Here is a 72,089-nt window from a genome sequence, read left to right on the forward strand (position 1 = left end):
AGGAGGTTACTTTTACCAACCAGAGAGGAGTCAGATAAAGTCCCTAAGCTCTTGGTGAAGGAAATAATCAAGTAGGCTAATTGCCTGCAATTTTCCCTCATACCTTGGGGAGGAGCCTGGACAGGGACTGGAGGGTCTGGGCTCCTAGAGTCACCTGAGAGGGTCCTGGAAATTGGGGACACTCTGGGCTGCTCTCAGCCTGCTCAGAGTTCCACCTGGAAAGCAAGACTGGTCAGTTGTCCTCCTGCCCTGATGTAGTCAGTGAACAGGTCAGAGAATACTGGAATTGAATGTGGATACTGCCGGTCATTATTTGATAACTTTGAACAATTAAAGCAAATTCCTCAACCTTGATTCCTTAGCTGAAAAGTACAGATAATAATAGTATTGTCATTATGATGTGATCATTAAAATGAAGTGAAAATAGGGCGCATGGAGAGTTCAATGTCAGAATGCTTGCCCGCCATCCAGGAGACTCAGGTTTGATTCCTGGCCCATGCATACCTCCTCCCGCCCCTCGAAATTAAATTAAATGGAAAGAAACACTATATGCTAAAACACATAATAACCGCACAATAAACATTAATTCTGATTAGCATTATCTTTGATCTTCTGAAAAATTAATTGTATGCATATACATCTAAAGATATATAATTAATAACACTGAATGAATGACAAAATTAATTGATTATTAAAATCTTCAGAATTCAGTAATAATCTATGCCATCTATAAAAGAGGTATAAGCTGTCCATAAAGAGCAGCACTTTATGTGATTCAGATTTCAGCAGATTCACCAACCCTATTTTACACCACTTTTGTTGTCCCTCTTGGGATTCCATAAAAAATGGACATTTTTACAGGATTCTTCTCAAGATTCTTTCTTCTCCACTTGACACAATCCTCAGCACTCAATCATACATACAATCTACCCTTCTATTTGGAGCATATTTCTTCTCAAGGAGTTATAATCACCACCAGGACAGAGGTTGTATACTTTACTCCTCCCCTCTCCACTCATACCCAGAGAATAGCACCATCTGGACACATAATAGGGACTCGTCAAGTGTCAGATTGTGAAATTGGCCTGTTACATCCCAACAGAGAGACCACTAGAGTCACCCTAAGTGCAAACCCAAGTCCACATATCACTTTTTTCCTCCAATTATGACCTCCTATGCAAGGGAAAGAGCAAACTAATAGGGATTAAGAATGCCATTTTAGTGTGACCTCTATACAACTTTGCATAAAATTAGACAATTCATTGAAGGTTAATTAGTAAATTAAGCAGTTCTACAAATGATCACTCTTAAAATGCTAAAAGGTAAGTTAAGTAAGAAATCAACTAGGCAGTGATAATCATGTAATAAATATACTACTAGTTCCTAAATGTAACAAACCAAGTGAATGTGTTACTTTAAAAGTTGGCAAAATATCAACATATTGTACATAGAAAAAATATTTGAAAAATTAAATAAAATTCAATATAATTGATTAAAAAAAGTAATTTTCATAAATTAAATTCATTTTTAAGAAGTATTAAGTAATATGTAACTTGTAAGTATAAAAAATCTAAACACTCCTAAAGTGCTGACATGAAGATCCAATGGACTGTTTTTTAAAATGCCTTTTAAAATACAAAAGCTTACTAAATCCAGAATGTCCATGTTTTTCCCTTTCTATATACTGTATTCAATTCAGTAAAATTGTGTAGGAATTTTCGTATTCTATATTTTGTATTTGAGAGAGTCTGATGGAGAGTATCCTTTTCTTGTGTATATCTGGTGTTTGCATCAAGATAATATCAGCTTAGTAGAATGAGTAGTGTAGGATCTGAGTTTCCCAGCTGCTAAAACAATTACCATACCATTGTGGGATGAAACAACTGGAATTTATTGACTCATGGTTTTGAGGCTAAAAGTAAAAAATAGAGACATCATAAAGGCAATGCTTTCCCCCTGAGAAGTGTGGTGTACTGGGCTGGCTGCCAGAGATTCTTGAGGTTCCCTGGCTTTTCTGGCACATGGCAACGTTCTCTCCTTTGTCTTCAGGTGCCATTCTTGCTCTCTGCTACTGAATTTCTTCTGCTCATATAGGACTCCACAAGTCCAGTTTAAGACCTAACCTCTTTCAGTTGGCCACATCTTAACTAAAATAACATCTTCTAAAGGTCCTTTTCATAATGGAATCACACCACTGCCAATTAAGATTAGATATGTTATTTTTTGGAGAACATAATTCAACCTACCACAGGAAGCATTCACTCTTGATCTTCAATGTTTTGGAGAAGTTTGTGTAGAACTCATATTATTTCTTCATTAAATGATTAATAACATTTACCAGTAAGCCATTTTTTGCCAAGAGGTTTTTTTTTTTGGCAAGAATTTTTAATGAAAAATTAAATTTCTTTAATTGATACACTACTAATAAAGTTATGCATTATCTTGTTTCTTTTTAAGTTGTTTTAGCCTTATTAATATATAACTGACATAAAATTAATTTAAGGTATTTAAAATGTACAGTTTGATAAGTTTTGAAAAATGTATATACTCAGAAAACCAACACAACAGCCAAGCCAGCAAAAATATCTAACACCCTAAAATATTTCTTCATTCCACTTAGTATTCCATTCCTCCGTCAATTCTCTTCTTCACTCCATCTTCTCTATACTCAGGTAGGCGCTGATCTGCTCTCTAGCAATAGGGAATACTTTGACTTTTTAGAATTTTATATGAATGGAATCATACAGTATTGACCATTTTTGTCTGATTTCTTTCACTCAGGCTAAATATTTTGGTAATTGAGACTATGTAATACTGGTAAGGACTAGACAAGAAGATTAATGTCACAGGATAGAGAGCCAAGCAATATATCCATGCATTAGTATATACTTGATTTATGAAATTAGGCACTGTAGAGCAGTCCTTTCATAAATGAATACAAGATTATTAAGAATCCACCTGGAAAAATAAAATTGGAACCCTACCTCACATCATATACAAAAATTAACTCCAGAAAAATTACAAACTTACATATGAAAAAGAAAATAAAAAATACTTTAGAAAATAGAAGGATAACAATCTGTGTCTCTTCAAGATAGGAAAATAGTTCTTAAATAAGACAAAGAAAGTTCTAACCATAAAAGAAAAGCATAGGAAAGTACACTGGGTTTAATCCTTCTGTTCTGTTCATGAAAAGACATAATACAGTAAAAAGATAAATGCCAGATTTGTAAGAAATATTGAAAATTCATAAAACCCACACTCATATTAAGAATTTATAAGGATCCCTCGAAACCAAATAGGGAAAGACAGGAAAAAAGTATGCCCACACCCATATGAAAAGATGTTGAATTTTATTACTAATCAGAGACATTCAAATGAAATCAAAATGAAAATTCACTACACTACACATGCATTGAATAGAAAAAAGTTAGAAGTCAGAGAATAGATACAAAGGTTTGGAAAGAATGTGGAACAATCAAAGCTATATGCTACTGGGAGCATAAATTGGCACAATCAGTTTGGAAAACAATCTGTTATATTATAGGTAAGATACACATACTGTATAAATTCCACTCCTAGATGTATATTCCAGAAAAACACATATACATGTGCAAGAAGAGATCTGTATAAAAATGTTTAATGAAGGAATTAAAGTTTTGCAGCCTAAAACTGGAAATAACTTAAATGTGCATCTATGGTAGAATGGATAGATTAATTGTATAAAGTGTGCTATATTCATATATTGGGACAATTAACAGTAAAAGTGAACAAAATAAAGACTTCTACATAACAAAATAGAGGAATCTCACAAACATGTATGCAAAATTATCCCATTTACAATATCATCAAAAATTTAAAATAGTAGAGTATAAACCTATAAGAAATTGGTAGAACTTATATCAAAGAACCTAAAAGAAGGCCTAAATTTTAAAAAGAAGCATACCATGTTGCTAGTTGAAGACATAATTTTATAAAGACATTAATTTTCCTCAAATCAATATAAATTCAATCCTGTACCAGTTAATTGCTTTGGAACTCTCAGTTCCACCTTCTCCCTTCCCCAGCTCTGATTCACATTACAGGGAACCCTGACTCACTTGCCAACTGACTTCTGGGAAGGTTGGACCAATGGGAGATGGGAGCAGCAGAGCGCAGAAGTCAATGCGTTTTGAATGTATCTCCTCCCCATGTAAAACATCCCCACTGTGTACTTTGCTCTTTCTGAAAGCCCTGGTTTCTAGACTCTGCTAACACCTCTTTGACCATTGTCCTTCCACACCTATAGAGTGGTGGTGGCTTCTGGTTGTTCCTAAAATATGGGTTGGCCCACCAGTCCCGTTTTAGCACCTCAACTCTTTTATCGTCTGTGTACCCAGCATACTATATCAAATTCCCTCTGTTTAAAAGACCTCAAGTGTCTCCCTTTTTCAAGCTGGACCCTGACTGATACATTAATTCTTTGTCACTTATATGTGGCTTGAATATTTTCTTAAGTCTTGTGCGTCTTGCTTTCAATTGTCTTTTGATGAAAAGAAGTGTTTCATTTAAATGAGTTCAGAGCACTAAGAAATATTGCCGCGAGGACGTGAAAATATTCCTCCTTATTTTTATCTAAAAATGTGTAGTTTTGTTTCTCACATATAAGCCTTAATAACAACAACAACAATACAACAGCTAGCATATATGACATTTACTATGCGCCGGACACTGTTCTTCGTATATATTTGAGCAGTGCTTCTCACAAAAGGCATGCGGTTTTTTCTTTTTTGACAGATAAGGAGACTGAACCACAATTTTTAAAAGTTGCATTTGATATGCAGCAAAGAGTCAATTACATTATTTTTCAGATGGATATTCAGTTGTCTTTGCGCCACTTGTTGAACCATTTATAATTTCCCTATTGATTTGATGACACCTTCATCATACAGCAAGTTTCCATCCCTCAGTGGGTATGTTTCAAAGATATCTCCTGTATTTTTTGACGTTCTACTTTATCTGAGCAACAGTATTATACTCTGTTAATTGTTAAAGATTTATAATAAATACTGATGTCTAATAAGGCAAGTGCCGCCTTCTTCTAGAGTGTCTTGGATATTCATGGTCCTCTGTTAATCTACATAAATTATGGAATTAGCTTGTCAAGTTCCATAAAATCTTCCTTCAGATTTAATTGGAATTGTGATAAATTTACAGATTAACTGGAGGAGAATTGAAAGCTGCAAGACATTGAGTATTCCTTTTCACGAACATGAATTTATTTGTATTTCAATAAAAAGTTTAATGATTTCATTCCTAAGGGTCATGCATTTTTGCTAGGTTTATTCTCAGGTACCTTATAATTTTTATTGCTATTGTAAATTATATATATTTTAAAAACATACATTTTCTACCTGTTTTCTGCTTGTGTATCTTTTTTTCCTTCATTTTATTGCACCAACTATGACCTGCACTATGATGGTGACTAGAGGCAGTGAAATTGAGCATCCTTGTCTTGTTCCTGATCTTAAAGGGAAAGCTTTTGACATTTTACTATTAACTATCAAACTTGTTGGTAAGTTTTTGGTAGATACCTTTGTAGATTAAGGAAGTTTGTCTTCATTCCCAGTTTGCTAAGAACATTTATCAGGAATAGGTGCATTGTCCCAAATGCTATTTGTGCCATTCTGAGGCTGTTATGTACCCCAGAAAAGCTATGTTGTAATCCTGATCCTATCTTGTGGGGCCATACCTACTGTTTAGGGTGCGGTCCTTTGCCTGGATTGTTTCCATGAAGATTGACCCACTCAGTTGTGGGTGTCACCTTTTGATTGGGTCATTTCAATGGAGATGTGACACACCCAATTGTAGGTGTGTCCTCTTGATTAGATGTAGATGTGACTCTGCTCATTCAGGGTTGGTCTTGCTTAGTTTACTGGATTCCTTTAAAAGGGGGAATGTTTTTGAGAAACTTCAAATGCAGATGCTTGGACAGAGTTGCTACAGAGCTGGCAGAGATGCAGACCTTTGGAGATGCTTGGAACGCCAACAGAGAGAGTAGAAACATAGACTTGGAAGTTTGAAGAAGCAGAGTCCAGCAAAATTCACCATGTGCCTTCCCATGAGATGCTAAGCAAGCCAGAATCCTGGACGAGCTAAGTGAGGGCCCACGGATGCTTAGAGAGGAAACCACTGACATCAGAAGCTGTACACAATGGAACTGGGAACAAGGACCAGCAGATAACACCCATGTGCCTTCCTAAGCAGCAGATATCAACTTTCCTCTGGAGTCAGGGTATTTTTCTCTGAATGCCTTGGTTTGGACATTTTTATGGCCTTAGAACTGTAAACTTGAAACTTAATAAATTCCCTTTTTAAAAGTCATTCCATTTCTTATATATTGCATTCTAGCAGCATTCGCAAACTAAAGCAATTTTATTCTATCACTTGAGATGACCATATATATGATTTTTCTTTTATTAATTAATATGATGAATTACATTAATATATTTTTCTAATATTAAATTATCTTTGTATTCCTGTAGTAAACTAAAATGTGATCATGATGTATGAGTAACATATATAAACTATATAATATATATATATGTACACACATATATATTCCTGTATTTGTTTTGCTGATATTTTTGCATAGGGTTTTTGCATTTTTTATCATACAGAAGATTAGGCTCTAATTTTCAAATTTCATCTGTTCTTTTGAATGTTGAAATCACTTGATAAATTTTGAAGGGAAGATGTAGTTAAAGATTCCATTTCTTTATTGGAATAAGGAAATATTTGTTTTATTTTGATGCTCTATTTTGATTTTCTGTTTATTCTTGAAAATTTTTGAATATATTGGTTTTAAAAAATACATAGATTTAATTTGTTTTCTTTTAAATAATTGCTATATATGCAGTATTTTCTCTCTTTTATGATAATATTGTTTATGGATGCCATCTCCATCTTTTTCCTGGGAAGTTTGCAAGTGTCTTGCTTATTTTCTTAACATTTTTAAAGAAATAATTCTCTGCCTTGTTTGTCACTTATATCTTTGTTTTGTACTTCATTAGTTTCTACTCATGCTTTCATTATCTCCTCATTTCAACTCTTTTTGGGTTTATTTTTTCTTTCTTTCCCTAACTTATGAAGTTGGACATGGACACTTATTTGTGAGCCTTTCTTGATTCTTCCACTGAGATATTTCACTTCTTTAATTGCCATAGAGTAGTCCAAATAGAGTAGCTAAGGGAAGATGGGATTGACTGAAACAACAAAATCTAGAAGGATTGGCAGCGCATAAACCCAGGAACTTGTGAAATAATCATCTTTTTTGGAAAATGAATAGAATCCCCACAACCACATAAACACAAAAGCCACAACTACCATCAACAGTACAGCATATTACATCACCTCTCCCTTCTCCAAGAACCACAGGGAAGGAAAAGAAAAACTTTCAAAAGAGTGATGAAAGTAATCACTTCACATACAAAAAAGCAACAGAACTCGGCATCACAATGATACAAATAAGAAGTAGCTTTTACAGAGCAAGGAAAATATCAGAAAAGCCTCGACCTTTGCCAGTATTGTCGTAAGTGCTTTATGTGCATTGTTTATTTAAACTGAAGCACTAGAAGGTGAAGTATCTCTCCAGCACAGACCTCTCCCCTGAACACTGGACTAATCAGTCTGAAAATCTTGTTGTTTCTACCTTCACAAAATGGCCACCTTCACCACCATCATCTTTAACCAAACCACCAAGGTCATCCACCTGGATTACTGCCTCCTGACAATTTCCCTACTTTTACCCTCACCCTCCTACACGTAAGTCCCATCATGGTACCCATAGGGAGTCTTTTAATGCATACATCATATCATGTCATTTTCTGTAAAGCTTTTGCATTTCTCCCCATTTTCCAGAGAGCAAGAACCAAAATCTTCACAGTGACCTACAAGGCCTTAACTTAAACAATATGGTTGCTTCTCAGACATCATATCCTCTACTTACCTGCTCCGGCCAGATGGCCTCCTACCTCTTCCAGAAAGATACCAGCTGTGCTCCTCACCGCCTTTGAATCTCTGCTTAAGTGTCACCTTGTGAAGCCAGCCTGCCCACAACATTCAAATTTAAGCACTCCCATCATGCATGTCCTCAATCTCTCTCAGCTTCTACAATTTAAATTGTCCATCTCCTAGTCTATGTTTTCTTTCCTATAATCACCATCTAATATATCATGCAGTATACTTATCATGTTATCTGCTTCTGCCCCCATTAGAGGTATAAAATTCGAAAAGAGATTTTTTTTTTAAAATCTTTTGTTCACAAATGCCTAGAAAAGTGCCTAGTACATGGTAGCTACTCAACAAATATTTTTTGCACAAACAAATTTAAAGGAAGAAAGTCAAATAAATAATAAGCGTAGGAATGAGGACTCAAACACAGAGATTTTGTGTCTGTAGCACAACTTTAATAGTTTAAAAGTGAGCTCAAGAGTAAGGAAAAAAGTCACAGATGTATTGTGTGAGACAGCGTTTTATATTGAGGACAACAGCTGAAAGTATTTGTATTTTCTATGAGACATTGTGGATGTTGTTCACCGTAATCTCCTCTAGATAAAAACCCAAATGAAAGTTTTCTCTCTGGTCTCAGTACCAGGCATATAGTTGTTATTCTCAGTTTTCAGATGAAGAAATTAAAGCTTATGGAGGTTAATTAATGTGTTAAAACCAACTAGAGAGGATTGTGGGAAGATAGTGGAGGAGGAAGCTCCAGGAAACAGTCCAGCCATCAAAACAACAATTGAACTGTCAGGAACTACTTGAACCCCTATTTTGGAATTCTGGAGTCTAGTGAAAACCTGCAGCTCCCAGAGAAGAGCAGGATGAAGAAGCTGCTAAATTTTGGTAAATACTGTTGATTTCACCTTCCCTGTAGTAGCTACAAATCCCAACCCACATCCATGTGGCAGACACCTTGGGATTAGTCCACATTCCTGGTGCAACTTGTTGGTGCCAAGGGGAACAAAAAGGACCTTGTCCTCCAAAAACTAGGGAGGTGTTCAGATTGCTGATCAATACTTTTGATCACTGAAGGACCCGCAGGGAGGATGACCATCATTTCAAGCCCCAAAGGCTAAAGCAACTGAGGGGTCTTAAAGAGACAGTACCCAATTTTTTCCTTTCCTTATTTGTGAGCTAAAACAGTTTGAAAATATCACAAATCATTGGTGCCAGTATTTAACAGTAATCCCACAGGGAGAGTTAGATTTCCAGATTGAAACAACAAAGTACTCAGAATGTCCAATTATCAACAAAAAAAATTGTAAAGCAGACAAAGAAAGGGAATACATGTCCTATTTAGAGGAAAAGAAAAAGAATCTGACAGGAACAATCACTGGGAAAACTCATGCATTAAAACTATAACCAAAGATATTAAATCAACATTCTTAAATATGTTCAATGAGCTAAAGAAAATGGACCCCCCCCAAAAAAATGAAAGGAAATTAGGAATACATTGTCTGAACAAAATAAAGAGAAGGAAATTATAAACAGGAACCAAACAGGAATTCTGGAGGTACAAAGTAAAATAATTAATCTTGCTGCTGGAGGTTTTATGAAGAAAAGGACATGGAAAGGAGAGAAAAGCTGGAACTGAATGGAACCTGGAGGAAAAAGGAAAGGATCTTACCATGTGACAGGAAAACCAAGGAACTCCAGAGAACCCAGCCCTCTACAATGCAATCAATCCCAGGAAGAATCAAGTCTTCTATCTTCTGAAATTTTGTGCCAATAAACTCTTGCTGTTAAGCCAACACATTTTATGGTATATGTGATTGCAACTGAGACACTAAGGCAACTGAGACACTAAGACAGCGTAAATGTTTGCCCTGTGGAAATTACCAATTCTGCAAAGCAAGTCCTCCCTCCCACCCTTTGGAGGGCCAATTGGTATTTATTTAACAGCACACTGCTGCCTTTATCATTGGGTGATATTTCTCTCAATCTTTAGCAATGCCTACTACTTTAAAAATCTACTTCTTCTGATATTAGCTTTCTTTTGGTTAGTGTTTATATTCTATTTTCCCATCTTTTTACTGAAGCCTTTCTGTGTCCTTCCATCTGGATATGTCCATAGTAAACACTGTACGGTTAGGTTTTGTTCTTTTTATGTAGATTGACAATCTTCTTGTTTTTCTGAAATATTTAGTTTATATATATATTTAATGTAATCATGATCTATTTGATTTATATTTTCCATATTACTATATGTTTTCCATTGGACACATCTTTTAAATATTTTTCTCTCATTTATTTCCCTTTTTTGATTAGTTATATACTTATTTATTTTGTCCATTTCTTAACTTGGTAATCAAACACTATTTTACTATTCTTTTTGTGCTTATACTAGAGATTATATCTTTTATTCTTTTTGTATGCTGTATGGCGGGGTCACATTTCATTATTTTTGCATGTGCGAATCCCATTGTTGCACACCATTTGTTGAATCTTAGTTGGTTTGATTTGCTCGTTTGTTTGTTTTTTTTTCTGGAGGGGCATGGATAGAGATTATGTCTTGCATTCTTGACTTGCATACTGTCTATTCCAACTTATTATCTCTACTTCTGTTTAATAATGCTTGAACTCCAGAACACTCTGTCTCTAATAAATATTCTCCTGTAATTTTAATTTGAAAGTTAATTTTCATTTTTTGTTTGACATTCCGTAATACATAGATAAAACATTTTTGTAGTCAGTATTTTTATCTTATTCCTATTTTCTCCTTCTGATTCTTGCTATTCTTTTGGATCTCTGTTTGTGTTGGATAGTTTTCATTTTTTCTGAAGAAATTCTTAATATTTATTTTATGCTAGGTCTATTGATGATAAATTCTTTTGTATAAATTATTTTAAATAACTTTAAATGAATGTGCTTCTTTCTTTTCATTTCAAGAGTATTTTCAGTGGTTATAATGCCCACATTTTACAGGTATTTTTTTTTAGGCTTTTAAGTATATTATTCCATTATCTTTGAATTCCATTCTTTATGTTAAGATGTTAGATATCAGAAATATTGTTGCTTGTTTGAAGGATATTTGTATAATTTTCTAGCTATTATAAAGATTTTTCTTTGTCTTTCATTTTCAGTGGTTTCACTGTGTGTTCAAGTATAGTTTTCTGTATATTTATCCTGATATTTTCACGTAGTTTCTTGTTTATTTGGGTTGTTTTTCATCAGGTTTTGCAAAATTCTCATCCATCATCTCATAAAATACTGCTTCAAATTTAGTTTCTCTCTTCTCTCTTTCTGGGCTAAAATTTCACATATATTTTATATTTTGAGTATGTACCACAATTGTATTTTGTTCATCTGAATTTTTCATTCTTCTTTCTTACCATGAATCTATTTCTCTGTCCTCTAAAACCTGTCTTCCAGTTCAATAATTCTCTCCATATTGTATCAGTCAGGATCCCATGAGGAGAGAGAAACCACACAGGAATTTGAGTAGGAAAATAAAGGTTTTAAATGGGGAGATTTTTTTCAAGTCACTAATTATGCCAGTGTCAAGGAGCAAGAAAATGCAGGTTACTTTGTGGATATGTTTTTAAGCATTTGCTGATAAAATGAGAAAATAGCTAGATCTGGGAACACAGGATCATCTTTTTTTTTTTTTTTTCAGAGAAAGGGACTTCAGTGTTTAGAAAGGAAATTAGGAATATTTGGTTTTGCTTGACTTGGTTTTGGTTTCTGATTGATTTACAAACTGAGTGTTTGCTTATAATCACCTTAATATCATTATAAGACCCTCACGTACTTTGAGGGATAACTCTCAGGATTAATCGAGAATTTTTAAAAATGTCTCTCTTCTAACTATTCAGGAGCAAATATTCCTTGAGCACATTGCCCAACTATCTTTTTATTTGAAAATGGAACAAAAGTAAAAAACCCTTGCAATAATATATTTGAAAATCAGCTTAAAAAGAGAAACACAAAAGATTATGATACAATATAAAAGTGCAATTACCCTTCAAAGCTTAAATGAAGTACTGCAAAATATGGTTCAAAGTGAACACAATCTAAGGTGATGACTGAAGGCTAACTCATTATCCATTCAAAAAGTAATATTAAATAATTATCAATTGAGTGAAAATTTCTAATACATTAACAAAAATGGAATGAGAGGAGTTATGAGATAGAGAGGGATAGGTTTTTGGTTTGCTGTTTTATTCACTGTTTGTGCAGTTTGTATATCTGACTTGCTGCATAGCAAATTGCCACATATTTTAGTGGCTTAAAACAGTAATCATTTCTTATCCTTTCACCATTAGGTTTCAAATGGTATTTTTGAATGATTTTTTTTTAAGTATTTGCTATGAGTGCATTCCACTTTCAGATACTAGATTCTGTATTAGTTATCTATCGTTGCATAAGGTATTAGATCAACAGGAAACCTTTATTAACTAAATTTAGTCATTTAGTAAACTAGGTAGAGATTAGTTGCATGCTTCTCCCTCAGAGTCTCTCACATGGATGAAATCAAGGGGTTGGTCAGGGCTACAAGGTTCAACTTGGAGGAAGGTCTGGTTGCAAGTTCATTCAATGGCTCTTATTAAGTCTCCAGTTCTTCCTGGCTGTTGGTACAGACATTATTTCCTTGCCTTGTAGGCTTCTCCATAGGACAACTCACAACACGACAGCTGGCTTCCTTCTGAGTGAGCAAATTAGAGATAGTGCAAGAGATAGCCAAGAGGGAAACTTCTGCAACCTAACACAACCTAACCTTGGAATTAAGAGGCCATCATCTCTGTCATATTGCATTGCCTAGAGATGAGCCACTAAATCTACAAAAATTTCAAGGAGAGAGGATTCCACAAAGCAAAGAATATCAGGTTAGGCTCATTGGAAGGCATCTTAGGACTTCCCACAGTACTCAAATATATATTAATTTCCCAGTGCCTCCATTTCTTCCTCTGTAACAGGTAATAAACAATATCTACTTTGAAAGATTGTGAATATTAAATTTGATTGTAACTGTGAAATTATATTTGTGTTCCACAATCTACAAGTACAAGGAATGTCACATCACTTAATTTTGCAAAAAGTACTCAAAGTGTTGAGACGATATACAACATATGTGATTACTCATGGCCCTTTTCCTCATTTAATATAGTAAACCCTGTCCAAAAACACCATAGGAAAAAACAAGAGTTTTGGTTCTCAGTCCTTCATGGATGCTCATTGTCAAAGCACAAATAGTTACCTCAAAGCATATGTCTCCACAGTATCTGTGCCGGGGCTGGGCACTGGCACCTTTTGATGTAGTGCTAAGACTATGGTATTAGATGTTGAAATCTCTAGCCTCCAAATTAATTCACTCTATTCAAAATACCCAAACTTCTACACTACGCTGGTACCTGCTACTTATGAAACTCATCACCAAATGCCTTTTGTCAAGTCCCTGAAGCCATTGATCCCAGGCTCCCCAACTGCAGTAATTACATGGGAGGAGTGAGAAGGCAGCAGCCTTGATTCCCTGAAGTTCTACTTTACCTCACTGTGAAACCCATATTTGCCTTTGTAACCTTCGGATAATTTAAACTCACGTTCACAATGGAGTTTATGGATAAAATCTTCAAAGACAAAATAAAACTTGACTGTGGCTTCTTCCTTAATCTGCAGATTCTAGTTTAGTTTTGTTAAATCTCATTTTAGGGTGTTTCCAGGAATATTAGCATCTTAGAAAGATCCGAGCCTCCAGAGAGAAATCTACTGCCTCCACAGGTATGCTGTAGGGTCCCTGTGTCCACTACACTCCAAGCTGCTAGGCAATTCATGCATTCAGTTGTTCTGGTATTAGGTGCGTGCTATAGGAGTTGATGCTCTAAAAATGCAGAAAGACTCTTGTTTTATTGTACATTTGTGGCATTATTGGAACACAACTTTGTACACAGTGAGTAATGCACCTTTAAGTTGTCTAACACTGTGAGTTCGGGGTAGGGGCACAATGCATTGTGAAATAGCATGTTATTCCATTAAGGAAGGAATTTTCCTTCCTTTGGTGCTATCAGACTTGCCTATATGGGCAGCAGTTGGGAAAGGGAAACATTTTTGAAAGGTCACTCATTAGTCACCTCTCTATTCATATCCTGTCTGATTGCTTATCTCAGAACTCTGGGGATAAGCAAGTATGTGACTACAGGTATGACTTGTTATGTGACCCTACCACGGATATTTAACCTTTTGTCAGAAAGAAACAGAGCCACTCTAGCCCTAGTAACCACTACTCTATTTTCTGTTTCTATAGTTTTGTCTTATCCTGGACATTTAATATAAATTGAATCATATAATACATTACTTTTTTTTACTGACTTCTTTCATTAGGCATAATGCTTTCAAGGTTCATTTATATTATGGCATGTATCAGTATTTCATACTTTTTGTGGCCCCAAGGTATATCATTGTATGGATACACCACATTTTGTTGACTCATTCAAAGTCTGATGGACATGTGACTTGATTCCACCTTTTGGTTATGAAAAATGTTGCTGTAAATCTTAATGTATAACTATTTGCATGGATCTATGTTTTTGTTTTTCTTGGGTCAAACTAGGAGTGGAATTACAAGGTCTTATGGGAATTCTATTTTAATCATTTGCAGAACTGCTCAGTTGTTTTTCCATTGTGGCTGAACTATCTTACATTCCTACTGCCAGAATAAGAGGGGTCCAATTTCTCCACATTGTCATCAACATTGGTTATTGTCTGACTTTTTGATATGCTAAGAGAAGATAGAAAAAAGAATTGTAAAAAGTGTTCAATTAAAGCTAGAGAAGAGAAAAGGGGGGAAGATAAAAAAAACTAACAAAGAGCAAGGGCAATGAGTAGAAAAGAGTTACAAAAACGGTAGATATTACCCAGATAAATAAATAATCACTTTAAATGTGAATCACCTAAATACATCAATTAGAGGATAGAGATAATCAGAGTGACTAAAAAACCCCACAACTCACATATAAGCTGTCAAAAGAAACTCACTTTAAAGATAAACCCACAAATAAGTTAACAGTAAAAGGGTGGAGAAAAATATACCTTGCTAACAGTAATAAAAAATCTGCAGCAACTATATTCATTTCTGAAAAAGCAGATTTCAGAGCAAGGAAAACTATCAGAGATAAAGAAAGACATTATAAAAATAAAAGAAAGACATTATATAATGAAGAAAAGCTCAATTCTCCCAGAAGACATAATCCTGAATGTTTGACTCTAATAAAAGGGTGTCAAAACATATGAAGCAAACACTGATCAAACTGCAAGGAAAAATTGATGAGTCTGCCATTAAAGTTGGAGATTTCAAAATCCCTCTGTCAGTGGTTGACAGATCCTGTAGGCAGAAGGTCAGAAAGTTTGCTAAAACTGAGCAGCATTATAAACTAACTTGATCTAATTGAAATTTATAGAATACTTCAGCAGACTATACATACTTCTCAAAGTTCATACAGAACATTAACCAATAGGCACAATACTAAGCCATAAAACACATTTTAATAAATTTAAGAGAATATAAATCGTGCAAAGTATGCACTCACTTCTGAAACAGAAAGCACCAGACCCAGATTGTTTCACTAATTAAACATTTCAAGAAGAAATGATACTAATTCTCTACTACCTCTTTCGTGAAAACAGAAACAAAGAGAACACTTTCTAACTTATTTATGAGGTCCACTGTGCTCTAATATTAATACCAGACAATGATATTATTAGCAAGCAAAATTACAGACCAATATCTCTCATGAACATGGATACAAAAATCCTCAACAAAATGCTAGCAAACCAACACAATATATATCAAAAGAATTATATACCACCACTGGGTGGCATTTATTCCAGGTATTCAAAACTTATTTAACATTTGAAAATCAGTTAACATAATTCATCATACCAACAAGCTAAAAAAGAAAAGTTATCTGGTCATATCTGTAGGTACAGCAAAAGCATATGACAAAAATCCAACATCCATTCATAATAAAAACTCTCAGCAAAATAGAAATAGAGGGGGCTTCCTCAACTTGATAGAGAACATCTATGAAAAAAACCCACTACAGTTAACATCATATTTAATGATAAGAAACTAGATATTTCCTAGTAAGATTGGGAACAAGACAAAGATGTCCCCCCTCACCATGCCCATTCAACATCATACTGGAAGCCCTAGCTAATCCAATTAGAGAAGAAAAGGAAATGATTTATATACAGATTGGTAAGAAACTAAGTAAAAAAAATATGATTTTTATGTGGAAAATCCAAAAAAATAGATAACAACAAAACCAGCTCCTGGAACTGATAAGCAATTATTGCAAAGTTGCAGGATACAAAGTTAATAATATACCATGAACAGATTTAGATTTTGTCAAATGTTTTTTAAGCATTGATTGAGACGATCATAAGGCTTTTGTCCTTTCTGATATTGATATGGTGATTTCTTTAATTGATTTTCAGATGATATGGTTGAATTTCTGCCTTCCATTTTTGTATGCCTCATGTCATGTCTGTTCATCTGATTCTCCCTTACAGCTTTCCTTTGTGTTAAATAGATAACTTCAGATATAATATTTTAATTCCTTTTGGGTTTTTAAAAGTTAGTTTTTGTGTTATTTTCTCAGTGGTTGCTCTGGGAATTATATATTCACTTTTGTAGGAGCCAAGTGTTAAAACAAGATCTGCAGAATTTGTTGGAAACAGCTGGCCTCAGAATGGTGGCAGTAAACTGTGTAGATTGTTATGTAGAGCAGTCTGGGAGGAAGAGAATGTTTACCCCAAATGGTTATTTTAAGTATGAAGGAAGAGAGCACTGAAAAATAAGCTCTCTGTTCTTTCAAGAAATGCATGCATGCCTTTTGTCACCCTGCAGTATTTAAGTAGGATCTGGATAAAAATAAAGTTGTCTGAAGTCTGATGTCTGATGTAAAGTTAAGCTTCAGACCCCTGAGCCCGTCTGTGTCTTTCTTTCTTTCGTTCTTCCTTTCTTTTTTTCTCATCATTCCTTAATATCCTTCGAGCTCCATTTCAATAGGAAGCAACACGCTTTATCTTAACCCTATCTACTTCTGATTAGTACTAACTAAATCCTAGTAAAATATAAAAATTTTGTTCCAAATAGCTTCTTTTCTTCCATTCTCCTTTGTGTAATTTTGTCACATATTAATATTTATATGTTTAAATATTTGCATTGTGATGGAGCTGAGTGCAGGCAAATCAGAACAAGTTATAGTCAGGTCTTGCCCTTCCCAGGTCATTCTGAGGTCTGCACAGTGGCTGACTTACTTGGGTACTTCTGACACCAACAGTGACTACAAACCCTTCATCCCACCATGGTCATTTCCAGGTAGACATTGTAACGGAGAGGAGAGCATAGGGCAGGATAGACATCAGGGATACTTTCACCTGTGAGTCTCATGTTTCTATGCCTTCCGCTCCTGTATGTGTCCGTGCACACACCACTCTCCTTGGATCATAGGAAATTCAGCAGTGAGTCCATGTTGGCTTTTCTCTAACGATGTTGTTTTTTCCTAACCATGTTGGTTTCTTGTCTTGTTATGGGATTTTTTAATTGAATTCCTTTTCCAGGCATTTAGGGAGAGAAAATAAGTTAGCTTCATGACTCTACCTTGAAATGCATGTAACTCTTGTGGTATAGGAAACAAGCTCCAATATATTGCACACAGAGTGGTGTGCAATGCAGTATGATAGAATCACCCAAGATTCATCCTTTGGTGGGGTTAGCAAAGCTCTAGGTGGAGAGGGAGATGGTCCTCTCAGAAACTAAAAAGCAATTCAACTATCAGCTACATGAGACCTTTCCTAACCAACCATTTAAAACTTAACGCTTCTCTACTCTCTCTATATTTTCCCTGTTTTATTTCACTGTGTTACACTTATTACCATTTTACATACTCTTCAAAACTTATTTTTTATTGTATATCTTAAAAGAGAATGTATTGTATTATTTATAGAACCCAACACAATATCTCACATATTGGATAAACATATATATATTTTTGTACAAGAAGAATTAAGGAAAAAGGGATGGTGTGAATGAACTTAGTATTTTGTTACCAAGTAGTATGAGCACCTGATAAATATGTGCATGATCTTTAGGGATAAAAATATTAATCAACACTTACTGGGCATTGATAATGTTCTAAAGATCTATGCTCAGGACTTAAAAATGAACTATTTCATTGAACAACCTTATAAACTAGGTGAAGTTGCTGTCAACACTTTACAGTTATGGGAATTGAGCACCCACTAACACCTTGCTTAGGGACAGTGATGAGTAAATGGCAGAGATGGTACTGTTCTCTGATCAGTCTTCATTCAATGCCCTTGGGGTCAAATGCTGTATTTTACCATCTCCTAAACAAGTCTCAGCCCCTGCCCTGCAGGGCATTACAAGGGAGTACAGAGACCTGCAAACTCTCAAGTGGCAGTGGAATTTGTGCTCTAGTGGACGTTGGAGTCTGTGGTGTGGGAGTCTGCAAGGACCAGGCCTTACTCTGTTGGGGCCATTCTGTGCTGTACGGAGAGGCTGATTCCAATGCTGTGGGTTCTTCATGAGCCAGGGACATTCGTCATCATTCCTCCTTCTCACTGACATCACGGATCCCTTCACCTGTGTGTCCTATGGCTCAGCTCCTTTGGCTTCTGCACAGAATCCATCTCAAGAGGAAAGCAGGAAATTGGGCAATTAGCTCTCTTAGCTCCTTCTCTAACCAGAAGCTTGGAGTTGTTTCCCCTAAGACTTAGTCCTTCTGGTAAATGGGGATCTTCCCGCCCATTACTCTGGTGCTCATAAATAGCAGATGAGATGCTAGAGATCCTTAAGCCAAGGATGATCTTAAGAACAAAAGGTGGGGATGGGTGGCACTTTGACCACCAAAGATTGACACATATCATGGCAAGGTAGGGCCTAGATATGTGTGTTTATGTGAGAATGAGAAGGATGTGTGTACTCGTGTGCATGTGTGCTTGTGTTGCCTTTTATCCATGTGTTTTCAGTGTGCAACTGACTCACGAGCTGTTTTCTCCATGGAAAGATTTAGCTCTGCACTGTCGAATGTGATGGCCACCAGCAATGTGTGGCCATATAATTTAAAATTAAAATTAAATGAATTTTAAAAATTGGTTCCTCAGGCACACTAACCACATTTCAAGTGCTCAATAGTCACATGAGGCTGGTGGCTGCTGAATTGGGCAGTGCAGATGTAGAACGAGTCCATCATGCAGAAAGTCCTGTTGGACAGCGCTCACACAGACCATGGACTACGGAGTCATTTATCAATGCGTGTGCATGTTCTGGTGTATGCTTCTGTTGGTGTGTGTGCATGTGTGTGTGTGCACTGCTTCTTTTTATGTTTTCTGTGTGTTGTGTTCTATTGTATGCAATCCTTGGTTATTTAGTGTGGTTTGTGTGTGTGTTCATATGGTTTATGAATTGGCTGAGTGACCAGTGTGCTGTTTTTGAAGTGTATGTGGCAGTGTTTCATTTAACAGTTACATGTAAACTGACTTGAAATCTGTGCAAATAACTATAGTTTTCAACTAGGATGAGTATAGATAACAAAGAACTAGAAAACAGCACTTTGAGTTTGTTTGTTCCTGTGACCCTGTGTATAAAACACTCATATTCAGACTCTCTTCACCTTGAAAGCATGTAGAAGAGAGGGGGATAAATGTGTAATGCAGCGGTATTTGTGTGCACTTGATCTGGTGAAAGAGACTCATAGTCTGAACTTTCTTTATTCTCTAGTCATAAACAGGCAGCTCTAACCAGAGTGCTCTTGCTATGCTGGCAGCAATTTATCCGTGTGGTTTGAAGGCTACAGGACCCACAACAAATTCCTCATTGACCTTTCTTGGGAAAATGGTATAGTTAATTTTATAACCTGGCCCTGTAATCAGATGGCTATGAATTCTGCTGTAACTTCTTAGCCCTACAGCATCTGGTAGATCTTGGTTCTCTGGGCAGGTCACTGGGCAAATCGTTAGCTCACCCAGTGTATATGTGTGCTCAGGAATCAGTCTTTGTGAAGCAGTGGAGATGGATGGGGAGAAAGAGGCAATGGCAGATATGATGAAAGTTATTCATTGGCAAATTTATTAAAAATTCAATAATTTAAAGGCCATGGGTGTATTAATTCTCAGGGGCCATGGTCTGAACTTGAGTTTCCCCGAAGGTGGGAGAGAGCACAGAGAGATACATTGATTTTTAGTAAGCTGTTTGATCTTGCTTAATGGACCCTCATATTTTTATCATCTTTAATTCTGAAGTGTGATCTTGGTCACTCACCTGCCAATTAATGAGAGCTAATGTTTTCAGCACGTCTTTGTTTAAGGCATATTCTAAGTATTACTACATGTATTAGTTCATTTACTCCTTCCAATAATGCTATAAGTAGGTCGTTTGTGTATGTGCACACATGAAAAGGGAGAGATGGAGGTGTATAGAGAATGATTAAGGAATTAGTATAATTTTACATCAATTTGTGAAAGCGAGAATCAGACACCAGCACAGGCAGTCTGGCTGAAAAGCCATGGTCTTAATCAGTGCTTTATGAGGCTACTCAGTAGATTTGAGCTCCTCAAAGGAAGGGACTTTGTCTTATCTACTACTCTTTCCTTAGAGCTTATCATAGTGTCCCTCACAGGTTTGAGAAAAAAAAGGAATTATCCCTGGTTTTCATTGGAGAACCTGATGTCTTTCTATGACTAGTCTGGATGAGGCAGGAATATGGGAGTGAAATGCAATAAGGATTGTGTGTGTACTGACACAGACACCTGGAGAAAGTATGTGACTGTACAAAAAGCCAAATTCAGCATTTCTAAGTTCCTGACATTTCCCATTTCATTTCATCTCCGGTGGAGAGAAGAGCAGCATGCAGATGGAGAACCAGAGTGTTGTGTCTGAATTCCTCCTCCTGGGGCTCCCCATCCGGCCAGAGCAGCAGGGAGGGTTCTTCTGCCTCTTCCTGGGCATGTACCTGACCACGGTGCTGGGGAACCTGCTCATCGTCCTGCTCATCAGGCTGGACTCTCGCCTCTACACCCCCATGTACTTCTTCCTCAGCCACTTGGCCTTCACTGATGTTTCCTTTTCATCTGTCACAATCCCAAAGATGCTGATGAACATGCAGACTCATAACCTATCCATACCCTATCAAGGGTGCATTTCACAGATGTATTTTTATTTATTTTTTGGTTGTGTTGACAACCTCCTTCTTGTAGTGATGGCATATGACAGGTATGTGGCCATTTGTCACCCTCTAAACTACACCATCATCATGAGAGAGGAGCTGTGTGTCCTGCTGGTGGCTGGATCCTGGGCTCTCTCCTGTGGCAGTGCCCTTTTACACACACTCCTTCTGGCCCGGCTGTCCTTCTGTGCTGACAACACCATCCCTCATTTTTTCTGTAGTCTCCCCATCTTACTCAAATTGTCCTGCTCAAACACCTCTCTCAATGAGCTGGTCGTATTCACTGCAGGGGCTGTGCTTATGGTCTTTGCATTGAGTGGCATCCTTGTCTCTTACGGCTGTATTGGGGCCTCAATCCTTAGGGTCCCCTCTACGAAGGGGATCTGCAAAGCCTTGTCCACCTGTGGCTCCCACCTTTCCGTGGTGTCTTTATTCTATGGAACAATTATGGCTCTGTACTTTTTCCCCTCATTGAACAACTCCAATGACAAAGAGATGATTGCATCGCTGATGTATGCAGTGGTGACTCCCATGTTGAACCCCTTCATATACAGCCTAAGAAACAAAGATATGAAATTGGCTTTGGGGATACTTTTGAGAAGCTTGAAAAATTGTGTGTTGGCCAGACTTGTTTCTAGCACCACCCAAACTCTCCTTTAAAATGGGCAGTTATGCTCTGGGACCTGAGCCTTTTCACTGTTTATTTATCTTTCCATTTACTCTTCCATAACCCTAAATATGGCATTGCATGAAGCACATTCATCTTCGTGGGTTTCAAAGTACAAAATTTTTTATTAGTCAGGTGTGGGGTGGATCATTCTGAATAGGTTACATTTTTATCTCACCTTCTTGAAGAGCTGTGAGAGGTTTGCTAGGATTGCAATATACACAGGAAAATATGACAACAGCATTTTATGCTTCCTCTTTATAAAGGGAAAACCAGTTTCTCTATGTGGAAGCTTTAGGGTAATCTTAGCCTACATGTGATCATATTTTAGACTATGCTGTATCTTCTCACTCCTTGAGTTTCTATCCTCATGTGTCAGGTGGTAAGAATTCTCATATGTGATATGGCACTTCTCTTTATCTATAGTGAAATGAACAATTGGACCCTTATGTGGAGTCAGTTTAAGTCTTGTGGAACACTATTTTGTTAGTTTGAAAACAATGAACAAAAGTTACTATGGTTTTTAATAACTGGGAGATTTATATCTGTTGAAGTAAGTAAAACAACAGTGAGGTCTTTGATTTCTCTTTCTTTTCTATTGTTTTCTAGAGCTACAAATATTTAATAAAGTTTAATTTTAGTAAAGCTCAAGAGTGCTCATTTTCTTGATGGCTTAGCTAGTAATAAAGTGCATTTGATGATTTTCTAAAACCTACATAAACTTTAATTTGATTGTGTCTGTGATGAGAACTTAATGGGGGTGGGGGACACAGAGCAGCCAATCCCATGACCAAATTTCCCCATCCTAAGAAGACTAATTTCTTCAAGTTGGAATTTTTGCGATAAGAGCAGCCTATCCATGCCTGATTAATATAGATTTGGGAAAATAGTGTTTTCTTTTAAACCTCAAACAGATATCCATGTCTATTGGAAAAAGCTAAACCAGTTGTTCATAATTCATACATGCGGAGATAGTTATTGCATGGCTATGCAGCAGGCAATTTTTTAGGTTCTGGGCATACAAGTTAAACAGAAAGTCACAAACATCAATCCTCATGTACACTTTACCTTCCAGCGGTCCTGATCCCCTCCTCATGCTCCTTTCCTCCATAGCAGTTTTTAACCTTTTAATACACCCTATGCTTTCCTTATTTATTTAATTTATTGTCATTGTTCTCTGTACTGAAATGTAAGCTCTGGAAGGAAATGGCATCTTTGTGGACATTCTAAGTTTAGGTAAAGACTGCTATGAAGAAAGGGAACGTAAAAAGAGGGAGCTAGAGTGCTAGCTGTGGAATCTCAGATTGTGTGGTTGGTTAGTGCTTCCTGAATAGGTTACATCGGAGCAAAGGCTTGAGTGAGGACAGGGAATATGTGGGAGAAAAGCATTCCAACTAGGAGGAACGGCAAATGCTCTCAAGTGAGACAGTGCCTGATCTGTTCCAGAGACAAAAAGGGGAACCCATTGCTGGATGGGGCTGAGTGACTGTGTGATAATAGAAGATAATTTTAGAGATATAGGGAGACCAATCTGTAGGACACTTACGGCTGGGGTAATTTTTTATTTTTCACTCCGAGTCATTTAGGGAGCCATCTGAAAGTGTTCAGTCGAGGCATAACATGATCTTGCCTTTATTTCTTTTCTTGTAATTACTTAAAAACAGGCTTATTGAGGTATAGTGGAATACAAAAAAACTGCACATATTTTAAGTATATAATTTGATTTGTTTTGGCATAAGTATACACTCATGAAACTACCACCACAAATAATCAAGAGGATGATGTGTCCTCATGCGTACTCCCCTACCTTTTCTCCCTTCCCCTACCCAACCCCAGGGAACCAATGATATGCTTTCTGTCTCATAGATTAGTTTTCATGCTCTAAAGTTTTATTTAGACATAAACACACAGTATGTACTTTTTTGTTTCTGCCTTGTTTCACTCAGCATAAGTATTATGAGATTGACCCACATTGCAGTGTGTATCAATAGTTCATTCGTTTTACTGCTGACTAATATTCTATTATGTGAATTTACCATAGCTTTTCTATCCATTTACCTATTGATGAACATTTTATTTGTTTCCTGTTTTAGCCTATTAACAATGTTACTATGAACATTCTTGTATAAGTCTTTGTTTAGACACATGTTTTCTGTTTCCTTGGGCAAACACTTAGGAGTGGATCATATTCTAGGCATATGTTAAATATTTAAAGAAACCGCCAAATAGTTTTTCAGAGTGGTTGTACCATTTTACATTTCCATTAGCAGTGTACAAAAGTTCCTGTTCGTTCACTGGAACACTCGATATGATCTGTCTTTTAAATTTTAGCCATTCTGATAGGTGTATAGTTATAATTCACTGCAGTTTTAATTTGCATTTTTCTAATGTATAATGATATTGAGCATCTTTTCATATGCTTATTTTCCATGCATGTATCTTCTTTGGTGATGTGTATATTAAAATCTTTTTCTCCTTTTAAAAATCGGTTTATTTATTTACATACTGAAACAAATTATATATTCTGGATTCATGTTCTTTATCTGGTACATGATTTGAAAATATTTTCTTCCAGCCTGTAGCTTATGTTTTCATTTTCTTAATCTTATCTTTCAAAGAGTAGACACTTTTAATTTTCATGAAGTTTATTTTTTCAACTTACTTCTTTATGGATTTTAATTTTGGTATAGCTGAAAAAATCTTTACCTAACCGAAGTCCACAATGATTTTTTTCCAACATTTCCCCTTAAGTATTATTTTGGTGCATTCAACAATCTTTTTGTTCATTTGTTTGTTTTTTGCATGGGCAGGCTCTTGGACTCGAACCCAGGTTTCCAGCATGACAGGAAAGAATTCTTCCACTGAGCCACCATTGCACTGCCCTCAACAAATCCTAATGTGTTGTGTTTTCATTTTCATTCATTTAAAAATGCTTTCTAATTTCCTTTTTATTTTTTCTTTGACCCCCAAATTATCTAGAAATATGCTATTTAGTTGCCAAACATTCTGGAATTTTTCTAGATAACTTTTGTTATTGGTTTCTGATTTGCTTCAACCATGCTTAGAGAGCATTTATTGTATGATTTAAATTTGTTTAAATTTACTGAAACTTGTTTTATGGCCCCCAAACATGGTTTATCCATGTGCTTTCCAAAAGAATGTATATTCTATTTTTGTTGGGGAAAGTGTTCTATAAATGTTAACTAGGTCAATTTGGTTGACAGTATTGCTTATTGATGTTATGACTATTTATTGTATCAATTATTGAGAGGAATGTATTGAAATCTCCAATCATGATTGTGAATTTGTCTATTTCTCCTTTGAATCATCAGGTTTTTGCTCCACATATTTTGTTGTCCTATTACTAATTGCATAAACATTTAGAATTATTTTTTATATATTGATGAGTTGACTCTTTAGTCAGTTTGAAATGACCTTCTTTATTCCTGGTAATAGTCTTTACTTCCAACTCTTTTGATGTTAATAAGCTCAGTTTGTTTTCTTTTGATTAGGGTTAGCATGGTTTATCTTTTTTTAAACATTTAATCGCATTCTTTACTTTTATCTATTTGTGCCTATTTTAAGTGTGTCTTATAGGAAGTGTATAATTGTCACTTGTTTTATTATTCATTATGACAATCTCTGCCTTTCATTTAGTTTATTTATACCATTTACATTTAATATGATTAGTTATAGAGTTAGGCTTATGTCTCTCATATTGCTATTTGTTCTCTTTGTCCCATCCCTTCTTTGTTTCCATTTTCCTCTTTCTCTTCCCTGTGTTTCATGTCATATTAGCCTGTAAGGTTTTTTTTTCCATTTTCTTTTAGTCTGTTTTCACTAAATAATGTTTCTTGTAATTATTGTAATTTTAATTAAATTTGCAGCCAGCTGTCCTTTGACCACTAAATACCTCCTTGTTAGAAAAGTAGGCAAGTCCTGAGAACAAATAAATAATTTATGCGGGTTTCTTTTCCAATTATCCATAAAATAGCCACTAACATGCTTGATGTTCCAGCAAAGTAAAATATTTTACAATGGTAAATTATGCACAATTTCTTTCCATTCCAGTCCATGCTCTTTACCAATTTTAGGTCTTGGAGTTCTTAGATATTAAAGTGTCTGTAATAACTTTATATTAAGAAGTTGCCTTGCAAATGGATGCCTAATTTCCTGAAGACCCATCATCCCCATAATAAGAGCTAGATTTCAGAGTAGCCAAGGAGGAGAATTGCAAAGTCTAATCCAGGAATAGCTAGCATATTGACCAAAGTAAGTGTAAGACCTTGTTAATTTGTGTCAACAAGATGGTACATATGGGAGTTTATTGCCAGTACATGTATTTAAAAGGTATTAGACAAAAGGGGATAAAATAAAAGATTACATTGGGCAAAAATTATTGGTATGAATGGGCTTACCTGAAATGCTAGATTTTAGTTGGTATTAAAGTACCTAAAATTGACTCTTTAAGTTTTGTCAATTGACTGGAACTTAGATTTCCAATGATTTACTCTTTTTTTAATATTTCTATTGAGAAATCTTCACACACATATAGTCCATCCATAGTATACAATCAATGACTCACAATATCATCACATAGTTGTGTATCCATCACCATGGTCATTTTTAGAAGATTTGCATCACTCCAGAAAAAGAAATAAAAAGAGAAAAGAAAAACGCATACATCCCATACTCCTCATCCTTCCTTGTCATTGACCACTAGTATTTCAATCTACCTCAATTTTTTAATCTCTTATCCCTCTATTATTTATTTATATTTTATCCTTATTTTTTTACTCATCTGTCCATACCCTGGATAAAAGGAGTATCAGACGCAAGGTTTTATCTTGTGAAAAAAAAGCTGCATAGCTATATCATTGTCTTCAAGAATCATGGTTACTGGAACACAGTTCAGATGTTTCAGGTACTTCCCTCCACCCACTCCAACACACCATAAATTAAAAAGGGATATCTATATGATCTATAAGAATAACCTCTGGGATAACCTCTCCACCCTGTTTGAAATCTCTCAGCCACAGAAACTTTATTTAGTCTCATTTCTCTCTTCCTCTTTTGGTCAAGAAGGCTTTCTCAAAACCATGATGCCTGTTCCATTCTCATCTTCAGGAGTCATTTCCCATGCTGCCAGGGAGATTTACACCCCTGGGACTCATATCTCAAGTAGGGGGGAAGGCAGTGAGTTCACATGCCAAGTTACCTTAGAGAGAGAGGCCACATATGAGCAACAAAAGAGGTTCTCTGGGAGTGACTCCAGCATAATTATAAGTAGGCTTAGCTTTTCTTTGCAAGAATGTTTCATTGGGGCAAATCCCAAGACTGAGGGCTCAGTCTATTGAATTGCTTGCAAGAATATCAGGAATTCTCCAAATGGAGAAGTTTGATATTTCTTCATTTATTCCCTGTCCCTGAATTGCACTTTGCAAATAATTTTTTATTCTCTGTCCGTATTACTCTGGGATAAATGGAGTTATCACACTGACCTGTACAAACCAACAACATCTTATGCCCTAATCAAGATTCCATGTAATTATGGTGGTCAAATAAACTGACCATACAAGTTAAATTACATAATGCAGTATACAAAATATGAATTCTGCACCAAATAAAATTCTCTCCCTTTGGTTTCACACAGAAGTTGAAGTTTTAAAATATGGATCATATCATCCTTTGCCTGTATTCTGATTTACCTTAGTCCTATCCAGATCAGATTCATTCATATTTCTATAAGTCTGATCACTTTTTCAACTTTTTAAACAGTTCTCATATAGAGTAATACTGATGTTCATAGTTTCAGTCCTCTAATTCTGAGTCTCGAGTCCAATGACTACTCTTAATAATGTCAAGATACCATAACTTCCATGACAATAATAGAGGAAGCAATCCACAGGCTTAGAGAAATGGAAATATTTGGAGCATATTTATTATGTGAAACCTCTCCATCCTTTTCCACCTATGTCTCCAAGAAACACTTAGAGGATGAATTTTTTACAGAAGCACTGAGAAATTCATTGGTAGCAACAGAATCTTTGAGATCTGGGATATAGGGAATGATACTCTCAGTGAAATCAACTTCTTGATTAATGGGACTTTGCTTAACCAACTCAACCAGACACTCAAGGTATCACTGACATTAGGGGTACTTTTTCCTGTACTCTAGGAGCAGCTCCAGCCCCCTGGATCCTACATATGCTGCTTCCCAAGGCACCAGGGGTAATAAGTTGTTTGCTTCTCTAATCAGGGATTTGGGGCTATACACCTCTAGGTCCTGTTTATGGCTGGGTAAAATCGTTCTGCCCTTGTATTGAAACTGCTGAACAGAAAGGTCTTTGTGCCACTGCAGTTTTCTCTTTGACCTTGGATCCTGAACTTTTGGGGCAGAAAGTGAGGATTCAGGTATCAGCACAAAGCAGAAAGGATCTGCACTCATATAACTAGCAAAGGTCAGAAGGGTCCCCAAATCTCTATAGCCCTGTGTGCACATGTGTGACTATCAGAGAAGTTAGAGGTGTGTGTGTGCATGTATTGTGTTGTTTGGGTTTGTCTATGTATGTGTAACTAACACACTGAATACGTTCACCTAGCAAGTTGGAAATTTCCTCTCAGCAATATGTGTGTTTATTTTACTTGCATTTATTATTGCTTGTATGCTATATGTAAGATTTCATTTGTTGTTTATGATTTGAATATTTATGACTGCGTGACTACAATTCATGTGGTATGTATTTGTATAGGTTAAATGTTAGTTCTCTGTGTTCAGCTGTGTTGTGCATATGAGATGGTATATTTTTGTGTGAGTTTTGCATGACTGTGTGTGAATTGATTCACGCCCTGACTGTATATTTACCTACGTTGTGTATAAGCCTGAATTCTGTAAATAACCTTTTGTCAATGTGTGTATTTTTGACAGTGTGTTGAATGTAACAAACTCGCACATTGATTTCCTTCACCCAGGAGACTGTAGGACAGACAAGGCTTCAAACCAAGATACAAACATTTGTGTGTATGTCTGTGTGTGTGCTTAACATTCTCACATTCTGTTTCTCCACTTGCCTGAGAGCAGAATCACATGGGCAGCTCCAAATGGGCTCACTTTGAAGATCAGTTGGGATCATCTTTATATGTGAATTATATACAATAGCAGGGTCCCTGGATGCTCAAATGTTTTTTACTCTTGCCCTCAATTTTGGTAACATAGTTTAGTAACCACGTGTTCATGTCTAGCATCACATGCATCTACATTCAATCTTTTTCATTTTTCTACCTAATAGCTTTGTGACCTCTTTATTGATCTCTCACAGTTTTGCTGTGAAATGAGAACAATAGTAATTGCTATAAGATATGGTCTGGAAGGTGCTTAAGAAAGTACTAATTACATAGTAAGCGCTGAGTAAATTGTAGCCTCATGGAGGTGGAAACACCCAACTCTACATCTCTTCACTGCACAGAATAGAATATTTGATATTAAGACATGAAAATTGGATCCATCTAAAGGCTCTCTCTCAACCTCCCAGGACACAGCTTCTTTATATTCCTGAAAATTTTTTCTGGCTACAAGGTGTAGAGTGAATGCACCACTCCTGTATTATTCCCTTCCCTTAAAATTGCAGCTCCATGGATTTATCAGGCATTGTGGGCTCCTGCAGAAAGTGTTTGAACTCCTGGGTTAAGTCTGACCTTGCAAGTGCCAGTGAGAAGCTAGTCCTCAGTGGGAGGATGAAGTCTCTGTCTCCTCCTGGTGCTCCATGAACTTAGACATGAACTAATGACCCTAAGCAATTCCCTGGTCTGCAACAAATATCTACCATTAGATATTTACACGACAGTGTTAACATCAAATTCCTCCCGCAAGCATATGGGTATTTTATCGTGTAACTTTAGTTTAGTCTTCCAAACCTCCATGGACAGCAATGGGAAGTTTTCTCTCTAGGGAAAAGATCATCAGAAAAGCCTGTCTTTGAGGAGAAGGAGGAGTTATAACAGAGAAGATAGGACTTCACAAATGTGTATGACTGCTGAATCACTATATTGATATTACTTTTAGCCTCTGGTGTTTTGGAGCAGCTAGAAGAAAAAACCTGAAGTTGTGGAATGGTAACCCATACCAAACTTTGAAATCTCTTTTGTAACTATTTGTTAAAACGTTCTTTGAAAATTATTGCTTTTTTTTTTTTTAGACAGAGAAGGAAGGAAGGATAGAAGGAAGGAAGGGAGGAAGAAAGGGAAACATCTTTAAACATTTTCTTATTTTATTATATTTTGTTTGTTTTGTTTTGTTTTTTACATGGGCTGGGGCCGGGAATCGAACCGGGGTCCTCCGGCATGGCAGGCAAGCACGCTTGCCCGCTGAGCCACCGCGGCCCGCCCTATTGCTTTTTTTAATTTTTGAATATATGTTCTATTTCACAATAAAAGTTAAAATATACATATATAAACTTACCTTTGAGACCAGGCTCCACCAGGCAATATCTATGTGACTTTACATGAGTGATTTCACTTTGCACATTAGTAAAACAAAAGAAAAAAATCATTGTCATTTCTACAACACAAATAAAAGATTGAGTGATTTGGTGAAACTGAAGGTATTTGATTGCTATTTGCAAACAGTAAAAGGCTGTAGAAATATGAATGAAGACAGTTATCTGAGCAGGAGGACTTTTTTAAGCCCTGAAATAGTATCTCACAAGATCTTGGCTCTTCTTCCAATCAAAGAGAAAGAGAAACAGTAGGGTCATAAGAGTAAAGAAGAAAACCATGAGGAAAAAGAGAAAGAATTGTGACTTAGAGAAGTCACTGATGTATGAACATACTCATTTCTTACTCCTTTTGCGTATGCATATAATGGAGTGTAAATAACACCCATTTCCCAGGGCTGTTGAGAAAAGTAAATGAGGCACTAGTGCAAAAATATATTTGTGTGGCATAAGTGCTCATTACATGTCAATTTTATCAGTGTTAAGGATCAATATTGGATAACTCTGATGGTTAATCAGATAACTCTGAATTCTAATAGATACCCCTAATCTTAGAGCATCTGCCAGTTCTCAGGTTCCAGGAACATATTCAGGGGTGTAAAATTTCAATTCGAGGCAATGGAAGCATGTGGAGATATAAAGAGATAGATGAATTGAAGTAAGGTTTATATCTTGGCAAATTTATGACCATGCATTAAGATAAGTTCTATTTGGGAATTCACCCCCATTGTCAGGACCTGGGCCCAGAAATTCCTTTGAGAGTGTGAGAGCACAGACAGGTTACCACAACTTCTAGGTCAGCATCCTGAATTTCTGCTGCCTATCATGTGATCCTGTTTTATTGAATTCTTAAATTTGATCGTGGTTTGATTTGTATACTTATCCTGTCATAAAAATAATTATTAAAATGTTTGTGTAGGTGGCTCAGTGGCAGAATTCTTGTCTGCCATGCCGGAGACCCCGTTTCTATTCTTGGTACCTGCTCATGAGAAAAAGAAAAAAATATATTTGTGTGCTTATTTTATGTAAGACACTTTTCTAAGATATTGACATTTATTATTCAGTTGATTCACTTAATACCCAAATGAATATACTATATTGGTATCTTCACTTTACAGAAGCACAAAATGAGGCTGAGAAAAATTCAGCTGCCTAAGTCAGGCAGCTGGAAAGTGTTGGGTCTAGAATCCCAACACATGGACTCTGGCTGCAGACTCACACTGTTGGTCTCCTTGGCCAGGTGCTCCTGAGGTGTTTATTCTTTTATCTTTAATTAATATCACAGTGCCTGGAATACTATTGTTTAAAAAAAAAGGAAGAAGAATGAATTAATTCTTGTTTCCGTTGAACGAATCATGTTAGGTGTTAGGAATGTTGCTTGCTGTGCTGTCTTGAAGCTGTTATGTAGTGCAGAAAAGGTCATGTTCTTTTAATCCATTCCTGTGGGTGCAGACCTATTGTGGGTCGGACGTTTGGCTGTGTTATTTCAGTTGAGATGTGTGTGCTTGTTTGAAAGGATGTGTGTACCCTTGAAAAGCCATGTTTTGCTCAAAATCTCATTTTGTAAAGGCAGCCTTTTCTACTAATTCCTATTCATTATTGTATGTTTGAAACTGTAATTAGATGACCTCCCTGGAGATGTGATTTAATCAAGAGTAGTTGTTAAACTGGATTAGGTAGAGGCGTGTCTCTACCCATTTTGGTGGGTTTTGATTAGTTCCTGAAGTCCTATAAAAGAGGAGATGATTTGAAGAATGAAGATGATTCAGAAAAAGCAGAGAAGAATGACAAAGCCACAAAAAGCAGAGAGAACCAGCCAGCAACCTTTGGAGATGAAGAAGGAAAATGCCTCCCAGGAAGCTTCATAAAACAGGATGCCAGAAGAGAAAGCTAGCAGATGACATCGTGTTTGCCATGTGCCCTTCCAGCTGAGAGAGAATCCCTGACTGTGTTCACCATGTGCCTTCTTATTTGAAAGAGAAACCCTGAACTTCATTAGCCTTCTTGAACCAATGTATCTCTCCCTGGATGCCATAGATTGGACATTTCTATAGACTTGCTTTAATTGGGACATTTTCTCAGTCTTAGAACTGTAAACTTGTAACTTATTAAATTCCCCTTTTTAAAAGCCATTCTGTTTCTGGTATATTGCATTCTGGGAGCTAGCAAACTAGAACAATGTGACCCACCCCATTCAAGGTGGATCTTAATCTTTTTTCTGGAGCACTTTATATTTATAAAGGATAGAAAAGGCTGAGAGAGCTTGGGGAGAAAAGCACTGGAGAAGCTAAGAGAGGAAACAGAGGAAGCCACTGGAACTATAATTGAAGGCAACAAAATCCAGAAGTAAAGGACCAGCAGACACTGGCCATATATCTCCCATGTGACAGAGGTATCCCAGATGTCAGCAACCTTTCTTCAGGGTCCAGGTATCACCCACTGATGCTTTAATTTGGACATTTTAATGTCCTAAGAGCTATAAATTGTCCATTAATAAATCTCCACTGTAAAAGCCAACCCATTTCTGATATATTGCATTGCAGCAGCTTTAGCAAACCAAAATACTTGCTTTGAGAAGACTACATGATAATAGAACTCCAGACATTCTTATTTCCCAGGAGAAAATAAGGCTTTACTGTGGTAGCCATAAAACACTTTTACGCTGCCTGAAATTTCTCACTTCTCTCCATCCCAGCAGAGAGAAGGGCAGCATGAGGTTGGAGAATCAGGGCAGTGTGTCTGAATTCTTCCTCCTGGGGCTCCCCATCCATCCAGAGCAGCAGGGTGAGTTCTTCTGCCTCTTCCTGGGCATGTACTTGGCCACGGTGCTGGGGAACCTGCTCATCATTCTGTAATCAGACTGGACTCTCGCCTCCATACCCCCATGTACTTCTTGCTCAGCCACTTGGCCCTTACTGATGTCTCTTGCTGATATGTCATCCTAGCTAAGATGCTGATAAACATGCATTCTCAGGATCAACCCATCTCCTATGCAGGGTTTGTAACCCAGCTATATTTTAAATATTTTTGGTTGTATTGATAACCTTCTTGCAGTGATGGCATATGGCAGGTATGTGGCCATCTGTCACCCTGTACACCACACCACCGTCATGAGAGAAAGACTGTGTTCCTCACTGGTGGTTGGGTCCTGGTCATTCTCACGTAGCAGTGCAGTGCCCCACACCTTCTCCCTGGCCCGGCTGTCCTTCTGTACTGTTAACACAACCCCTCATCTCATTGGTGATCTTGTTGCTCTCCTCAAACTGTCCTGCTCAGGCGCCTCCCTCAACGAACTGGTCATCTTCACTGTGGGGATGTTGGGGGTCATCACACCACTGGCTGGCCTCTTGTGTCCGCATTGGGATCTAAATCCTGATGGTTCCCTTTTCCAAGGGAATCTGCAAAGCTTCAGCCCTCTGTGGCTCCCGTCTCTGTCTGGTATTTCTGTTTTATGAGACAGTCATGGTACTGTGCATTTTCCCGTCATGACACAACTCCATTGAAATGACACAATTTCTTCAGTGATATACACAGTGGTCATCCTATGATCAACCCCTTTGTCTACAGCCTGAGGGAAAGAGACATGAAAGGGGCTCTGGGGAGACTTTTCAGAAGGGAGATAGTTTTCTCCATTATAATCATCCCATCCTATCATTTCTTATTTCACCAAACGGCACTGTCAGGGATTCTTCCTTGAAAAGCTATGCAGGCGAAACCTTTCTGCTGGTACTTATCCCACCTCCCTGTTGGATCACTTGCTTTGGAAGTTCTTCCTGTCACCTCCCCCTACACCCGCTGAGATTATCCAAACCTCCAGGCACTGACACCATGGAATGATGCTTGTTGTAACCATCTGTGTCTTTGGACAAAATTCTTTTTCCTTTAGCTGTATTGTATGTCTCTTTATTTTTCCATAAGCCTCAAAATCTGACCAGACAGCAACACATTATCTCAGTTGTCTTCAAAGTGCCAAACATCTTTTAAGTCAGGAGTGGGAATTATCATCCTTAACAATTGCAGTATTGCCTTATATACATGAAAAGACAAAAAAAAATGCTGGCTTTTGTTTATGTTTCCCCTTCAAGGAAAAAGAAATTCTAACTGCAAATTTCTTTGCTACTTTGATTGTTAAGTATTTTTGGTAAACTGTATCTTCTTATCCTTTATGTTTCTGATGCCATCGTTGGAGAGTCTTGGAAACGTCAAATGTGATGTGGTTTGGAGATGGTCATTGCCTTTAGTAGTGTTTATGTGGACTTCGTATGAGTTTGTATCAATGTTGGTGAGACCTAGTGAGGTAGATAACTAAGATACTCATAAAATGTCTGTATGAAAATGTATGATAGTCCATACTTTAGCAAACGGTTCCTTAGTTTCTCTCTCAATTTTTAAAGCATTTTTTTCAGACCTAAAAATTTCAATGTCACTCCTCAAATTTAAAGTAAGTAAAGTCAGGATGCTGTCATACCTAATGGAGTAGCTGGTTAATTATGAGCTTGTGTTTCTTGTGGTTTCTTAAAATTTAGACACAGTGCAACGCTTTGGCAGGTGATTCTAACAAGGAGCCTGGGTTGAGAACACTTGTTCTAAGTGATTAAGATCCACACATGTAACACAGACGTGACTCAAGATGCATATTCTGAAAATAAACATCTGCATCTAAACTGGGAATTGTTATAGCATAAAACAGGGGGAAAATACTGCCAAACTTTTGCAACACAACTGAAAGAACCTCTTGTTCTTGGAAGCTCTGTAGAAACTGAAATTTAGACCAAAGATAAAGATTCATCCCTTGGTGAGTAATTAAAAGTGGCAGTTATGACTCAATCTATCCTTCGTTAGTGACTGAGTAGAAAAAATGTATTCTCCTAAAGGAAATAGCTCTGAAAAATTAAGCAAATGAAATCTTTCCCTGTTGAAGTTTGCTATGAAATACGTTGCTATGTAAAGTCTTCCCTAGTGTAGAAATTCCGCTGATTAAGATAAGGAGAGGGACATCTCAATGGAAATGCTTATCCAAGAGGAATTCAGCTTATTTTTTCTTTTAGTCTTATTTGGTTATAATTGACAGTTTTAAAGTGCTCAATTTGATGTGTTTTGAAACATGTAAATACCTATGAAACTATCACCACAATCCAGGTAATGAATATTTAGGACTTTTATGTTCTCTTGATAATTGACCCCCTTAAAACCAAGAAATGACAATCTTTATCCCCCTCCCAAGACCAGGGGCAGGCCAGGCCAATCACTCATGGTGGCTTTTGATTAGTAACTTTGGATTTCAGGGAACCTGGCTCTGAGGGAGGCCATTGTTGCAATGTGCTTCAAACAACGATGGCAGTAGGGGAGACTTCCAGATGTTGTGCTTCCTCGGGGCTATGGGTAAAAGTTAGTTGAAGGACTGCATTTTCTGAGCAGGCCAAGAAAGCTCAGCTTTGGGGAGACATGGAAGAAGCTCTTAGCACCCCACCCGTTCCTCTCCCCAGGCTACTTTGGAGGCAATCTTCGCTGTTTTAATCCAGCATCCATATTTTTATCAACAGTCTCTTCAAGGCAATCTAGGCTTTTTTGTATCAAGCACTTCACAATTCTTTCAGCCTCTGTATGTTACTCAATTCCAAAGCCATTTCCACAATTTTCAAATTTGCAATAGCAGCATGCCACTCTCCAGTAATCAAAATCTGTTTTACATTCTGTGCCAGTTTGAGAGGATGCATGTACCCTAGAAAAGCCATGTTCTAATCCTAATCCCATTTTGTAAAAGCAGCCATTTCTTCTAATCCTTATTCAGTACTGTATGTTTGAATCTGTAATTAGATCATCTCCCTGGAGATGTGACTTAATCAAGAGCGGTTGTTATGCCGGATTAGGTGGAGACGTATCTCCACCCATTTGGGTGGGTCTTGATTAGTTTATGGGAGTCCTATAAAAGAGGAAACATTTTGAAGAAAGTGAGAGATTCAGAGAAAGCAGAGAATGCTGCAGCACCACGAAGCAGAGAATCCACCAGCCAGAGACCTTTGGAGATGAAGAAGGAAAATGCCTCCCAGGGAGCTTCATGAAACGGAATGCCAGGAGAGAAAGCTAGCAGATGATGCCATGTTTACCATGTGCCCTTCCAGTTGAGAGAGCCCTGGCTATGTTTGCCATGTGCCTTCTCACTTGAGAGAGAAACCCCGAACTTCATCGGCCTCCTTGAACCAAAATATCTTTCGCTGGATGCCTTTGAATGGACATTTCTTTAGACTTGTTTTAATTGGGACATTTTCTCAGCCTTAGAACTGTAAACTAGCAACTCATTAAATTCCCCTTTTTAAAAGTCATTCCATTTCTGTCATATTGCATTCTGACAGCTAGCAAACTAGAACACTTTCCTAGGGTGCTGTAGTACATACCATAGTGTGGGTAAAGTTAGACAATGAGAATTTATTCACTCACAGTTTTGAGGTTAGGAAAATGTCCAAACCAAAGCATCATTAAGCCAATGCTTTCTTCCCAAAGACTGTGGCATTCTGGGGCTGGCTGCTGTGATGCTTTCCTTCTTCTCCCACAGAGTAAGCATGTAACCATGTTTTCTAGTCTATTCCTTGTCTTCCAGATTCCATTTCTGCTTCTTTCTCTCTGTAGCATTCTCTCTGTCATGTCTGAATTCGTTATAAAGGCTCCAGCAGTAGGATTAAAACTTATAGTGAATGGCCTGTCCACACACACCTGAACTGAATTAACCTCATAAAATTTATTATTTACAATGGATTAACACCAAAAGGGATGGATTATATATAAGATGTTTTTTCTGGGGTATAGCCTCAAACTACCACATACAAAGGCTTGTCTGCAGAAAACTACTAAACATTGCTTTAAAAAATCAAAGAAGATCTTATAAATGAAAAACTAAACATTATTAAGATGTCAGTTCTACACAAAGCAATTTATAGATTCAACACAATCCCATTGAAAATTCCAACAACCTCCTTTGCAGAAATGGAAAAGCCAATTATCAAATTTATATGGAAGGTAAAGGGCCCCAAATAGCCAAAAACATCTTGAAAAGGAAGAATAAAATAAAAGAACTCACATTTCCTGATCTTGAAACTTATTACAAAGTCACAGTAATAAAAACAGATGATAGATACATAGACCAATGGAAGCTAATTGAGAGCTCAGAAGTCACCCCTCACCTTTATACCTAACTGATTTTTGAGAAGGGGGCAAAGACCATTCAAATGGGAAAGAACAGTCTTCAAATAATGCTGGGGAAACTGGATCTCCACTTGCAAAAAATATATATAAAAAAGAGGAATCCCCTATCTCATACCTTACACAAAAGAATCAACTCAAAACAGATCAAAGACCTACATATAAGAACTAGAACTATCAAACTTCTGGAAGGAAACAGGGAAGATTATCTGGACATAATGTTAGACAATGGTTTCTTAGAGTTTCCACCCAAAGTACAATCAACAAGAGAAAGAAAAAAAAAAACCCAGATAAATGGGACCTCATCAAAATTACAAACTTTTGCACTTCAATGTTTTCAAAGAGAAAATATTTGGAAAGCACATACTGATATAGGTTTAATATTCAGACTACATGAAAAATTCCTTCAACTTAACAACAAAAAGACAAAACCTATAAAAGATGGGCAAAAGGCTTGAACTGATACTCTCCAAAGAACACAGAGAAATGGCAAGAAAGCACATGAAAAGATGCTCAACATCATTAGTCATCAGAAAAGTGCAAATCAAAACTACAATCAGATACCATTTCATACCCATTAGAATGGCTACTGTTAAAAAATGGAAATTACAAATGTTGGAGAGATGTGGAGAAAAGGGGCATGCATTCCTTGTTGATAGGGGAATGTAAAATAGTGCAGCCTCTATGGAGACCAGTTTGGCCGTTCCACAGGAAGTTAATAATTCTATAATTATAGAATTACCATATGAATTGGCAATCCCAGTAATAGGAATATACCCTAAAAAGTGGAAAGCAGGGACTCAAGTAGATATTTGCACACTGATGTTCATAGCGGCATTATTCACAATTGTCAAAAGATGGAAAAAGCCCAAGTGTCCATCACCCAATGAGTGGATAAACAAAATGTGATATACGCATACACTGAAATATTACTCAACTGTAAAAAGAAATGAATTCCTGATACATGTGACAGACAACATGGATGAACCTTGAAGACATCATGTTAAGTGAAATAAGGCAGACTCAAAAGGACAAATATTGTATGAGCTTAATGATAAGAAGTAATTAGAATAAGCAAACTTATAAAGTCAGAATCTAAAATATAGGTTACCAGGGGACAGGGTGAGGATAGGAAATAGGAAGGTAAGGCTTAAAATGTACAGGGTTCCTGTTTGGTATGATGAAAGTGTTTTGGTAGTGGATAGTGGTAATAGTAGGTCAACACTGAAATTTACAGCACTGAAATATAATATCTGAATGTGACTAAAAGGAGGAAATGTTAGCGTATATAAATGGTGACAGAATAAAAGTTTTTAAAAATTCTGTCGAACTACACTTTATAAGCAGTGAATCCTAAGTTAAACCATGACTATAGTTAATAGTACAAATATAAAAATGTGTGTCCTTCCATTGTAATAAATATTCCACACCCATGCAAGGCGCCTGTCATGGTCAGGTTCATGTGTCCGTTTGGCCAAGTTGTGGTCCCTGTTTGTCTGGTTGGGCAAGTGCTGGCCTGTCTGTTGCGATGAGGACATTTCATAGAATTAGATCATGATCACTTCAGCTGCATCCACAGCTGATTCCATTTGTAATCAGCCAAAGAGGAGTGTCTTCTGCAATGAGTGATGCTTAAGCTAATCACGGGAAGCCTTTTAAGGAGGATTCAGAAGCGACAGGCTCTATTTATTCCTGCTTTGGCTGGCAAGGCTCTCCTGTGGAGTTCGTCCAGACCTTCCGTCGGAGTCCTCGGCTTCACAGCCTGCCCTGCGGATTTTACACCCTGCATTCCCGCGGTCACGTGAGACACTTTTATTAATTTTCTATTTGCAAGTGTTTCCTATTGATACTGTTTTTCTAGAGAACCCTAACTAATACGGTGCTACTAATAGGGAAAAGAAGTGGACCATTAAATTTTAGGTAATTTTGAATCGCTTATTTTCTAGAGTTTATCTAAAATACGTGATTTTTATATATCTAATTTCCCCTGTACTTCAAAATCCTCCTTAGGGGATCTTTTCTGTTCATAAGGAAAGCACAAGAGTAAGAATTATAGTGAGAATACCTGTAGAAGCAGGAATTCTGCCATAAGGATGTTATGAATTTGATACATATAAACCCTGAAAATCTGTTCTGTAACTACTGGTTGAAGAGTGCTTTGAAAATTACTGCTTTTTTTCTTTCTTTGCTTTGTATATATGTTACATTAAGCAATTTTAAAAGTTTAAAAAAATTAAAAGTAAATTAAAAAAAGGTTAGACACAAAGTTTTTACCAAAAAAATCGAAAAAAAACTTGAGAAGCAAGGAAGATGCCACTCATATGATTAAACATGTGTGCTTCTGAGCAGTGTCTTGGGTTCTCCAACCATGCGAGGCATATGCTAGGAAAGAGCTACATTACTATGGACTCAACAATCACTGACCCTGGAATACAGACTAAACAAAGTGGTCTTCTTTCTCAAAATGTCTAAAGGAGGGAGTGTCTACGTGAAGGGTTTGTGAGACATTCAAGGCAACATTATCCATTTGCATTTGTGTGACTTGGTCACCAGTCAGAAGGACTTCCAGACATTATTAACTGGACTGATTCGTATTGTTTTGGAGATTTATCAGCATTTAATCTCTATTCATTATTATGTCCATAAATAAAGCTACTCTTTATGCATTCAACAGATAAGATAACCAAAATAAAATAAAACCTAGAAAAATGTATTTCTTAATTAATGCTAATATTTCAGTTCTTATGTAGGATTTTTTTCCACTTTGTACTGATTTCTTGCAATTTCTTTTCCTTATGTTTTCCTCTGATTTGCCAGTATTTGGGGATTTGAGGAGCCAGATTTCAAGCAGCGTATTGATGTCAGCATGCTATACCTGAATGTCGGTATTCAGTATTGTTGCACTTACTGTTCAATTCTCTCATTTTATTCATATTTCAGTGGCATGAAGATTAATTATTTGACAAACTAGTCATTCTGGTGATTGATTTTCCATCAATTTTTAGCTTCCTTTAGTAAAGTACCTGGTATATATTCAGTAAATGGCAGCTATTATTGGTTAAGAATATTTTGATCAGAAAATCAATTCAGAGATTTAGTTCACAAGTCAATCTGTGATTTGAAAACTATATCATCTAAAGTAAAAGAACCCAGTCCAGAGCATGGAACAAAGCTTATGTGTAATTCTGTGAGTTATTTCTTCCTCAGCCTAGATGAAAGGGGACGAGGAAGGACAGGTGCCGGGGTGGTTACCACCTCCCAAGGTTTGGCCTATAGACCAGGTCTCAATTTTTTGCCTTGACTCAGTTTTTCCTTCCCTCTTAGTAGGAACCGAGGTATTGAGCCCCTTCTATGTGCCCAGGTCTGTGTTAGGCAGTTGGAGAAAGAGAAAAGCAAACCAAACCCCTCTTCACTTGACATGCTTACAGCTTTTAAGGGCAGAGCTAATGAGCCTCACTTGTGTTCAAGTTGGTTCAGGATCTTGGATTAGGAGGGAGAGCCTTGAGCAGGACCCAGAATAGCAGATATTTTAGAGAGTTTGAGAGTTAGCAGAGGCACCATCCCAGAATTTACAGTGGTGGCAAGCAGTGGCTGGGTGAACGCTGCGGGATGATATGGCAAAATGTAAATTTCATTGATTAGTTATTTTTCTGTGTGTTTAGTAAGTTCTTTGAGTGTGAGGTTTCCATCTCAGATAATGAAAAGTTACTTAAAAGATTCTTGTTCTAGTGAATTATTTTTTATTAAAACACCATTACAATATTTGTTGCTTTTGTACATACCATTCTTACGATACTTCTTTTTAGAATTATAACTGCATGTTCAAATATACATTACAGACCAAGAAAAGTCATTTTTTTGTTGTTTGCAAGTCAATTTTTGTTCTATTATTCAATAATCTTCCACCTTAGGCAGAGTGCATGTAATCATTTTTTTAGCTTGTTTTTTATTGTGAGAAATAACATATATACAAAAAAACAATAAATTTCAAAGCACACCACAACAAATAGCTGTAGAACAGTTTCAGAGTTTGGTATAGGTTACAATAACAAAATTTTAGCTTTTACTTCTAGCTGCTCCAAGAAAATTGTTTTTTTATGGAAACCTCACCTTTTCATGACACCTTCTTGGACCATCCTATTTAAATTTGAGCTGTTCCTTCACAGTCTTTATACCCCTTCACTGCTATATTTTACTCCATGACACTTTCACTAATACCATGTCATTCATTTCACTGTTTTGATCTTTGTGTTTTTGTCTGGTTGTGTATTGATTTGATTTTTTTTCTTCCTCCCCTTGGAATGTAAACCATAACTGATGAAGTATTTTTGTCTATTTTACTCCCTGCTCTATCCCACAGTCTAGATTAGTGTCATATTTATGAAGTCCTTAATAAATATTTATTGAAAATAATAAGTAAATAAACAAATGAATAAATTCATTTAATAATTGCCAAACACTTTTTAAGGGTCCTGATATTTTAAAAATTAGTGGTCATCATCCCTACCGTTTATTAAGTGTTTGCATGTCCCAGGCACTGATAAGAACTTTCATGTGGATTTTCTCATTTAATCATTACAACAACCTCATGAGGAAGGTTCTGTCATTATTCTCACTTTACACTTGAAGAATCTGAACATTGTCAGCTGAATTAAATTACTTAGGAGCTCACAGCTAGTAAGTGACACTCAATTCAAGACATAGCTTTGTTATAATCCCATGGGGTTTCTCTTCTGAACAAGGCAAAGCCCCTACCCTACAGAGCCCTTCATGATAGTGGGGAGAATTGCAATCTTTTGAGGAAATATGGGAGCCTTGCTCCATATTATACCTATAGTCTTACTCAACTACTGTGTATCCTTAAGAATTGCCAAGAGTTCTGTGGCCCCAGCTGCCATCCACCTGGAACCAGTCAGGCAGAGAGAAGCCCAGGGTGTCACTGACTTCAGAGACGTCTTCCCCAAGGACCTCAGTGGCTCAGCCCGTCTCGCCCCTGCTCAGGCTCTCCCTAAGAGATCAGCAGGAATTTGTTCAATAGACCCATGTTGGCTCTTTGTCAAGGATCTTGGGTGCTTTTTCACCTGTGTCTTCCTGCTGTCTCTAAAATGAAATCCTCCTGCCCTAGGTTCCTTTTCTGGTAAACAGACATTCAAGTCTGTAAAAGTCCTCAGGCTCCAGAAGCTGCATCTCATTCTTTGGATCCCGAGTATCTTGGACAGAAAGAGAAGACTCGGGTAACAGCCCAGAGCAGATGGTAGCTGAGCTTATAAAGGACCAATACAGGTCACAAGGGCCAGTATCCTGCCTCAATAAATGGGTGTGTGTGTAAACGTGAGATAGGTGTGTGTGTTGTGTGTATATCTACGTGTGTCACTGACTCACACGTGGGACATCTCTACCTAGATGTGTAGCGATCAGGCAGGTGCTAGAAATCCCTTCTGAACAATTCCTGTGCTTTAGTGGTTATGCCAACATTGTTTACGTATTGTTTGTGTGATTCTGTGTTACAATTTGAATATTTGAGTGCCCATATACAAATGCTGTTAACTATTTTTGTTGCTCTTTTTGTATTTTGAATGTCTTGAGTATGTGGTGGTATGTTTATTTATGAATTGTGTGTGAATTTTTGTGAAACAGATTTGTATATACCCTGACCATCCTCGTCTTGGACGTGCATATGAGAAAGGATGGAAAATCACCCTTCAACAGTGTGTGTGTGTCTCTATGGCCCTGTGGGTGGGTGGTATGAGAGAGAGACAGACAGACAAGCAGACTACAGGTATATAAGTGTACACGTGTCCATATTGTGTGTACCAAACTCACACTTTGATTAAATTCACCTAGAAGGGATAGGGGAAAAGCAAGGACTTGACATATTACAATATGTGCGTGTTTGCCTGTGTATGAAACAGCCTCACTTTCTGACATTTCTGTTAACTCAGACCAGAACCCAGTCAAGAATCTTCAAATTGGCTCCTCTTTAAGCCTTGTTGGGGCCATTGGACTATGTGAGTTGAATTTTCCAACAGTGCCCCTAAGTCCATAAATATTTCTTACTTATATTTTTACTAGTACATTTCCTAATATAACTTATGTGGACAGCTTAATTGAACATCATAAGTATATGGAACCTTGAATAGGGCATGAGATATAATATGTTTTTTAGTCAAGAAATGTGATGGCTCCCACTTCATTCTTCTTTCTCAAGATGTTTTTAGCTATTTGAGGCCCCTAATCCTTTCAAATAGAAGTAATAATTAGCTTTTTTTATTTCTGTGAAATAGTCTGTTGGAATTTTGATTGGTATTGCATTGAATCTGTACATCAATTTGGGAATAATTGGCATCTTAGCGACATTTAGCCTTCCTATCCATGAACATGGAATTTATTCAGGTCTTCCTTCATATCTTTAGCAATGTTTTGTAGTTTTCTGTGTACATGTCCTTCAGATCTTTGGTTAAGTTTATTCCTAAATATTTGATTCTTTTAGTTGCTAATGTAAATGAAAATTATTTTTATTTACTCCTCAGATCACTCATTACTAGCATATAGAAACATCATTGATGTTTTTTTGTGCTGACCTTGTATCCTCCTACTTTGCTGAATTTGTTTATCAGCTCAAGTAGCTTTGTCCAGTTTTCAGGTTTTTCTAAACATAGGATCATGTCATCTGCATAGAGAGACAGTGTCCAATTTGGATGCATTTTATTTCTTTTTCTTGCCTAATTGTTCTAGCTAGAACTTCTAGCACAATATTGAAAAGCAGTGGGCATCCTTGCCTTGTTTCTGATCTCTGAGGGAAAGATTTCAGTCTCTTATCATAGAAAAAGGTGTTAGCTGTGCACTTTTTGTATATGCCTTTTTTTCATGTTGCAGAAGTTTCCTTGATTCCTACTTTTTGAATTGTTTTCATCATAAGATAATGCTGAACTTTGTCAAATGTTTTATATGCATCGATTGTGATGAGAATGTGGGTTTTCCTTTTTCGTTTGCTAATGTAGTGTACTACATTAATTGATTTTCTATTATTGAACCATCCTTGCATACTTGAGATAAAACCAACTTGGTCATGTTGTACAATTCTTTTAATATGTTGTTGAATTTGATTTGCAAGTATTTTGTTGAGGATTTTTACATCTATATTTGTTAGAGAGATTGGTGTGAAATTTTCTTTTCTTGTAGTATCTATATCCAGTTTTGTTATTAGGGTAATGTTAGCGTCATAGAATGTGTTAGGTAGTGCTACCTCTTCTTCAACTGTTTGGAAGAGTTTGAGCGGGAATGGTGTTAATTCTTGAAATGCTTAGTAAAATTTTCCTATGAAGCCGTGTTTCTGGGCCTTTGCTTTATGGTAAGTTTTTTGATGACTCACTCAATCTCTTTACTTGTGATTGGTTTGTTGAGGTCTTCCATTTCTTTTTGCATCAGTATAGGTTGTTTGAGTGTTTCTAGGAAGTTAACCATTTCATCTAAGTTATCTATCTTGTTGGCATACAACTGTTCATAGTAATCTCTTATGATCTTTTTTATTTCTTCAGTATTCATGGTAATGACCCTTTTTTGTTTCTGATTTTATTTATTTGTAGCTTCTCTCTTTTCATCTTTGTCAGTCTAGCTTCTAGCTAAGAGTTTGTCATTTTTGTTGATCTTCTCAAGAACCAACTTTTAGTTTTAGTGATTCTTTACATTGTTCTTTTATTCTCTATCTTATTAATTTCTGCTCTAATCTTCATTATTTCTTTCCTTCTGCTTGCTTTGGGGTTACTTTGCTGTTCTTTTTTTTTTTTTTGCCTTGGTTCTCCAGTTGTCCAGTTAAGTCATTGGTTTTTAGCTCTTTCTTTATTTTTAGCGTAGGAATTTAGGGCTACAAATTTCCCTTTCAGCTCTGGCTCCAGCCAGGTAATCTAGGAATTTAATCCTCAGAAGCATCTTTTAGCTAATTACAGGTGGAAGTTGGTGGTTAATTACCTTAGCTCTCTTGCACCATGTGTGGGACATCTCTGGTGCATGTTCTAAGAGGGCTGTTTCTCAGAAGTCCCCCTTTGAGACCAAGTCTCAGTTGTGCTAATGGTAACTTATTCATTAGCACAGCCTGTAATGACCCCCTTGTAAAGACTACCTTCTCTTCAATTCTCACATCTCTTCCCTCTCCTTTACTGATTCTTCCTGGAATTACCTCCCTAATAAGCTATTTGTACTCAAACACTTACTTCAAGATCTTCTTCTAGAGGAGCCTAACTTAAATACTAAGTTCAGGAAGTTGTCTTAAAACCCTCAGGATAGGATTCTGGTTTTGCATCACTTTCTGGCCAGAGAGCAAGTGAATCTATTGATGGTGTTAAGTGGAGTGGAGAAGCATCATAATTATTATGGACTGGGTTGATGTATAGGTAGAAAGGGAAGCATTGCCTTGTGCAATCAATGTAATACTTTGAAAGATATTGGGGCAATAATAATTATAAGAACTGTGGAGCTGGTTGCCTATTATTATTGTCCATAGAAACTCAAAGTGAAAAAAAATGACAGGCCCAGGTCAGTCAAGTAGCAATTCAGGACACTGTGAAATCCAGTAAGTTCACATAGTATTTAAAGAGACCCTCATTTTCTGTTTCAGGTGGATGGACTGTGCAGAAAACCAGACATAAGATTAGTCAAAGGGGTGAAATAGTTATGCCTGGCAAATATTCTGTCAATGACATGATAAAGCGACCTTAATTTGGGGACAAAAGACTCTGCTATGCTCTTTGTTCTCACCATTTCTGAATATGTCAACAACTTCTGACACGAAGCACCAGCAACCCTCTGCCTGGAAAAATGTGTTTGGCTCATGCCTTTTTTCCCTGGGAAAAGCACTCAGTATTTGATGGATGGGAGTTGATGGTTATATATCCCACCTTCTTCTCCAGCTAGTAAACAATCTGAGGTGTGTCTTATACTGATTCCAAAACATCTCCTGGAAAACTGGGCCCCAGTTGATGACAGTGGTAACCTGCTTAATACCATCCTTTAACATCTGCCTTCCTTCTCTGTCTCACTCTAGTTCCCTAGGCTGTATTCTGTATCTCTCCAAAATAAAGTCCTTGCACTCAAATAGTTTTCTTAGGGTTTGCATTCATGTGTGGGATCCTTCTTGGATTCTGAAGTACTGATATTGCCAGGATGTGGATTGGGTGAAAAGTCCTGTTGACACAGAGACATTGTTTAAAATTGCAGTCATTATGAACCAGCTGCCATACTTAAATTTTAAGGGTATGTTATCTAATTTAGCTCTGGCAACAGTCTTACAGGGAAGATATATTATTCTTATATGCATTTTATAGAGGCAAAGCTAATGTTCAGAGAGATAAATAATTTGCATAAAACACACGTTCATTACATGGAAAGATCATAGATGTATTAAATTAAGGTCTCTCTCCATCTAGCATCTATAGGCTCAACCTTCCCAGTCTACCATCTCGTGAATGGCACAGTATCTCCCATAGTGGTGGAGGCACCTGCACGCTATCAGAGAGTGGTGGCATTTTGCCCCCAAGTGACATTTGGCAGAGTCTAGAAATATTTTGGGTTATTACACCTTAGGGAAATGCTCCTTGCAGCTAGTGGGTAGAAGCCAGGGATGTTGCTGAACATCATATATTTCATAGAAAAACACCCCATCCCCTGTTTCAAATAAAGAATTCTCAGACCTGGCCTGAGAAAACTTGCTATAGGCAGATGACTGTATCTACTTGGATGACTGGAAAAGGGCCAGTTTATATAACTCTATGTAATTATTATCAATGCCTCATTTCACTTTCAAAAACATTCCACTTGGGGCAACAAGTTATATGGTTATATGATCACTTCATCTATAAAGCATAGGCTTGTCACTAATATGTAAGCTCCATAGGGAACTTAGGAGTCTGTCATTTGCTTTTATATTCCAGTGGGTAGTCAGACCTTGTCCACAATTGAATAAGAGACTTTCTTGGGACAAAATCTGTTTGATCCTTAGAGTGTTATAGCTCTTTATTACTAGACTGAATTTATACTCCTTATTCATACTGAATGTTTAAGAAGAAAGTATGCAGACAATGCACTGATGTTTGTCCAGAAATTCACTATCTCCATAAGAATGGTTGTAATATACATTTGCTAGTGATAATCCACTTCTTAGTCCCTGTTATTTTCTGATCTTTTTCATCCAGAGCAGAAAAGATGGTCATGGAAAGAATCAGAGCAGGTTTTAGAATTCTGCCTCTTGGAATTCCCATCTGGCAAGGGCATTAAGGTGCATTATTCTCCCTGATCCTCAGGATGTACCTTTCCTCTCTGCCAGAGAATCTAGTTCATCAGGCAGGACTCTCACTGAAAGATACCCATGTCACGTGGTCTTCCTTGATGTCACTTTCTTTTCTGGCATCTTCCCTAAGATATTGGTGAATATGCGGATGCAATGCCAATTCATCTCTCATACAGGGTCGTTTTGCTGTTGTATTTTAAAAATATTCTTTGGTTGTCATTGGCTGCCTTACCCAGGGGGTCCTGCTCAGGCTAGCCTCATTGAGTTGATCATTGCAATTGCAGTGGAACTATTATTTGTCTTGCTGTTTATTGGCATCATAGTTTAACATGGCTAAACTGGGGCCACTATATTCAGTGTGTCCGCCACTGAATATATGCAAAGTCTTGTCTTTCAACAATTAAAATTACATTGTTGCTTATGTGATATTCACAGGGATCACCCCATGCTGAACCCTTTCATCTATTCTGTAAGGAACAGAGACATGAAAGGGGGTTGGTTTCTTAACAGCTTTATTGAGATATGGTTCATGTACCATGTGATTTACCCATGTGAAATGTACAATGCAATAGTTTTTAGTATACTCACAGACATGGCCAATGATCATCATATAAAATTTTAGAGCATTTTCATAACCTTGAAAGAAAAATCTGTGTAGCACTAGCTATCAGTCTTCCCCCAGAAACTCCCACCAGCTGTAGACAACCACTATTCTACTCTCCATCTCTATGAATTTCCTTGTACTGGACATTTCATATAAATAGAACCATATAATACATAGTCTTTTTGACAGATAACTTTCACTTAGCAAATTGTTCTCAAGGTTCAGCCATGTTGTATAATGCATCAGTACTTCATTTCTTTTCATGGCCAAATGATATTCCATTGTTTGCACAATATACCACATTTTGTTTATCCATTCATCAGCAGATGGACATTTGGGTTGCTTCTATCTTTCAGCATTATGAATTATGCTGCTATAAGTATTCATATATAAGTTTCTGTACATACATATGTCTGAATTTATCATGTGTAGCTATCTAGGAGTGGAATTGCCATGTCATGTGGTAATTTTATGCTTTATTATATGAAGAACTGCCAGACTGCTTTCCAAAGTGGCTGAAACATTTACATCCCAACTAGCCTTGTATGAGAGTTCCAGTTTTTCTACTTTCTAGAAAACATTTGTTATGATCGGATTTTTTTCACTCAAGCAATCCCATAGGTGTAAAGTGTTATCTTATCATGGCTTTGATTTACATTAACCTCTTAACTAATGACATTGAGCATCTTTTTATGTGCTTATTCATCCTTTGTCATATCTTCCATGGAGGAATATCTATCCATATCCTTTGTACATATTGTAAAAATAGCATTTGTTTTTTTATTATTGAATTTAGTAATTCTTTAAATATTCCAGTGATACCAGTTCTCTTCTTTTATTTCTTTGGAAGAATTTGTGAAGAATTGGTATTAGTTCATCTTTAAATATTTGGCCGAATTCAATGTGAAACCATCTGGAGCTGGGTTTTTATTTGTAGGTAGTGTTTTGATCACTAGTTCCCTCACTTTACTTGTTATAAGTTGATTCAGATTGTCTATTTCTTTTTTTATTCAGTTCCAGGAGCTTTTGTATTTGCCAGGGAGAATTTATAGGGGAAATATTTTTTGCTCAAAAGAAAATAACCCACTTGTATTCATAGAAGAATCAGTTATACTAACAACATTGATTTCTTGAAAAATTATGCAGATAACTATCTTTGCTTTTTACACCTTTTCAAGTTTCCTTTTAATATTCCTTTCTAGTCTGTGTCATCTATAGAACTGAAATGAACAGCAATAAATGTTTTAATCAGCAATCTCTAAAGCATTGGATTTATTTTCATGTATAAGGAATTATTATTCCAAAGTGGTGAAAGCACATCCTTATTTCCTTATCTTGCTGTGGAAAATTAAACACTTTATGTTTAGCCCTCCTTTCATAATTACACATGTAAGAACTGATGTTCTCACTAACTTAAGAAGTGACACATTTTTATTTTATGTTGGTGTGATGTTAATTTCATGTGTCAACTTGGCCAAGTTATGCTGCTCACCGGTCAAGCACTGGCCTGATTGTTAGTATTTAAGTAAGCACTGTATCGATTGTTATTGTAAGGACAGTTCCTGTACTTAATTCACCAGTACATTGATTGCATCAATGGCTGATTACGTGTACGATCAACTGAAGAGATCGCCTTCAACATTGAGAGAAGTGTCAAACAATCAGTTGAAGGCTTTAAAAGGAGAAGTGTCATGTGGGAGACCTGGGTTCGATTCCTGGACCATGTACACCAAAAAAAAAAAAAGAAAAGAAAAGAAGTGATTATTTCATTAGTCAGAACAGAGAATTTCTACCTCTGCTTTAGTCAATCAAACTGTTCTAGGGAACTCGTCAAAAACCTTCATCGGGATTCCCAGCTTGTGACCTGCCTTATGGAATCCCTGCAACCCTGTGAGACAATTTATAAAAATATCATATTTATAGATATCTCCTATTGTTTCTGTTTCCCTCGAGAATCTTGATTAATACAGCTTTGGTACCAGTAGTGGGGTGCTGTGGTTGGAAATACAAAAATGTGGAAACATATCTGGTTTTGGGTAATGTGTAGAGGCCGCAATAACTGTGAGGTGCTTGCTAGAAAAATCTAGATTTCTTTGAAGAGATTCTTGGTAGAAATACGGATGCTAAAGATACTTCCTATGGCGACTTAAGAGAAAATGACAAATTTGTTATCGGAAATTGTAGGAAAGGCCATCCTTTGTTTTAAAGTGGCAGATAATTCTCAATACATTTAAAAGGATTCCAGTAATACAAAGCATGTATTCTGACCACAATGCAATTAGAAATCAACAACAGAAAGTCTCTGGAAAGTTCCTTCAAATAATTTGAAAACAAGATAAAATAACAAAGCATTCTTTAAGTCAAAAAAAGAAAATTAGAAGTTATTTAAACTGGATAAAAACAAAACACAACTTATCAAAACTTGTGGGATACCATGATGTACTTAGGGGAAATTATATAGCACTTGTTTTCATTTCCTAGGGCTGCCATAGAAAAGTATAATAAATTGGATAGCTTAAAACAAGAGAAATTTACTGTCTTACAGTTTTAAAGGCTAGAAATAAAAAAAGTATCTAAAGGATCATGCTCTCTCTGAGCTTGTTTTGGAAGAATCTGTTTCATGCCTCCCTATCTTCTAGCAGTTATTGGTAAAACTTGAGTTTCAATCTACGCCTCAGTTGTCACATGGTACTCTCCCCTGTGTCTCTCTCTGTGTATCCAAATTTGTCCCTCTTATATGGACCCAGCCTAATTCAGCTTGGCCTCATCTTAACTACTCACATCTTTAAAGACCTTATTTCCAAATAAAGTCACAAACACAGGATTTTAGGAATTAGGACTTGTCTCTCAGGGGGACACAATTGAACCCAAAACTGCACTTACTTATGCCTCTATTAGTAAAGAAAATAGATCTCCAATCAATGACCTCATATTCTTTAAGATGCGATGAAGAACAAATTACAGCCAAAGTAAACAGAAGAAAGGAAAGAATAATGATCAGAACAGAGATCAACAAATTAGAAAAGAGAATAATAAAGAAACCTAAATGAAACAAAAAGATCAGTGAAATTGATAAACCACTAATGTGACTGATGAGGAAAAGAAGAGAGCAGACCCAAATTACCAATATCAGATGTAAGAGTGGTGTCATTGCTACAGATGCCACAGATATTGACAACTAACAAGGGAATATAAGGAAGATCTGTATGCCAATAAATTTGCTATCTTAGGTGAAATTAATGTCTTTTGATATATATGGTTGACTTTAGAAGTTCTTTATTCATATATACATCAATATACATATCTTCTAGTTAATACACACCATTGTCAACAAAAAGTAGTGTCAAATCTAATTTGTCTAATCAACTGATATACGATTGAATCTTAATGAAGTTTTCATTTGTTTTTCTCTGATTACTAATGATGTTGAGCATCTTTTATATGATTATTAGCTCTTTTGAGTCTCCTTTCTGTGAAATTCTTATTAATCTCTTGTGCCCATTTTTTGGTTTTGTTGTACATGCATACATTCATGTATTTTTCTAATAAATCATAAGTTCTTACAGAGGAATAGGTTTTAAAAAGCTCCCAGACCAGTGGGTGGGAGTTGGAGTAGCAGAAGATAAAGATGAAAATATCCCAGGAATTGCCTTATGATACTTGGGGAAGTAGTAATTCCAATTGTTATCTCAAAGAGACTGAGGTTCTCATACCGTTTAATTAAGTAAGAAATGTAACACAGTCAATGATTTTATTTTTGTCTCCATGCATGTACGAAAAGAGATTTGTCAGTGATCTTCTGGTGTGAAAAGGAATCTTGTCAAATCGCGACTTTTGAAAAATCAAGCAGGTCAACGGTGACATTATAATCAGGGCAACTATCATTCACAGGACTCAGCAATAATTTCTGAAGTCCAAATACCTTACAGAACTTCTTCATTCAAATAACAACTACAAGGGAAGATTGATTTTAACATAAAAACAGAACAGAAACTTGTAGTACTTTATGAATATTTATACTTCTTCATATTGAAAAAATGGGCATGAGTGCATTCATATTCTATCTGGCATTGAAGAAATGGACCTGCAGACATATGAAATTAATTTGGCATCAATTTTATAAGCAGTTTATTTGAAACCATCTCTTGAATATCTTTCTATGATACTTTGATAAACTTTATCTATACATGCTGACTCTACATCTGGGGACAGGAGCACCAAGATTTATAAAAACTCTTTCTCACTCCCCCTGGGCTCCTTCATTGTCAAACAGCAAAAGCGTTAGTGGTTCTTCTGGTGTTCTTGAAGAAACATGGGGCTCTGAAACAAGAGACCTAAGGTTAACACATTCACCTTCCAGCTTGAGTGGACTCTGACTTTCATTTTTCCAACATGAAAAGCCTTATGAGTCATCAAATTCCTAGGAGTAGTTTTTGTGGTTATTATCACTATTCTTCCAAGGTTGAACTCGTCTATTATCTGCTATTGACAAACCATTCTTTCCTCAAGGGAAAATGAAGCAATTATTCACTCTGTCTTTAATTTGAAACTTGGGGATTCCTTTTCTCCTGGGCCCTTTCCATGGTTTGCAAAGTTAGATCTCATGCCCGTTCCTCAGGAGCTGTGAACAGGAGTGTGAATATATCTTCCTTGTTTGATTGTGAACTGATGACCCTTCTCCCTTTTATAATGCCTCCTTGAGACCACAGACCGACCTTGTTGGATTCTGGTCTTGCAGACAGAAATGGAAGAACTGTCCCATGCCTTGTAGCTGAAGGTATCTGTGCGCTTGACTTAAGGAAGCAGGTCAGAGCAGGAGTATAATTTACATTCAGCCATATAAGTGTTTGTGTGCTTCTGAGTGCATGTATTAAGGGTGTGTTTCTGATTCCTAGCATTACTCTACCCCTCCTGAAACCAGATTATGAGTATAATAGACAGACAGCTCCACCTAAAATAACCTGGAAATTGATCATCTATCCACACTTTGAGAGAACAGGACAAAAATGATCTCCTTTCATTTATCTTTTATCTACATGTGAGTCTTGTTGGATTTTCCTTCAAATGCCCCGCTTCTCTTCAATTTTCTTTATTTCCATTGCTGCAGTCCTGATATAAGCAGCTATTATGTTAAACTTGCAATAGCCTTCTGTTAAGACTCCTGCTGTAACACTTGACTTCTTATAATCTCCTCTTCACCCAGTATTCTGAAAGATGTTTAGAATGCTTGAACTACTCTCTTACATATTTTAAGGAGTTTCTACTGAAATTTTCTATTATGGTGGAAAAGGACTTACATAATCTGGCTCCTAAATAATTCTACAATCTCGTATCTTTCCCTTGCTTCCTATGCTCCTTAATTTTCTCTGCTCCTCAATACCTAGTCCTTTTGTCTCTCAAGGTCTTACACTTTCTGCTGCTTCTATTTAGAATGCCATTTCTAGAATTGTTATATGGCAGGATCTCCTTATTATTAAGGACTCATTGTAAAGAATCCTCTTTGAATAAGTTTCCTCATCACATTAGCCTCTTTTAATTTAACAATATCTATCAAGACTGTGAGTGTACATACCCTGTAATTTGATTTCTTGTTATCCTACAGATACATTTGCCCATGTGGAAAATGACACATTAACTTTGCTATTTATTGTAACATTGTTGGAAATAGAAAAATACTAGAAACAACCTACATGCCTATCAGACCGCTAACTAGAACTTTATTGTAATAAACTGACTAATAATAACATTGTAATGAATGGTCAAACTGAATGTAATTCTTAGATAATACCATAGCAGGAACTTTAACATAATGGACTGAATAGCACAGGGCTTTTTAGAGGCCACCTTTCTCAAATTTGAGAATTTTGTAAATATCGGAAACATTAGTTTATCCTTAAGAGGGGATGAATCTTATAATGAAGCACCTTCTGAGTACTCAAAGAGAAAGACTTTGGGGTGGGCTACAGTGGCTCAGTGGCAGAGTTCTCGCCTGCCAGGCCTGAGACCTGGGTTCAATTCCCGGTACCTGCCCATGTTAAGAAAAAAAGAGAAAGACTGTGATTGGTAGTCTTAAATTATTACATGAGTTATATCTTTACTAGGTTGAACCATCATATTTTTCCTTATTGTTTTTGAATGTTTATAAGAGTAAGACTAAGACTTACTGACTGAAGAAAAAAAGAGAGAGGAATGATAGAATTAGCAGATTATAAGGAGGGTTAGAAATAGAACAAGAGAAATATCCAATATGAGCCACTGGCATAAAATCTAGGTGTTCTGGGGATTTGAGTAAGAGTGATCTGCTTTGAATTGAGGGAATAAGTAAAGTGGGAACTCAGAAGGTCAACTAGTCTTTGTTTTCCTGATTTCCTGAACATTCATTTAGAAAGAAGAATGATAGACTGAAAACCTCATTGATAGGGAAGGAGTTTTGTTAAAAGAAACAGGCAGCTTTATTACAAAGTATGTGTTAGAACTTTTATCTGCATAGATTTCATTAGTGTTCTTGCCTTGACCAGTTTCATATGTTTTTACCAAGTCTCCAAATCCTGATTTCTGGAAGAATCAGAGCAACCACTGGATTATTTTATCTTGATCCAATCCAGGAAATAAATCATTAGCCAAAGAGTGTATGAGAGGAATAAGGAAGGTTCAGAGAGGGCAAGAGACAAATCGCAGAGCCTTCTAATAGTTTTTCTAAAAACTAGTAATTGATATAATCCTGGACCTGATTTCCTAATCTCAGATTTCTGTCATGAACTCCTAGAATCCTCAAGTTTGAACTTGGTATGATCTGATATATAATTCTGATGTTCATTGCCTCTCCAAAAGAGGTTGCTTTGGCTTCCAGGTAGATGCATAATAACCTGAGGCCAGATTGTATGAGATATCTCGGGTTAAAATTCACCATAGCGATGAGTTCAGAACAACGTTCTTGTTATGTGATGGTTGTGATGATTTCTCATCTTTCATATCTCCATCTCTCTTTTCCTCTCCAGCAACAAAGAGCAGCATGAGGTGGGAAAACCAGAGTGTTGTGTCTGAATTCCTCCTCCTGGGGCTCCCCATCCAGCCAGAGCAGCAGGGGGGGTTCTTCTGCCTCTTCCTGGGCATGTACCTGACCACGGTGCTGGGGAACCTGCTCATCATCCTGCTCATCAGGCTGGACTCTTGCCTCCACACCCCCATGTACTTCTTTCTCAGCCACTTGGCCTTCATAGATGTCTCCTTTTCATCGGTCACCGCTCCAAAAATGCTGATGAACATGCTGACACAGAGTCAATCCATTTCCTATGCTGGGTGCATTTCTCAGGTGTACTTTTTCTTACTTTATGCTGATCTTGACAGCTTTCTCCTCACCTCGATGGCCTATGACAGGTACGTGGCCATCTGTCACCCCCTTCACTACACCACCATCATGAGTCAGAGCCTGTGTTTCTTGCTGGTAATTGTGTCTTGGGCCCTATCCTGTGCCAGTGCCCTGGTACACACCCTCCTCCTGACCCGTCTCTCTTTCTGTGGAGACAACACCATACCCCACTTCTTCTGTGACCTCTCTGCCCTGCTTAAGCTGTCCAGCTCTGACACCACAGTCAATGATCTGGTTATCCTCACTGTTGGGGGGGTGGTCATTACTCTCCCATTCATTTGCATCCTTGTCTCCTATGGCCACATTGGGGCCACCATCCTGAGGGTCCCCTCAGCCAAAGGGATATGCAAAGCTTTCTCCACCTGTGGCTCCCACCTCTCTGTGGTGTCTCTGTACTATGGAGCAATAATTGGACTATATTTTTTCCCCTCATCCAGTAACTCTAATGACAAGGATGTTGTTGTGGCTGTATTATACACTCTGGTCACGCCCATGCTAAATCCTTTTATCTATAGCCTAAGGAATCGGGATATGAAAGGCGCTCTGGGAAATATACTCAGTAAAGGAACATGCTCACCATGATGGGCACTGTTTTCTTTATCAACTGGATACAAGACCTAACTCTGCCTGTACATGCAGCATGAGCATCTTTTCCTCTCAGAATAGCTGTTTCTTATTGAATCTTGATTGGTCCTCTTTCTACTCGGTCTATTTCATCTTGAACTTAGTTTTCTGTTCTGTGTAGTTTTTTTTTGTTTGTTTATTTTGGAGTATTAAAGCATTTATCTGCCCAATGACATTTCCTAGAACTTTTTTCTTTGTATATGGTATTTCTTGTAATACAAATGTAACATTTTTTGTAGTCACAGCTTCTTATCATTTTTGTTTTTATAGTTTACAGCCTTTATTTAACAGAATTTTTCTTTTCTCAAAAAATGGTAGTTCCATGATTTTACTTTTGTATTTAATTCTGTAATACTTTTTTGAATTATTTTTCGAATGACATTAATTAGTAATCTGGTTTTACTTTTGTTTCAAATTTTTATCCATCACCCAAATTTTGGTTTTTAGTTGTGAGAATAAAATGATGATGACATGTGTATTACTGTTTTTTATCGTTTTTTTAAATTGAATGAAGCCTTGCCAAAAATTGAAATGAGGTAGTTCTCTACAAAAAGACAGGAAAATATTCCAGTCTCAGGTAGTGAATTCAAACTTGATTGGAATCCTCTGTGTCCTAGGATGGCCAACTGGAAGTAAGGCATGACAGTGAGAATAGAGATTGTAAAGTAATTCTTTAGGTAGTGATGTTATTATGGATGACTCTGTTCTGATAAGGAAGTTCAGCCTTTCAGGACATAGGGTTGAGAATGCTTAGGCTGGGTATCAGGAAATCCAGGCAACCCGAATTGAATTTAAGGGAGGACCTCATTGTAGTTTAATCAGAATATATCTGAATTTATAAGGGAAAAAGTACTTCCTTTCCCAAGTGCATAAGTATGATTTTCATAGAAAATGTTCAAGTTTTGCTTTTAGTCCATGAGAAAATAACTGCTGCTACTCGAGGCAAAAGTAACCAACTTCATAACCATATTCCAGTTACTTTGACAGGTATTTTCATAGCCATTATTCCATTTCCTTTCAACAAATATATAGCAGAGAATTACAAATAAGAGAGGTTTAGCAGCTAGCATGGTGCCACCAAACCAGCGATATTGAGTGGAGGTGGTACTCAAAGTACTGAATGTGTGAGGTCCAAGTCTGTGTCTTTTAAATCCCTTGAACTTTTTTCAGACTTGAGCAATCTTTTTTTGGGGGGGGGGGGGGTTGCATAGTCCAGGAATCGAGCCTGGGTCTCCCTCATGAAATGTGGGCATTCTAACCCATAAACTACACATGCACCCTTGAGCAATTTTTCAATACCTTTTACTAGAAATTTTATTTTTTATTTTAAACTTTAAAAATATTAAAATAGCATACAAACAAAGGAGCATGTATATATGCAGTTTAAATATATCTGGATGTTGTATATGTTTTATACAACATATATGTCATATATATATATATACATATATATATATATATATGACATAGAAAACTAACAGCATTGTTGAAATCACTTGTGTCTCTTCTTCAATTGTCTCTTCTTCCTCTCTTGAAGGTGTCCAGTATCTTGAATATTTTCAGTATGTCATTTCCTTTATTTGTAGTTTAACCCTTCTACATTGATCCTTCAATTTTATGTTAGCAGTGCATGTAAATGGAATAATAATGCATTTTTTGCTTTTGTCATCTAATATCATCTTTGTAAAATTCATTCATGTTGTATAATATTCCATTCTGACTATAAAACTTATTTATGTGTTCTATTTTCTAGAACATATAGTGACATTTTATTTCTTTTCAGCATTTTGTGATTATGAGCAGTGCTGTTATGAACAGTCTTATAGGCAGCCAATGCATGTATTCAAGAGAGTCTATAAATTATGTGCCCAGAAGAACAACTCTGCATAACTCTGCCTGTATACTCTCTTCTAAAGTGGGTATACTAATTTAAAACCCCAATCATCAGCCCTGTTATTTTACCAACACTTGGTAAATTTTTCGCAGAGAAATACAAAATTATATCTCATTGGGGTTTACTTTCTAGTTCCCTTATTATTATTATTTTATTTAAGAAAACAAGCAATGCACTTAGAACCACCAAAAATGGATAGCTTAGTTAGCGTAACCATAGTTTTTAAGATAGAGTATGTTGGTCTATATTTATTGGGTATTTGTGGGAGAGATGGTTTTCCACCAAAATATCACAACTTCCTTTCCAATTGTTTCATTGTCACTGGGAGGTAGTTGACAATTCCTATTACTCTAGGTAATACACTCTCCCCAGTGGAAAGAATGGGTGTTATTTCCTGACCAGGATTTCAAAGATGTTTGTGGGTCTTTTTCACTCTTGGCTGAAAGCACATTACCCTTGCTAGAGATAACTGAACCTGGCCCCTGAATCATTGCTTAATAAAAGACATCTTCCAACTAAGAGACCCACCTAGCCCATTTACAAGAGCCATCAATACCCTTATTACTACCAGATTCCTCTATATGAAATATATGGTTGTCTTTTTTCCTCCTTTTCTATTAGATTGTTTCTCTTTTGTTTACCATCTTGTAGATAGTCTTTATGATTTTGAAATGAATACTTTGTCAATTGTGCGTATTGCAAATGTCTTGCATCATTTGAAGCTTGTTACTTTTTAAAAAATAATCTACCAATGTCTTATTTTTATTATATGTAAAATTATTAATTCATCTTTCAGTATTTGCATGTTCATTAGTTCTTGATTTAAAAGTACTTCTTTGAGAAATAAATGGCAGTCATTCCATTTTATAGACAATAAGGAATAGATATGAAATCACAAAAGCGGCAGAGGCTAAGAATACACTCTGATATCATTTATTGTATTTGCATAAACAGCTACAGAGAAGAATTCAGTTGGCTGATGTGGTACTATAGGTCTGTTTCAAGGTAAATGTCCTTTGCATTCAAACGTATCAATACTAATTCAACACACACACAAATACCAATACTTTACAACTAGCAGCTCACATGGCAAAACATTGTTCAGAGTCAGGGGAAAGTTTGTGACCCTGGAAAATAGAAGCCAATTGAGTCCCTAGAATGAAACTCATGCCCCTGTCCTAATTAATTCCATGTGGTAAAAAGCTGAGCTAGGGACCTTCAGGAGTTAGAATAATTGGATATCAATAGGAAATGCTTTGATAACAATTTAGCCAGACCTCGTTATACTTGCACTTGGGGATTTTCTTCCCACAATAAACTTTTCAACTGGCATCGGCTGCTAAAATCGTGTGCTGTTGCATGGTGATTTAAGCCAATTATATCTGAATTTTAAGAAGAAAAAGAAATACTTCCCAGATACATAAAAATAAGATCCTTACTTTTGTGTGAAAATTTAAAATTTGCCTTCAGTACTTGAAACTCTTTGAAATATATGGAATTGATTGTTTTAATGTAATGTGAGATAGGAATTGATTTAAATCATTTTTCATATTAATAATGAAGTTTTAAAATTTATTTTAAAAGTTCATCTTTTCTGCACTACCATGGCAGTGCAAATTGCATCATTTATCTGACATTTGTATATGCATAAGTTGTTACTCGGATCCCTATTCCATAGTATTATTTGTATCTATGTATCATTACCTTATTTTCTTAAAAACTATGAACTTATAATGTCTTAGAATGTGGGGAGAACAACTAAAGCTAAGCAGTGTATGACCCATGAAGCAGCATTTCCACTCCTGGTTATGTGTATAGCAAAATCAAATGTTTGTGCTCAATAGATAACCTGTATGAGAATGTTCTTTGAAATTTTATTCTTAATAGACAAAAACAGAGACCATCCAACTATCTACCAGCCAGAAAATGGTAAACTAGGTTACCATATGTTCATTCTGTGGATTACTGTAGAATACTACAGAAAATAATGAACTACTGATGCATACCACAATATAGATGAATCATTTTCATAACGTTGAAATTTATATATAATTCTCATATATAAAAGCTTATATACTGTATAGTTCCAATTAATTGAAGCTCAAAAGCATGCAAACTAAGCAGTGATGACAGATCAAATGAGCATTTACTCTGGGAGGATACGATATGAAGGGGAAGGAGAAAGCTTTCTGTGGTGCTGGAAATGGTCTATATTTTCACCTCATTTCATTAGTGTATGCAGATGAAGAAATACAAATAGATTGGCCCTTAAAAATGAGTGTGCTTAAGAAAGTATTTATAAGTTATACCACAATAAAAAATTAAGAAAACTCCAATTAAATAATAAACTTCTATATAATGAATTTATCAAAAAGTAATCACAATAAATATCAGAAATTATTTACATAATAACTGATAAGACACATTGGGCTTGTAGGGTTCAGGTAATGTAGTTCATAAATAGAAATGTAAAGATTTAAATACATATATTAGACTTCTGGGAAGGTGGCGGACCGGAGTGGAGTGAGTTCACTCCTGTTCCAGGAAACAAAATAGGAGGCAGTGAGAAAATACCCAGGACTGCAAAGTCCCAAGGTACTAGGAGTTGAGCTTGGGTATCAAATACTAAAGACATCCTAAAAAAGAAGAGTGAACTGGGAGGTCTATCACTTCCTGACTGTAAAGCTTCCTATAAAGTCATAGTGGTCAAAACAGCATAGCACTGGCACAAAGATAGAAGGACTGGCCGGTGGAATAGAATCAAGAGTGCAGAGATTGACCACCAAATTTATGAACATTTGATCTTCAATAAGTCCCCCAAATCCACAGAAATGGGATAGAATAGTCATTTCAGTAAGTGGGCATGGGAGAACTGGATTTCAATAGTCGAGAGAATGAAAGAGGACCCCTATCTAACACCTTACAAAAATTAATTCAAAATGAATCAAAGACCTACATGTAAGAGCTAGTACCATAAAAATTCTTGAAAAAAAAATGTAGGGAAACATCTTCCTGATCTTCTAGCTGTTTCGCAGCAGTTAGAAGAAAAAAATCTCGGAGTAATAGGAGATAGTTTCTTAAACTTTACACCTAGAGCACAAACTATGAAAGAAAAAATAGACAAATGGGAACTCCTTAAGATCAAGAGCTTCTGTGCCTCAAAGGACTTTGCTAAATAGATAAAGAGGCAGCCAACTCAAAGGGAGAAAATATTTGAAAACCACAAACCTTTGATAAAGGTTTGATATCCTGTGTACATAAAGAAATTATACAGCTCAACAACAAAAGAACAAACAATCCAATCATAAAATGGGCAGAGGAAATGAATAGGCACTTTTCTGAAGAGCAAATATAGATGGCTAAAAGGCACATGAAGAGCTGCTTATTGGCTGTAAGTCATCAGCTATAAGGGAAATGCAAATTAAGATGACAATGAGATATCACTTCACACCTATAGGAGTGGTTGCTATGAAACACACAGGAAACTATAAATGTTGGAGAGGATGCAGAGAGATTGGAACATTTATTCACTGTTGGTAGGAATGTAAAATGGTTCAGCTGCTGTGGAAATCAGTTTGGTGATTCCTCAGAAAACTAAATATTGAGTTCTCTTATGGCCCGGCAATACCAGTACTCAGTATATACCCAGAAGAGTTGAGGGTAGTGGTGCAAACAGACATTTGCACACCGATGTTCATAGTGGCACTGTTCACAATTGCCACGAGATGGAAACAATCCAGGTATCTATCAACAGACGAGTGGATAAACAGAATGTGTTATATACATATGATGGAATATCATGGAGCATTTAGACAAAATGATCTCCCAAAACATATGACAACATGGATAAACCTTGAGGACATAATGCAGAGAGAAATAAGTCAGACACAAAAGGACAGATACTGTATGATTCCATTGTTATGACTCTGATAAAGCCGCCAATGTTTTGGAGCAGCTCGAAGGTAAAATCTGTGAGAATGGTGACTCAAGACAGACTCTGGGAATTGTTCTATAGCTGCTTGTTGGGGTGTGCTTTGAAAATTGTTGCTTTTTTTCTTTCCTTTCTTTGTATATATATGTCATATTTTACAACAAAAAAGTTTTAAAAACTATAGGCAGTTATAGTAATATTAGATAAAATCAATTCTTGAAATCAAAAATTTGAAAATATTTGGTAACATTACTTACTACTATAGCAAAGATGATATTTGTAATAACTTTTCACTTGATATTGTGAGAATACATACAGTTTTGATGGTTAACAGATGATATTTTAAAAATTGTTTAATATTTAGAATTCAGGTAACTCCGATATCTGTATTTATAGATTTTTTTCCTTCCTTGCTTTAATTTAAATTCATTTGTGAGACATATTGTACAAACAGGCTTTTTGATGATGACCATATATTAGATTTCCATATATTAACTGTAAAAATATTTGTATCTTTATATTTTCCTGAAATCAGGAAAGATTAGATTAGAGTCATCCTAAGTAGGTTTAATGACATGAAGGAAAAGATGGATAAAATAAGTGAACAGATGGAGAATCTCAGCAGAAAATTGGAAACACTAATGAAAACCCAAAAGGAGTACTGAAATTAAGCATTAAATATCTGAAAGGAAAATAAACACTTTCAGAAAGAGAGCTTGTGAGCTTTAAAGATCAAAATAAGTGTTCCAATCTGAGGAAAAAAAGAGAAAAAAGCTTGCAAAAATGTAAACAGAAAGTCATTGGCTTCTACTATAATAGCAAGTTGTCCAAAATAAGTACAGTTTGAGTTACAGAAGGAAAGAAACGAGAGTTAATGGTGGTGAAAATTTATGTGAAGAAATAAAAGTCTGATGTTTCCCAACTTTGATGAAAGACATCAACTTACATAGAATCAAGAAGCTGACCAAATGCAAAGAAAGATAAATTGTAAAAAATCACTCCTAGGCTCATCACAGTCAAACTGCTGAAATCCAAAGATAGAAAACTTTCAAAGATTCCAGATAAAAGCCTCAATACATCCAGGGGGAGAACACTAAAACTAGAATTTGAAAGGGCTAGAATTAGGGTGAAACAAGTGAGGCTTAGCTGTTCAAGTGCAGCATTGGATTCTGTCTTTATTTAAAATGTTAATGTTTTGTTTACTCTGGAGATTTTGCATTCTTATTTTGCAAAATATTGTATTAAAATATTACTTATCTTAATCACTGCATTTCTTGTACCCGTTACATTTTGCACTTGAGACAAATTTTTCACGTTTCTCACTTACCTTATCCCAATCACACCTTGATCAGCAGTACTTTGTTTCAGTACTTCTAAAAATGTTTAACTACTTAGCCTTCCTCCAAAATAACTTATGCTATCAAAATAATCTAAAATATTGCAGGTTAACTTTTCTAAGTGTTTTAAAGTTCCAGGGGTCCTTGGAAAGGTATGGAGACAGTTATGGTTAGCCCAAAGACTGGAGCTTCTCTCAGCATTCAGTGGTCAGTGTCCAGGGTTATTGAATGTCTTGAAATGCATGGGCATCTTGCACAATAAATAATCATCCCATCCAGAAATTCAAGAATACTCTCACTGAAAAATACTAATACCCAAACAAGCAAACATTTTCCCACTTTCCAATTATTTCTTTCATGGTGTTGTGTGTGTGTGTGTGTATATATATATATATATATATATATATATATATATATATATGTGGTAGTTAGGTTCAGGTGTCAACTTGGCCAGGTGAAGGTGCCTAGTTCTGTTGCTGTGGACATGAGCCAATGGTACGTGAACCTCATCTGTTGCTCATTACATCTGCAGTCGGCTAGGAGGCGTGCCTGCTGCAATGAATGATGTTTGATTTAATTGACTGGTGCTTAAATGAGAGAGCTCAATGTAGCACAGTCCAAGTGGCTCAGCATACCTCATCTCAGCACTTGCAGCTCAGCCCAGACCTTTGGTGATACAGAAAGAAATCACCTCGGGGAAAGTTATTGGAACCCAGAGGCCTGGAGAGAAGGCCAGCAGAGATCACCCTGTGCCTTCCCACATAACAAAGAACCTCAGTTGAAAATTAGCTGCCTTTCCTCTGAAGAACTATTGGAATAAATCCCCTTTTATTAAAAGCCGATCCATCTCTCGTGTGTTGCATTCCGGCAGCTAGCAAACGAGAACAATATACATATATTTATCTTATTATCAAATTCAACATTTCTTCTTTGATGTACATGATGGGTTAAATTAATAATAATAAAAATAATACAACATAAAAATATCTTATTCTGAGAGCTTGATGATCAAGAATGCTCTGGAATGTATGTGTGTGTGTGTGTACGTATATTCATAAAGTTCCAAGTTCTCAATCAGTAGTTATATGAAGAGATCATAATATGTTTAAAATAATTTTAGATGACAGAAATGTAAGCAAAACACTGAAAAATTTCTCAGAAATACTGAAGTTCTCTATACTGACTCTCAAGGCACAGCTAACACCTTATATACTGTGAAGGGAGTTGAAAAGGTTGTTCTCTTTTCCTCCACAAATTTATTTCCACATGTAACCATTGTACTTTTGCTTCTACTGTTAGAAATCTAATTTATGTAGTTAAGGCACTAACTATGATTAAAATAAAAAGGCTACATGAGCTTAACATTTTAAACTATAATTGGTCACTAATAAATCTGTTAATTTTCCAAATCCTCTATTTTATAACAGGAAAAAAAACAGAATTGAAGAAATTTTGTATAGAGAAGTGCTAGAGTTAGTATCTATATGATAAAGTAACATAAGAGCTAGGTATTTTCCCCTTGGTTATTTGGAAGCCAGATTTGTCTGTATATCTCAGAAAGATGAGTAGACTTACACACATAGAACAGGCATGATGAAGTCATTGTCTAGAAGTCTTTCTAGAAAGGAGCTTGAAAAGTAGAGATGAGAAAGAGGAAGCTGGGAACCAGAGAATAGAACATGGGAAGTAAAGCAGAAGGATGACACTCAGACATGTTCTTTCCAAATTTTCTGCATAGCTAATGCTTTTACAGCTCTGCTAGAATTGCAGCTCTTCTTAGAACCTTCTCTGTTTCCATGTTAAAACTAACTTCCAGAATGACTGCAAAAGGAATGGCAAGGTAAGAGCACTGAAAATCCTCTCTTCCACAAAAATAATGAAAATACTAAAAAAAAAAAAAAAAAAGAAAGATCAAAGTAAACTTTTTCAGAACTCTGGAAAATAACCAACGGCTTGCATTAATCTGTTTATTCAGGACAAATAGTTGAATCTCAGTAAGCACAGCAAGTTTTGTGGAGTTTTAGATTAACCTAATCTCACCCCTCTCCCCACCCCTGTGAAAGAAATAGCCTTACAATTTCAGTGAAAAACCACAGCCTATTATCTGTGAAGGGACAGAATGGAGATCTATCACTTACAAAGCCCAATTTCCAGATAACTGCTATTATTTGACCTCTGTGGAAGTTCCCTGGAAAATACTATTTGCAAGGGTTGTGTTGATTTAACCTGAATCAGACCTCAGCTGCTGTGAACAGCCTTCCCCCGAGGGCATTTGTTAAAAACACTTAGCAGAAATTGTTAGACTCTGTATTAGTTTATAGATAAAAAATGTATTTTATATAATATAATAAAATTTATTATCTAAATAAAATAAAAATATATATGATAAATATTGCCTTAGATGACAATAAAAGCTGGGGCAAATAAAAAGCAGACTAACAAACTTATAAGGAAAATCTGGGACTTAGCTGTCCACAGGGGCCTTTGCAAAGCTCCAAGATATTCCTAGGAATCTAGAAAGCTATGTACATGCACAATGCACTAGGAAAGGCCTCGCACATTAGTTTCCCAGGGTTGCCATCACAAATTACCACTTCGATGGCTTAAAGAACAGAAATTCTCCCCTAGTATCTTCAGTGAGAGCGCAGCCCTGCCAACACCATGATTTTAGGCTCTGCCCTCCAGAACTGTAAAACATTAAATTTCCGGTTATTTTCCTATGAAACAAATAAACAGACTTCACATATTTTGCTCAGGGAAGTTAACGAACAACAGCAACCACAACAAACAGCAGCAACAACAAATCCTTGAGGGATCCAATTTCCAGAGTCACCATATTATATATATTATTGAAAATCTCGACCTTTCAGCAAAAAACTATAAGAATGCAAAGGAACAAGAAAGTCTGCCCTATACACAGGAATAAGAGCTGTCAGTAGAAGCCTCCATTTATCTTCCAGCCACTGAACTTACTCAATGAGAGCTTTAAATCAGCTACTTTAAAGTTTTCAAAGGACTAAAGGAAACCATTTCTAAACAACTAAAGTATGAGAACAATGCTTAACCAAAAAGAAAAAATCAATAAAAAGATAGAAAGTTTTAAAAAGAACCAAATGCAAATGCTGACTTGAAAAGTATAATAAATGGAATGGAAAATCCACAACATCAGGGGTGTGGCCAAGATGGCGGCTTAGCAATGTGTGCGTTTTAGTTCGACTTCCAGAACAACTTCTAAATAACCAGAAACAGTACAGAACAGCTCCCGGAGCCACGTCAGTGACCAGACACACAGCGTACCCCAGTCTGAATCAGCTGGACTGGCTGTGATCCTCCCCAGAACCGTGAGTTCCCCAAGCCGCGTGGCTGGCACCCCTCCCCCATGGGCTGCTTCCCAGAGGGCAGAGGAAAGAGAATTTAACAGCAGCAGGGGCTGAGTCCAACCAAACACCAATTGTGGAATTAATTAACAAATTCTGACTACTAAAAATAGGCCCCCAGCTCAGGTGAACCTGGTCAAGGCGGAGGTTACTCAATGGGTTCACGGAAAAAGAGAAAAGGGGAGGAAATGGAGGTTTTTGTGGCTGTGTTTCTATGGAGGTTTGGCTGCCTCTGGATACAGCAGCAGGACTTCTCGGGCTGCAGCTGCCCTAGGCATAGGCAGAAACGTACTGCTTTCAGGGCTGTCTCCCACCTGTGCCTTCCTCAGGGGAGGGGTGAAGCCCAACTCAGGTGGAATCCCTCCCTCAAAGAATTCAGACCCCAGGGCTTGGCAATTTGAAGCCATTAAAACCAGCCTACAACCTCTACTCTGTCTCCACCATGTCCCCAGCAGGGAGAGTCTTCCAAAGTTAAAGGTGCCGCAACATCTTATGCTGGTGGGACCCGCAGGCAGACAAGTGCCACCTACTGGGCAGGATAAGAAAAACAGCCCAGAGACTTCACAGGAAAGTCTTTTAATCTGCTGGGTCTCACCTTCAGGGAAAACTGACACAGGTGCCTCGTTCCTCCTGTTAGGAGGCCAGGTTAATCCAGGAAAACCTGATTGGAGTCTATAATACCTATGTAGACCCTCCTAAGGGTGGGGAGGGAAAAGGTACCATAGAAGCAGGGCAAGAAACAAGAAAACAAGAACTGAAAAATTATCCTCTGTTAAACAAAACCTAAGCTTGAGGTCCAGAAAAAGCTGAACTGAAGGTCAAAGAACAGATAGACAACAAATTCATCTAGCAAGAAAACCCTAGGTAAGAGAAGTGAAAGCAATCTCCAGAATAAACTAATTAAGGTAATTAAATGTCTAGACACCAGCAAAAGATAACAAATCACACCAGGAAAATTGAAGATATGGCCCAGTCAAAGGAACAAACCAATAGTTCAAATGAGATACAAGAGCTGAAACAATTAATTCAGAATATACGAACAGACATGGAAAACCTCATCAAAAACCAAATCAGTGAATTGAGGGAGGATAGGAAGAAGGCAAGGAATGAACAAAAAGAAGAAATGGAAAGTCTGAAAGTTCTCAACATCAGATTTGAGCTGGTAGAAGAAATAATTAGTGAATTTGAATTTTGGTCAATTGAGAATATCTAGTCGGAGGAACAGAAGAAAAAAATGAAGTTGGTGGAGTTTACTATCACCACCACTACTGTGATTATACTTTCACTACTATTACCAGGACCCAGCCACCAGCACACTCTCTTTCTCTCCCTTATTCTTTTTTTTTGTTCTTGCTCTCAGTGAAGTAGGGAATATATATATATATATGCAAATATTCTAAATGGTCCTGTTGAAACTTCTCCCTCTACAGGGAAGAGGCAGGCACCTCCTTCCTGTTGTGAGGATTTGGGGATCAACACAGAGTTTCCTCAAAAGAAACCTATTTATGAGACCCCTTCTTATCTCTAGCTTTTAACTCTTTTTAGATCCACATCTAGCTGAGAGGTTCAAGAGTTAGGAAACTGATTATTGGGCATTTCCTATAAATATCTGCATTTTGTCTGTCTTACAACATATTTCAGTATCTGGGGTCTGACAAATCTTAGTGCCTATGTTGAAACTTCCAGCTTAACATCCTGACGTTCCCCCCTCTTCCCATAAGCATCAGGATGTGATAATGCTTTGTGTGTCTAGATAAGGCTCATGTTTTAACCAGTTGAACCAACACCTTCTCTAGGAAGTCTTTTATATCCTCTGCCACCAGAGTGAGTTAAATCCCCCCCCCCCCAGAAATTATATAACACTCTGTATAAACTATTGTTGTTCTTACCACACTGAATCACTCTGGAGTTAAGACAGTCAAGGTTCAGATTTCACTAGTTTGTGATCTTAGCATGCTCTTTATTTTTTTTTAGTTTCCCTACCCTATCTCATGGGTTGTTGTAGGGATTAAATTAGATTATTTTAATGCATATTAAGTTATTAGACTGGTCAGTGCCTATGACAACATGATTTATTGTGTCGCTGAATGTCTGTATAAGTTTGAGGAGAGAGAAGGTGTGGGCTCTATTTCTGAAGGACAAGAAAGCAGTGTGTTAATCTTTATGTAAGGAGAGTAAATTTTAGCTCTTTAGCTCTGGAACTTCTAGGAGGGCTCAGAGTCCATGCATACCTGGGAGCCTGAGTGAAGGAGGAGCCATATCATCCCCAAAATGGAAAATCCCTTGGAAATAAAAGTAGAAAAGCCTGAATACAATTTCTATCAAATTTCAAATTTTGGGGCAGGACCAGCCCTGATGTTTTAATGATTCCAGCCAAAGTGACATAGCATCCTCAAATTATTCTCCAATTTCCTTATACAAACAAGAGCCAGTAAATTACTACAAAGTATATCCTACCTAACTGTTTCCTATAACACATGCAAGAATAATGTCAGCAAAGATTTCTGAGTCACAGATATGGAAAAGAAGAAAAGTGAGCTATAGTTTTAGTAATTTGCTATTTCCGTTTAATTGAGGAAACAAGATTAATTGGATGTTTTAAAATAAAGGTAAATGTTAGTAGGAAGAATATGTTTTCTTACTCAAGAGTTTTCTCAAAGCTCTTTTCATGTCTTTATTTCTCAGGCTATAAATGAAAGGGTTTAACATGGGAGTGACCACTGTGTATATCACTGAAGCAATTATGTTCTTTTTATTGGTGCTGTTGGATGAGGGAAGAAAATATAGGCCAATAATTGCCCCATAATAAAGAGTCACCACGGAGAGGTGGGATCCACAAGTGGACAAGGCTTTGCAGATGCCCTTGGTTGAGGGAACCCGGAGGATGGTGGCTCCAATATGGCCATAAGAAGCCAGAATGCAGAAGAATGGAAGCATGATGACTGCTAGTCCTGCAGTAAAGATTACCAGTTGATTGAGGGAGGTGTCTGAGCAGGACAACTTGAGCAGGGCAGCGAGGTCACAGAAGAAGTGTGTAATGGTGTTGTCAGCACAGAAGGACAGTTGGCTCAAGAGGAGTGTATGCAAAAGAGCGCAAGCAGAAGCAATGACCCAGGCCCCAACCACCAACATGACACAAAGACCATGACTCATGATGGCTGTATAATGGAGAGGGTGGCAGATGGCCACGTACCTATCATAGGCCATTGAAGTTATAAGGAAACTGTCCAAGTCAGCAAATAATATGAAAGAATATGTCTGTGAAATGCACCCTTTGTAGGAGATGGACAGATGCTGTGTTTGCATATTCATCAGCATTTTGGGGACAGTGACAGATGAAAAGGAGACATCAGTGAAGGCCAAGTGACTGAGGAAGAAGTACATGGGGGTGTGGAGGCGAGAGTCCAGCCTGATGAGCAGGATGATGAGCAGGTTCCCCAGCACCGTGGTCAGGTACATGCCCAGGAAGAGGCAGAAGAACCCACCCTGCTGCTCTGGCTGGATGGGGAGCCCCAGGAGGAGGAATTCAGACACGCTGCTCTGGTTCTCCATCCTCATACCAGTATTTTGGCTGGAAAGGGCTGGTGTGGGGAGTTGAAAGGCAGAATATCTTAGAATAAGAACTGATGCACTGTACATTTTAAAAGAAATGACTTCATAGAATAATCAATATTAAGAGTCCAGTGTACTTCTATTTTTTTCTGCCAGTCTCCAAGTTTGCTTTATTCCTATGCTTTCCCAACAGCAGTTAACATCATTTTCACTATTAAAGTTTAATAGAACTATTTTGGCCAGTCTATATATTTAGGGATCAAATGATTGATCCCAAGGTACAGACTCTATCTTCTGCTCATAAGCCAGCATGTCAAATTAAAGAGGTTATTGACATAAAGATACTATACTAAAGCATAGAGCCCATGCCCTTGCAATTCTCTCCTCTTTAAAGAAGGGGGAAATGACTGTTAATGTTTCTAATGTTTCCTTCTCACCTAGTCCACAATATTCCACCAGAGATAAAAAAAAAAAAAAAACCACAGAAACAAAATGATAGGGAGTGAGGTCACAACATCCATTTTTCAGCTGGATTCAGAAGACAGCTATGTACCACCAGTCTTGATTGCTCCAGCCGCCAACTGATTAAAGGGAAGAGTACAATTATCAACCAACTCAACTCAGTAGTAAAAATACATGCAAATGTTAACTTTTGATGACAATATCAAAGTCATCAATTGGCTCTGCATCATATCTAAAGGAAGAATCAGAATATTTATAAATGCTTCAACATTATGTCTCTTCAAAGCAGATGAAAGACAGTTCACCACTTAGACCTAGAGGCTGAAGGCTTTCTGTACAGATTCTAGCACCTTGAATCCAAGCATTGACTCCAAAATCCTCATGTATTGTGGATATGGGTGATGGAATCCTCTCTCTTTGTTTCTTGATGGTCTTCAGATTATCTATGTTAGATATTGACCAGGGGTGGGGGATGAAGGAGAAGTATGGGGATCTACAATCACGTCTATGAGGTATGATTTCCAGAAAAACATTAGGCCCTCCAAATCACTATCCAAAATATTACTCTCAATAGAATGATAATATATGAAACACTTTCAGTAAGAGAAAAAGGACTTTAAGTTCTAAGGGGACCAAACAAAAGGAATTACGATTCCCATTTAGTCAATTGGAAACTAGGACTAGAAAGTGTAAGCAATGGTACCTAAAATTATAGAGCATGAAAATCGTGGAGAGATAATTCAATATTATATTTGTATGAGTTCTATTCTGCGCTCCTAATTACCATGCTATATTTTCTCCAACAGGGCATCATTTGATGGGAAAAATATAACTGGACATGTATTTCTTATTAAAAAGAAGATGGATCTGTAATCTCTCAAATGACTTTGGATGAATATGGTCCTTAAGCAAAAACTGACTCAGATGTGGTATTAATAAAGAGACTTGGGTGCCAGTTACTGAATTTACAAAGACAGCTGCTTATAAAGTCATTTCCTCAAGGCTCTGGGATAAAAGCAGGGTAGACCCTGGCCAATGTTTTTATTGACTACTGACTTTCACAGCTTGGATGCA

The 72,089-nt window shown here is 36.8% G+C and overlaps 3 protein-coding genes and 1 pseudogene across 3 annotated transcripts; 3 read left to right on the forward strand and 1 right to left on the reverse strand.

The window, feature by feature from the left end:
• Positions 1-20,909: 20,909 nt before the first annotated feature.
• On the forward strand, positions 20,910-21,887 carry LOC143656073 (olfactory receptor 1J2-like). Its single transcript, XM_077127804.1, has one exon. The coding sequence runs from the start codon at positions 20,910-20,912 to the stop codon at positions 21,885-21,887; it is 978 nt and encodes a 325-aa protein (XP_076983919.1).
• An 11,383-nt stretch (positions 21,888-33,270) lies between these two features.
• On the forward strand, positions 33,271-33,875 carry LOC143656076 (olfactory receptor 1J4-like; annotated as a pseudogene).
• Positions 33,876-55,481: 21,606 nt separating this feature from the next.
• LOC143656082 (olfactory receptor 1J21-like) lies at positions 55,482-56,420 on the forward strand. Its single transcript, XM_077127831.1, has one exon. The coding sequence runs from the start codon at positions 55,482-55,484 to the stop codon at positions 56,418-56,420; it is 939 nt and encodes a 312-aa protein (XP_076983946.1).
• A 13,197-nt stretch (positions 56,421-69,617) lies between these two features.
• Positions 69,618-70,559, reverse strand: LOC143659872 (olfactory receptor 1J1-like). The gene has a single exon (XM_077133226.1). It carries the CDS (start codon positions 70,557-70,559, stop codon positions 69,618-69,620), a length of 942 nt encoding a protein of 313 aa, XP_076989341.1.
• Between the last annotated feature and the right edge of the window lie 1,530 nt (positions 70,560-72,089).

This window comes from Tamandua tetradactyla, chromosome 2, assembly GCF_023851605.1.
Source record: "Tamandua tetradactyla isolate mTamTet1 chromosome 2, mTamTet1.pri, whole genome shotgun sequence".
Lineage (NCBI taxonomy): Eukaryota > Metazoa > Chordata > Mammalia > Pilosa > Myrmecophagidae > Tamandua > Tamandua tetradactyla.

Excerpts from the sequence above, each read along its gene's own strand:
- LOC143656082 (XM_077127831.1), top strand. The coding sequence starts at position 55,482 with ATGAGGTGGGAAAACCAGAGTGTTGTGTCTGAATTCCTCCTCCTGGGG.
- LOC143659872 (XM_077133226.1), bottom strand. The coding sequence starts at position 70,559 with ATGAGGATGGAGAACCAGAGCAGCGTGTCTGAATTCCTCCTCCTGGGG.
- LOC143656073 (XM_077127804.1), top strand. The coding sequence starts at position 20,910 with ATGCAGATGGAGAACCAGAGTGTTGTGTCTGAATTCCTCCTCCTGGGG.